The 72,089-nt window shown below is 33.8% G+C and overlaps 2 protein-coding genes across 9 annotated transcripts; both read left to right on the top strand.

The window, feature by feature from the left end:
- The first annotated feature begins 29,400 nt into the window (after window positions 1-29,400).
- LOC107903627 (uncharacterized) lies at window positions 29,401-36,115 on the top strand. 7 transcript variants are annotated; one of them, XM_041102681.1, is made up of 5 exons: window positions 29,401-29,610; window positions 29,704-30,080; window positions 32,230-32,275; window positions 35,122-35,452; window positions 35,531-36,115. In XM_041102681.1, exons 4-5 carry the CDS (start codon window positions 35,123-35,125, stop codon window positions 36,023-36,025), a joined length of 825 nt encoding a protein of 274 aa, XP_040958615.1. In that variant the 5' UTR covers window positions 29,401-29,610; window positions 29,704-30,080; window positions 32,230-32,275; window position 35,122; the 3' UTR covers window positions 36,026-36,115. The 7 variants fall into 7 exon arrangements, 5 of the variants coding, with proteins under 5 accessions (XP_040958615.1, XP_040958679.1, XP_040958652.1 ...); XR_005919541.1 differs by lacking the exons at window positions 35,122-35,452; window positions 35,531-36,115 and adding exons at window positions 33,630-34,350; window positions 34,431-35,004 and having other exon boundaries at window positions 29,403-29,610; XM_041102745.1 differs by lacking the exons at window positions 35,122-35,452; window positions 35,531-36,115 and adding exons at window positions 33,630-34,350; window positions 34,431-35,004 and having other exon boundaries at window positions 29,403-29,610; window positions 29,781-30,080.
- A 632-nt stretch (window positions 36,116-36,747) lies between these two features.
- Window positions 36,748-40,794, top strand: LOC107903626 (E3 ubiquitin protein ligase RIE1). 2 transcript variants are annotated; one of them, XM_016829723.2, is made up of 5 exons: window positions 36,748-37,613; window positions 38,822-38,941; window positions 39,339-39,471; window positions 39,568-39,726; window positions 40,339-40,794. In XM_016829723.2, the coding sequence occupies exons 1-5, from the start codon at window positions 37,135-37,137 to the stop codon at window positions 40,498-40,500; spliced, it is 1,053 nt and encodes a 350-aa protein (XP_016685212.2). In that variant the 5' UTR covers window positions 36,748-37,134; the 3' UTR covers window positions 40,501-40,794. The 2 variants fall into 2 exon arrangements, with proteins under 2 accessions (XP_016685212.2, XP_040951998.1); XM_041096064.1 differs by lacking the exon at window positions 38,822-38,941 and having other exon boundaries at window positions 36,750-37,613.
- The last annotated feature ends 31,295 nt before the right edge of the window (window positions 40,795-72,089 follow it).

The following is a 72,089-nucleotide window of genomic DNA, read 5'->3' as shown; positions in this document are numbered from 1 at the left end:
AAAGAAAATCGGACTTAAATCGAGGGAAATCCAAAATAGTTGATTAGACAACTCGTTTCCATCCGAAATCCGTACGAGGTAAGTCAAAGTACAATTACGAGTTAAATTAATTAAATCCTGTACAGATAAACGATAATTTGTGTTGATCGGCCTTGAAGCCTGATGAATGAATTATGAGAAAATTCCAATAAGATGTTAGTATTGAAAAGCCCTGTATGTCTTTAAAGAAACATTGACATCAATCTGAGATGTCGTGTAAGACCATGTCTGGGGCACAGGCCTCGAATTGAGATTTAAGTGTAAGACCATGTCTAGGACATCAGCATCATATCTGATTTTGTGTAAGACCCTGTCTGGGACAGAGGCATCGATACTGAATTACATGTAAGAGCACGTCTGAGACGTCGACATTGTACTTGTCTATGAATATCTGTATCATTTCTGAATTGCCTGATGATAGAGTACGAGATATGGGAATGAATATATGAAATGTATAATTTATACATGTACGTTTATATCGTACTAAATTTTTGAATACGAAGGATTCTATTTCTGCAAAATAATGAATGTGAAGTATGTATGAATTCATGGAAATGAAATATGATATGTATACAAACAAATGAGCATGGTTAGGCTCATGAGTTTCCATGAGAAATGATTATGAATTCTTGCTATAGATTTTTATTTTATGTGCTTTAATAGTTAGACCACTTGTAATTGGCTTATTAAGCTCTTTGTAGCTTATTCTGTGTGATTTCTGTCTGTTTTACAGTTATCGTAGCTACTGAAGGCTCAGGGATAGTCGAGGATCATCACCATACTATCAAACTCATTTTGGTACTTTTGAAAGTGTAAATATTTTAAGTATGGCATGTATAGACTAGAAAGTCTAGGTATATAAGTTTTGATATGTATATATATATTATGCGATGAGAGTTGGCTAGCAAATGATATGTTGTACATAGTTTTGGTTTTGTGTTGATGATGACCAAATGATGTATGCTTGTAATGTTTTATGATCTAATATGATGTAGTTATAATGAAGCATGTTATGAGCATGGAATTGGTTGAAAATTTAGCTACAAATGTTGTTTAATTTGGCTTGTAGGAATGACCCATAAAGGGGTGGCAAATTGGCTTAAACCAAGCCGGTATGGTGCCACACGGTCAAAGAGCACGGGCGTCTCATATGTCGTGGGCTTAAGTCAGTAGCTAGCTAAGTATCACACGGCCATAACACACGGGCGTGTCTGTCAGCTGTGGGTGAAAGTCAGTATGTATGCTATGTTGTGGCACGGTTGGTTTACATGGGCGTGTCTAGTGCCCATGAGAGGCACACGGCCTGGTCACACGTGCGTGTGACCTCAACAGAATTGAGAAATTTTTTGAGTTTTCAAATTTACAAATTTGTTTGATTTAGTTTTGACTGTTCCTAAAAGTATGTTTTAGGTTTTGTAGACCATCTTAAGGAATGAATAGTTGATGATTGCATTTGTATTAATGTTATGTGATTCTGAATTGGTCTGAAATGTTCTGTCTGTCTGGTAATGCCTCGTAACCCTAATCCGATGATGGTTACATGTTAGGGGTCTTACAATCTTTCTAAGCGTACAGCTTACTCCCTCCTTTCCATTTCTTTTAGTTTTATCAGGTTAGCTCGGGGTTGGAGATCGTCGGAGGCAGTATCACACTATCGTGCAATTATCCGTGGAGTATTGACATGTGTATGTTAAATGTTTTCATGTGAGTGGCATGTATAGGGACTTAGTTTTTCTATGATGGATGTTGTTCTGATTAGCCAAATGTATTGGCTTATATTGATTTGTTAATTTTAGCCATGAGATGTGGCTTATAATGATTTTGACTTGTAAGCCTATTTATCCATGAAATGTGTTAATGTCTTGTGATGTAGCTAGACTAGTTTACCATGAGTAGGTGGAACTAATGCATAATAACGAGCTAATGATGAATGCCATTGAAATCATTATGTGTGTGCTTGTAAAAATGACAGAAAGGCTTGGAAGTTAGCCTAAGTCTTGACCACACAGGTAGAGACCGGCCATGTGTCTCAGCCGTGTGGAGGACACAGCCTCGGGCCTTGGGCATGTGCCTCGGCTGTCTGCCCTTAAACTGTTACTGACATCACAAACAGAGAGTTACACAGGCTGAGGACACGGGCGTGTCCCAAGCCACATGGACGTGTACGACCACACGGCCTAACCCACATTGGCGTGTGACTCTCTAAAGCATGAAAATTGATTAAGTTACCCAAAGATTTTCAAAGTTCTCGGTTTAGTCCCGAACCACCCCGATGTATGTTATAGGCTTCACAGGCTTGTATAAGGGACGATATGTATATGTTTGAAAATTTTTAATTTTGGGAAAAATTTGGTGACCTGGTTTTGTATGTTTGTGAATGTTTAAGTCCAATAATGCCTCGAACCCTGTCCCGGAGTTGGATACGGGTGGGGGTGTTATAAGTTGAATGCTTGCTTTTGAAGTGTCTTATACGGCATATTAGTTGAATGAAATTTGGTCATTCGAATTGGTTTTATTATGCATGTTTTAGGTATGTTTTCATGTTTGATTGTGTGTGCAAATGGCTTGTAGGTGTGTACTTGACTTGGGTGAAAGAAATGGCTTGAATTTGGCCTATTTCTTTTCTACACGGCCTAAGATACAAGCGTGTGCCTCTGCCATATGTGACACATGGCCATGCAACACGGTCATGTGTCCCCGTAAGTTTCAAAGGGTAGCAAGTCAGGCAGTTACATGGCCTGAGACACAGGCATGTGTCTCAACCGTGTGAGGCACACGGCCGTGTGATCCCTGTAGTATGAAATATTCTATCTTTTTTTATGAAGTTCTAAATGTTTCTAATTTAGTCTCGAATTTTTTCTAAAGTGTTTCTTGGGCCTCAAAGGCTCGATTAAGGGACGATACGCATGTGTATGAATGGACTTTGATATGTTTAATGAAATGATTGGAAATGTATGTTTTTAAGTTATGGTTTTACGGTAATGCTCTGTAACCCTATTCCGACGATGGATACGGATTAGAGGTGTTACAGTTAATTGGTTTTCGAATTATTTTCTTAGTATAAAAGTACAATATGCTATGTTATCAAGTTTACTCTATTTCTATGAACTTTTTATGGATTTTGACTTCTGCTTTGTAAGTAATAAATCGATGATATTCATGCACATCTATTTGTAAATTACTTGCATACACTTATAGTGTTAGTATTATTACATGCAAAACCCTAGTTATATTTACCATATTTACATGTGTACCTTTAGCTTTGCGAACCCTTACATGTGTGTGAAGCCATGAATTTATGCGAACCTTGTTTAAGTGTGATAGTCTTTTGCATGCATGTTTTCCTTATTTGTGAAGTCTGATAATTAATGAATCTACGATGTATGAGAAATTTAGGTGTTAAGTGAATTATTAGTGTTTTTGTGAACTTAAGATTTAAAAATCATTGTATACGAGTTCTTGTGTTTTGCGAGCTTATGCTTTGTGCGAGCCTATATTAATCTATGAATCTATTTTTGTGTGTTGGACTGTGATCTCTTGTGATAATAAGGCATGCGAGCTATGTCTAATTGTGATGTGAAGCCTTTAAGTGTGATGCGAACCTATAAATACTTCTAATTTCTTGGAATTATTGTTTCAAGTAGTAGTGAACTCTGATGTGTTTTGCATGCGAACCTTTATGTTTTATGTATGTGTTTTTCTCTACTTTGTTGATGATTAACACTATGTTCGCGTGATATGTATAAATGGGGTGTTAGAGGTTAGGTTAAAAGTTAACAGAGAGTCACTTCGGTGGATAATGTGGCACATCGAATTCGGGTCAAACCTTCCTAGCCGAGTTTGGGGTGTTACATTGATGCAGAATGGTAAGGTGATTGCATATGCATCTCAGCAATTAAAACCACATGAACACAATTACTTGATGCATGATTTAGAGTTTGTTGTTGTGTTTCTGTTAAAGATCTAGAGGAACTACCAGTATGGACAAAAGTGTCATATTTATACCAAACACAATAGTCTCAAATACCTTTTATCCCAAAAGGAGTTGTATTTGAGACAACTTTGTTGGGCTGAGCTGTTGAAAGACTACGATTGTGTGATTGATTTTCATCTTGGAAAAGCAAATTTTGTAGCTAATGTTTTGAATAGGAAGGCAGCGATTGAATTGTGAGTAATGTTGTTACACCCCTTTACCCGTATTTGATACTGAAATAGGGTACGAGGCATTACCAAACTTAAACACAAGCAAACATACATGTCCGAGCCATGAATTTTCGTCTAAATTAAAGCCATTTTTTTAATCATAAAGTCCCTAATACGAGCCTACGAGGCCCAAAACATGCTTTGGAAATGGTTTGGGACAAAATCGAGAACTTTAGAAAATTTTGCAGCACTTAGAAAAATTTTCATTAAACAGGGGTCATACGCCCGTGTGGGTATGGGACACGCCCGTGTGGGCAGGCCGTGTGTTCACACACGCCCGTGTCCCTAACCTGTGTAACTCTCTGCTTGTCACCCAAGAACAAGTTGAAGACACACGGCCAAGTCACACGCCCGTGTGCTAGGCCATGTAGTCGATTTAAAATTAATGATTTTTCATTAAATAGGTGCAAACTTCACACGTTCAGGACACACGCCCGTGCCTGAGGCCGTGTCATCCACACAGCTGAGACAAACAGCCGTGTTTCTACCCGTGTGCTCAATTCTGAGCATTCTATTTTGAAAAATTAAGGCACAAGGGACACACGGCCTAAACACATGCCCGTGGGGCAAGCTGTGTGTCACACACGGCCTAGACACACGCCTGTGTGCCTACCCGTATGGACAAAAATAAGGCTATTTACCAAGCCATTTTGCCACCCTTTGTTGCACACACCTACACAACACAACATAGCACCAATCCAAACACTTACATACAACCAAACCAGCCACAACCAAGATATCAACACATCATTCACATGCTACCATCTATCATGCACAAACAACATATACTTATCAACTCAATCAAGTAAATTCTCACATCCATGAAAGGCATCATCATATAAATTGCTTATACCAATAGTAGCCAATTCCAAATGGCCTTATACAAAATGAACTTTCAACCAATATAAGCCAACACATTTGGCCAAATCAATTATGACACATAACAAAATGACCAAGTCCCCTATACATGCCATAACTCAAAATGTTGAAATTATTGGTACCAAAATAATTGTTGATTGTGTGAGTGGATGTCTGACGATCTCCGATCCCTGAGCTAGCTTGGTGACGCTATGAGACAAAGGAAAGGAAGGGGAGTAAGCTATAAAGCTTAGTAAGTTCCTCTGTAAACAATAAGCATCATAACCACACATTTAACATACAATTAACATGATGAAAATTAGCATGAATGTTATTAAAATCTTATTAGTCATAACTTACTCAATCACAACCTTACCAAGGTTTTATCACATATCGAGCTCATTACGTATGAGTTTTACGTACATACTTGTACCAACTCGAAACATAACCATAGTCTTTCACAACTTTGACATTCCCATTGAACACTCGAAATATTAATGGGTACTCAGAAATTTTGCACATAAGTGCCATATATGTAGCTAAAGCTACTTCACATCTCATAATATATATATGCTCGTTTTCGAGCTATTCACGGGCCTGCTCGCACAACCTGTCAGTCAGGACGTAGCTACACAGTACTGCTTACACAAGCTATCAGGTATCCGCAACACATGCCGGACTACCCAGCCACTGGTAGGACGTATGAGACCAGCACCCGGATTACATAATCGTATATACACATAGGTTCCTAGTGACATGTCACTCGTATCTTATTCTATTCCTAAGGTTCAATTAGGATTTCTCGCTTGTCAAAAACTTTGTTGAATGCATCCAAAGAGTCAATCACAATTCATACAATATTAAAGCATTTAAAACATAAATATAACAATGCATTATTTACATACGAACTTACCCCGGTACAAAAATAGTAGGAATGAGACCTAATCATTAAACACTTCGTTTTTCCCCTGATCTAGGTCCAAACCTTTTTTTTTCTTGATCTATAATAACAAATTTAGCTTATTTAATACTCACATTATTCAATTCAGTCCAAAAATCATATTATGGCAAAAAATACATTCTTACCCCTAATGTTTTACATTTTTACAATTTAGTTCCTAGGCTCGTAAAATGAAATATATTCAATTTATTCAAAACCCAAGCCTAGCCGAACCATTTTCACACTCATACCAGCCCACATTTTTCATTTAATCACACTTTTACTACTCATTTTTGTAACTTTTACAAATAGGTCTTTTTTGACATTTTCATCAAAAATCACCTAGAAATGTTGTTTATCTAACACCAAACATGCATTTTCTACTATTAGACTTCAAACTACACAAATATCTAATATGGTTAAAATTTTAAACTTCATCTTTCTTTCAAATTAGTCCTTGAATAAGCTAGATTAGGTTGCAAGGATCTCAAAAACATGAAAATCATTAAAAACGGGGCTAGAACAGACTTACAATCGAGCTTGGAAGATGAAAAAACCCTAGCTATGTCCTCTCTTGAGAATTTTGGCCATGGGAGAAGAAGATGGACAAGATTTCGGCTTGATTTTTGCTTTTTAATTCATTTAATTACCAAATGATCAAAATGCCCTTTTCTTAAAACATAAAATTTCTCTTACTTCATGTCCATTTTTGTCCACTAACTTAACAAATGGTCTAATTACCATCTAAGGACCTTCAATTTAAAATTTCATACCAATTAAACACCTCTAGCTTCTAGAACTTAAGTTTTGCACTTTTTTGCAATTTAGTCCTTTTTGCTATATTGAGAGCTCAAATGTCAAAATTTTTGAATTAAATTTTCACAGAATCATTCCATAAAACTGTAGACCATAAAAATATAAGAAAAATAAATTTTTTTGCATCGAATTTGTGGTCCTAAAACCACTGCTCCGACTAGACACAAAATTGGGCTGTTACAAATGTTTACTCAGCTCAGTATTGGCAATGATGGCAACCTGTTAGCTTAACTGAGAATCAAACCCATGTTCTTTAAGCAGACAAAGGAGGCACAACTTATTGATGCTAAGTTGTCTGAGAAAAAAGAGCTAGTCCAGTAAGGCATTGTTGAAAATTTAAGCATAGATGAAAACGATTACCTTAGGTTCCGTAATTAGTTATGTGTTTCTAATGTTGCTAAATTGAAAGAATTGATTTTACATGAGGCTCATGATAGCCCCTTTTTTATACATCTTGGTGGTGCTAAAATGCATCGTGACTTGCGAGAATCATATTGGTGGCTCAAATTGAAAAAGGAAATCATTTGATATGCCACTAAATGTCTAACTTGTCAATGGATGAAGACCGAACATCAAGTTCTGACTAGTTTGTTACAAGTTATTTCAGAATGGAGATGGGAACGAATCATACTGGATTTCGTAGTTAGTTTGTCAACTGCACTAAATAAAATAAATGCCATTTAGGTAATAGTTGATCGACTAACGAAGTTTTCATTTTCTAGCAGTGAGAACTGATTGGTCACTTCAAAAGCTAGCTGAAGTTTATATTCACAAGATAGTTAGACTTCACAGCGTGCCTTTGTCTATTATCTCCGACCAAGACCCTCATTTTACCTTGAGATTATGGAAACAATTGGACGAATCTTTTGGTATAAGATTGAATGTAACACCTCTTACCCGAGTCCGACGTCGAGACAGGATACGAGGCATCACTGGACTTAAACACAAGCAAGCATACAAAGCCGAGCCATAAAATTTCTTTCAATTCAATTCCATTCATACATATGCAAATTGTCCGTCATATGGGCCTACGAAGCCCAAAACATACATCAGGAGTAGTTCGAGACTAAACTGAGAACTTTAGAAAACTTTGGGAAAACTTAGAAAATTTTCATGAAACAGGGTCACACGCTCGTGTGGGTAGGCCGTGTAGTCATACACGCCTGTGTCCTCTGCCCGTGTAACTCTCTCTTTATGACGTCATCAACTCAATTAGGGTCATATTGCCAAGTCACACGCCCGGTGCTTAGACCGTGTGGCGAATTAAATTCTAAAAAATTAAGTGCAGACTTCACACGGCCTGGGCACACGCCCATGTCCTAGGATCGTGTCCTTCACACGGCTGAGACACACGGCCGTGTCTCTGCCCGTGTGTTTACTACTGGGCATTCTGATTTGCCTAATTAGGGTGCAGGGGACACACGGCTGAATCACACACCGATGAGGAAGACTGTGTGTCACACACGGCCTAGACACATGCCCGTGTGTTTACCCGTGTGGAAAAATTCTAGGCTAATTTCCAAGCCATTTGCCACCCTTAAATGTTCACTCACTTATACATTTTTGATATCATGCAACATAGTATATTTAGTCACTCAAATACTCACAATCATGATTAATCCATTACTTTGTAATGTCAACATATCACATACTCAAACCATCATGCTTTCATATGGCATTCCACACTAATTTCATATTTAATCATCCTTATAAACCTACCTTCAACCTACTCAATTATACCATGAACATGGTCATACCTATTAATCCCAATTCATTCCTTAAGCATATGTGCCATTTATCACATCCATTACCAACAAGTAACCACCAACCACACCACATAGCATAAATACATTGTATTTATGCATAAACAATTAGGGTTACAACCCAAGGAGCAATTATAAGCCATATCTCATGGCCTTATACAAAATGAATCATAATACCATCATAAGCCAACTCATTTGGCTAATCAATATGACACATAACAAAATGACCAAGTCCCCTATACATGCCATACTCAAAATGTTGAGACTAACTATACCTAAAATGTCCAATTGATAGTGCAATCAAGTCTCCGACGTCCTTCTATCCCCAAGCTAGCTTGGCGACACTATAAAAGATGGAAAGGAAGGGGGTAAGCATTAAAGCTTAGTAAGTCCATATGCAAATAACATGCTATCTAAACAAGTATTTAACATACATTTAACATAATAAACATAATTTGTATTTCATCAAATCACTTAAACTTACTCATCACATAAACAACTTTGTAATAAGTTAAACAAATACCAAGGCATTACTCATGAGTTTGATATACATACCTGTGTCAACTCATAACATAATCTCTTACTCATTCTTCTCATTGACTTACCCCTTGGGTCTTCTGTCAAGTTACTCGATAATTTACCCGTTGAACACTTAAAATACTATTGGATACACGGAAAGCTTGCATATAAGTGCCACATACGTAGCTAAAGCTACCTCATAACACATAACATATAAATGCTCATTCTCGAGCTACTCATGGGTATGCTCACACAAGCTGTCGGTCATGACATAGCTACATAGGCTGCTCACACAAGCTGTCAGGTATCCACAACACATGCTGGATTACCCAGCCACCGGTAGGACATACAAGACCAGCACTTGGAACCACATAAACATATATCACATATCTCATGAGCTCATAAATCACATCATTCCTAGTGACATGTCACTTATATCCTAAACTATTCCTAAGGTTCAAACGAGATTTTTCGATATCACATCTCTGTCAAGCTTGCTCACAATGTCGATCTCCATATCCATAATACCAATCACTTACTCATTGAGCAATCAAAGCATAACTCATAATAGCATTAAAAAATTTAAATTCACATAATATTCAATCATTGAAAATATAACATAACATCACGTTATTTGTATATGAACTTACCTCGAGACAAAATGATGAAAACGAGCCTAGTCTTCGTAAACTTTATTTTTCCCCCGATCAAGATCCAAATCACGTTTTTCTTGATCTATAATGTCAAATTTAACTTATTTAATACACACATTGTTCGAATCGACCCTTAACACATACTTTGGTAAAATTAACTTTTTACCCTAACTTTTCACTTATTTACAAATTGGTCCTTAGGCTCGTAAAATGAAATGCATGCATTTTCTTCCTAGCAGCCCACATTTTTCTTAATTTCACATATTTACTATCCATTTTACAACTTTAAAAAATAGGTCCTTTTCATGCATTTCCATCAAAAATCACTTAGTAAAAGATGTTAAACACATATCAAACTTTCATATTCCTCCATTAAACATAAAATGTCATGCATGTCACACATGGGTAAGTTTTTGAACATGAACCCTAACTCAAAATAATGGTAGAAATAGCTAGATCATGCTTCAAGGATCTCAAAAACATAAAGAACATAAAAAACAAGGTAGGATGTACTTACTATTGAGCTTGAAAGGATGAACAAAACCCTAGCTATGGCTCCTTAGGGTTTTCAGTAATGAGGGAGGAAGATGGACACAATTTTTACTTTTTTTTTCTCTTTTTTCTTTTCTTAACCAAATGACAAAAATGCCCTTAAGGCGTTTCTTTCAAATTTTTCCTATTCATGCCCATTTTTGTCCAAAATTTTAGAACTTGGTCAAATTAATATTTAAGGAACTCTAATTAATAATCCATAGCAATTTCATGCTTAAAGCTTCTAGAGCTCAAGTTTTACAACTTATTCAATTTAGTCCCTAACTTCAAATTGGACACTTTAGGCATAAAATTTCTTCATGGAAATTTCACACCAACATGAAATCATATCATGGATCATAAAATAATCATAAAATAATTATTTCTACTTCGAATTTGTGGTTTCAAAACCACTTTTTTGACTAGACCCTAATTCGGGATGTTATATTGAAATTCAGCAGAGCATTCCATCCTCAATCTGATGGTTAATTAGAATGAGTAATTCAAATATTGGAAGACATGCTTCAAGCCTATGTTATTAATTTTGAATTTGGCTGAGAACGTTATTTTTCATTGGTCAAATTTGTGTATAATAACAATTTTTAGTCGAGTATTCAAATGGCTCTGTATGAAGCTTTATATGTTCTTAGGTGTAGAATGCCTATTTGTTGGTCAAAATTGAGTGAAAGGAGAATTGTCGGAGTGAATATGATTCAAGAAACTGAAAGCATAGTAAAGCTTATTAGGGATAGGTTAAAAGCAACATCTGATAGGCAAAAATCATATGTTAATTTGAACTGGAGAGATATCAAGTATTAGGTGGTTGATAAAGTGTTCCTGAAGGTTTCCCCATGGAAGAAAGTCTTACGTTTTGGCTATAAAGGGAAATTGAGTTCTAGGTATAACAGGGCATATGAAATCATTGAGAAAGTTTGGCCAATTGCATATCGCCTAGCCCTACCACTGGAATCGCAATAGTCACAACATATTCCATGTATCCATGCTCAATTGGTATCGTTCTAATTCATCTCATGACATTTTGGTGAAGGAAATTGAAATTCAGCCTAATTTGTCTTATGAAGAAGAATCAGTAGAAATCTTATCTCGAGAAGTGAATAAGTTAAGGAATAAACGTGTGCCACTTGTGAAAGTTTTATGGCACTGTCATAGTGTAGAAAAAGTGACCTGGTAACCAGAAGAGACAAAAAGATCCTAGTATCCCCACCTCTTTCCAAGTAAATTTCAAGGACTAAATTTCTTAAAAGGGGGAGAATTGTAACAACCCAGTTTATAGTGGTGTCAGAAAAGGTAGTTTTGGGACCTCATTTTCGCCTAACCCCTAAACCTTAAATATTTAATAAAAATATTTATTTATTTGTTATATATGTGAATTGAATTTTGGATAAGTAATTTAGCAGAATTAGTGTTTAATTATGGCCCAAAGACTAAATTGTAAAGTCCAATTGTTATAGCTTTTTAATTCGAAAGTGAATTGAAGACTTAAACTACAATTAACCAAAGGCCTAAAATAGTAATTAAACCATGTATAAACATTAGAATGTGGACGATATAATTATGATATTATTATTTTAATTAAATTAAGTATTATAATTGAATTAAGGTCAATCAACTAATTATATTCTAAATCTAACTATAAAAGACAAACTTTGTGGATGGAGAGTGAAGTTTGCTATCTTCTCCAAATAGCCTAAGCACCGAAACCTAAAGAAGGGATGCCATTATTGTTTTTCAAGGTTTTAATCAACAAATTGGTTAGTGTAATTTAGTCCTTTTCTTGCAATTTTTATGTTTTTGAGGTCAAGAGAGCTTGATTTAGCTGGACCATGTACTGATTTGTAAAACTATTAAAATTTTGAAAGACGTCATTGTTAGGAATTGAAAGTTTTAGGTGTTAAATTGATAGGTTTTAAGCTTAGATGTGAAAAAGAACTAAATTGTAAAACTTAATTGATAATTTCATACATTATGGACCAAATTAAATAAATTATAAAATTGAAAGCAAGAATAGTAAATAAGAGGTCCCTAATGAGTAATAGTGAAATCAAATTTCAAAATGGAGCTTTAAATTGAAAGTTAGGTTAATCTTGATTTTAGGGACTAAATTTGTATAACTTGGTAATTTATTGAGAATTGGTTGATTATTAATATTACTATTTTTTATGTTAATTCGTAGCTAACGTTGACCTAGATTCGTCGAGAGGGAAAAGAAAATCCAAAGTTGTCGACGAATAGCTCAGAATTTCCAGATTATATTTCTATGATTCAAGAACTATTTATTTTCCAGTTATGCATGCCATTTTGCACTACATGAAAAGTTATTGGTTATTACTTGAGTTGATCAATGTATTTGAGATTGATTTCTGAGACATGGACTCAATTGAATAAAATAAAATTTTTATGATTCACTTGATATATGATAATTGGCATGAAATTGTATTGAAACATATTGTAGATGCTTTGAAATTATGAAATAATGATTAATTGAGATTGAGGAATTGTAAATTAAACTATATGTACTGAATTGGAAGTTTAATACCTTATGAGTTGTTCGGACTAAATCGAATATAATTGGCATGGCATAGGGTCAGAGTATTATGGATAGCCATCATTGTCGGGCAACCCGAGACAGTAGATTATTGTAAACACAATTTTACACACTTTTTCATGCCCTTTTTAACTTAAATTCATGTAGTTTCGATAAATTTCCTGTCAGTAAATAATTAATTTTTACAAAATAATTAAACTGTACTTAAAATATGAACATGTTGAATTTTAATTAATTTTATAATTAATTTTGGTGAATTTTGGTTATTTTCGACAGATTTGCACAAAGGGCAAAAAATGGCTCGGCAGACACTGCTAGAAGCACAAAATCGAGAAGTAATTTGAAGTAGCAAGGCAAATTCATTTTCAGCCTAAGATGGTCCAAAATTATTTGTATTAATTCATAATATAATTAATTTTAATTTATATCCAATTTAATTTGGGTTAATAAATTATTATTAATAAATTATGAAAAGTGGTCTAGTTAAGCCGAACCAAGTAATCGAACTGACCAAGTAATGGACAACCCAAAACCGCCCCATGTGCTGACCCAAATCAGCTTATTGGCTGATTATTTATCTTGCAGAGAGGCCCTTAAAGACTTGTTCAAATAACATTCAAACCCCTGCACAAATGGGGGCTTTCTAGATTTGCCCCAAGCTTAATTTAACAAGTTTGAAATCATCAAACTTGCCACATGTGTGGCCAGCCAAGGGAGGGCTCTTTGGCTGCTAATTTTAGTTATTTTTAGCAGCCCTCTTCAGCTATAAAAACCCCCTTAAGCTGATCATTTGAAACATATCTCATTCATTCACATCTTTTCTCTCTTCTCTCCACTTTCTCTCATTTTCCCATTCAAAGTTCCTTTCTCTTTTGTCAATTTCTCCTCTTGAGAAAGGGATCTTCTTCAGCCATTTTGGAGCAGCAATTGAGTGTTCATAGTAGCCTTGATCAGCAAGGACAACAAAGAAGGAAGAACGGAGCAACCTAGTCAAGCCACGGAAAAACACTGGATTTGATTCTTGTTTCTTATCTCTTAAATTTTGTTGTTTTTGTGATGAACACATCTATGAATATTTACGTTGTTGGAATGGTTAATTTAATCAACTTAGCTTGAATTTAATTCCTATTGGGTTGATTTCATTTCGTCCTCTTAAATTATTAAAATTATGTTTATGTTGTTATAGGCCTCGGTAAAATGCTTGATTAAGTAAAATCATGCCTAAGTTATTCTTGCATTATAATTGTGAGGGAACTAATGAATTAGTTATTTAAACGGATTGAAATTTTAATTAATTGACACAATACTTAATCAGTGCATGTTTATTCTTCTAAGGTAGCTGAAGGTTAAATTAGCATTGTATCTGGTGATACATTTGCCTTGCATAACTTGCAAGATTATTGTGATTAAATTGTTTCAAGGTAAGGATACCTTGTTACCTCACATAGTCTCTTATGTGCTTATTAGATTTAATTAATCGTTTGAATTGACATAGGAATATGCAAGAGATTAGTTCAATTTAATAAGTATGTATGTGCAATAACATGTTTTCTTATTAAAATTTGTTTAATCGTTTGAATTAGCATAGGGATATGTTAAGAGATGAATGGATTTGTGTAGGTGAGTATGTTCAAAAGTTAGCAAATTACCGAGTTGCCGTGAATTTATTCATAACAACATAAACATGAGTTTAATAACTCTAAATTAAAGAAATGTAATTAATCCAACACAATTATGTCATCTTGATTAAATCATATTCTGAAATCGTGCATTTGAGATTTATTTATTTAGTTTACTTAGTTTAAAATCTTAGCTTTTAATCACCCTCTTCAAAAAAAATATTTTTCTTCACCAAAGTGTTTTAAACAACATTCATAAATAATTCGTTTCACAGTCCCTATGGGTACGATAACTCGACATTTACTTGTCACTTTATTACTTGTTGCGATTGTGTACACTTGCACATTTCCGTCGTTCCAATTATATATAATAAGTGATCATTTTCAGGAAACACAAGGTGACTAATTGATTGAGTTGAGAAAAATCATTGTTGTCGAACAAACAGGATGGTATTATATATCGTTATAGAACCATCGTTGCTGGGTAACTCGAATGATGGATTTGTGCATCCGTACCGAGTTCGTGTCAAGTTAATAGGGTTAAAAACATGTGATTTGGTTTAATGGTAAATGGATGAAATGGAATGTGAATGAAATATAAAATACGGCAGTATGTGAAATGAGCTAAAAACAAGCCTTGAGGGCTAATTGAATCAATAAGATTATAAGCTCAGAAGTGATTAAAGGAAATGAAAATGAGATTGAGTAGTTATACTTATAATTTATGTACTTAAATGGTTATGTATATGATGAATTTTGTGATATGAAATTTGAGTAAGTATATATGATGGCAGAATGAAATGATTATGAAACTTGCGAATTTTAATGTGGATTGATATGAAAGTATAAGAAATGAGATAATGGAAGAACTTGGTATATATATTGCATGTGTACTATATTATGAATTGGAATTGAATTAAATGTATGCATTTGCATAAGTTGCTTATATTATCTTGATTCATAGATATACAAATAAGCAACTAGCTCATTGTACAATTTGTTTTCCATGTACAAGTTAGGTTCAGTTATTGATCCCAAGCATCGACTTCAACATCCAATTAATAGTCTTAGAATTAGCCATGTTTGTTTATTTTCGGTTTTTTGTTAGATTGGCATGTACTCAATAGGTTTTGTTATGTTGAATTTTGTGTCTTAAAAATGATATGTTTGATATATATATGGTTTGCCATAGTTTGTTTAAGGTATGATTTATGTAATGGAAATACGATTGAATAGCAATGTTTGAAATGTTGGAAATGGTTATAATGTTAGAGACTTGTTGATTCTAAGTATGATTATGTAGGTTTAAAATGAATGGTACTAATTGGTTTGCTAGTTAGTAATGATGCTATGGTATGATGTTATATAAGATAGATAAGTAAATGAATTAATGTTAAGGAAAGTTATATGTGTTGGTTGAGAATGAATTTTGGTATTGGTAGTTGAATTGCGAAGTTGCAGGTTGATTTATAAGGACTTAGTGGACTAGTCTCGAATCGCGATACTCGTACCCCTTATACCACGATATCAACCTTGTTTCATTTTTGAAAACTTTGCAATTTGGTCCTCAGGTTAGGAAGTTTGGCTACTGTCTTTGAAATCGCGATATCAAGCCCTAAATATCGTGTGACCCAATTGATATGTTTTGAAAATTTTTAATTTAGTCCTAGTTTGACCTCAAAATAGTCTTGAGCTTTTGTAAGCTCGTATAAGACATGTAACACGCCAAACCTATCCCAACACTTAGATCTAAGTATGATGTGTCACACTTAAAATCATACCAGTTTTTAAACAAATCATTCAGTGGAAGCTTGTAAAATTTTACAAATTTAAGTATATTAATTTAAATCCAGGCATTGAAATTAAGAAGATTCTTTTAAAAACAATTCTTAACAAAATAAAATATCATTATACATATTAGTTTCAAAAATACATTTATACACCACCCTCGAAGGTCATGAATGATACAAGACAAAACAAACAGCTCACAATAGCATTAGTGCTTTGGTGTAGTCTCTTCAACAGAAAGTCTTTCTTCTATCAGCACGCCTGAGAGGAAAAGACAACGGGGTAAGTTCATACGAACTTAGTGAGTTCCCAAAAGTAGATAGAATTCATACATACTATTTCTTATGATAATACCAAAACTTTTAGAAGGCGTTTCACATAATAATCATAATACACCCAATGGTGTTAACAGAACACAAGCAAAATTAGTACACCAACTTAGCACAACTTAGACAAACTCATCCTCATGCCATCCACATACCCAGAATTCAGAGTCAGAAACATATCATATAGTCTCATTCACATGTGTACTCCCCATTAACTCCTTATATCGTTCTAATTCATACTAGCATGTTTTATCATGACCTACCAGTCCAATTTACAATATAGTTGCCCTACTAGTGGCTACACAAACATATCCCCTCTTCTCTATCACCACAGAACATTTCTCATACATCACAAATAGATGGTATTGGCTTAAACGTGAAGGATGGTGCTTACTTCATAACACTGACTGACTAAACTCAATTAACGACACTAAACGACCACTATCCATACATATACCATTCATGCATCATTGAATAAGGTTACTTACCTTATACAATTTATATAACAATGGAAGTTACAACACATAGAAGTAATAACTCACCAGAAACTCTAGTACAAGTCTACACAACAAGTCTTTTACCTTTATCGCTGGGACCCTCGTTAGCTTCTTGAGCTAAAAGAAGAATAATTATACATATCAGATCATCATTCTATCAAATCTTAACATGCATGCAACAATCAATAACACTTAATCTAAAATTAGGAAGTTTCTTTCCTCACACACCATTCTAACATATATGCATGTTGTACGAAAAACACGTAAATTACTTCAATAATATCTTAAGGGTTCATCAAAAATTACCAGTAAGCTGGTAATAATGTAGATGATAGCTAACCACTGCAAAATTTTTCTTCGAAAATGTTATTCTAAACTTAGGTTTTTCAAAGATTTATAGAGGAAATCAAGAAAGAATAAGATGTAAAGGTGTTTAGAAAAACCACGCTATCCTTATATACTTAAGCAACGAAGACAAGGATTAATGGAAAAATCAAATAATTCCACTAACACTTTTAATTCCCATGATTAAGAGCACTTAACAAGTTTTGAGTTTAATCATCTACAGTAGTCTAGTTACGTTCTAACTAAGTCTCAACTAAACATTTGGGATGGGCAGATACTTAACAAAAGAGTCCGCCAAACTCTAGTGTTCGCCAAAACCAGGGATTCTCCAAATGGCGAATCACTTAGAATACTCTACTTAGACATAATAACTAATTTACTTACTCACCTCTATCTTAAATTTTACCATTTGTATACCAAACAGTAATTGAATACAAGACTCCGTTGAGCGGGCTGTTTCAAGACCCAAAAATGTATACTTATCATAATGTTTGCTAATAATATTTGCATTTGGATGTTAAATGGCTTGAATTTTTTAATTCGATCATTTTTGCTCCGGCAACGAATGTAGTGCCTTATAACTCGAACTTTGTAGTCAAGTCGGGTGTAGAATGTTACATGTTGGTCACGATTTCCCCTTATTCTTTTTTCCTCCCACTATTTTTTTCCTTTTTCCAGTTTGTTTTATTCTTCCCGGTTCTATATTTTTCTTCTCGCTTTTCTTTTTTTCTTACCAAGCCGCAATGACCAAGTCCTGTTTCTTTTTCTTGGTCTTTTTTAATACCATCATTCTTTTTCTTTTTTTTTCTTTTTCCATTTTTTTATCCCTATTTCTTTTTTTTTCTTTCGAGTTTTATATTTATATATATCACATTTATACTTGGAGTGACATGTCCAATTAAAACAATAAGGTTGATCATTTACTACCCGCCAAAGATATTCGGAATTTCATTTCTGATTACAACTTATTTAGAAAAAGTTGGCAGCATCGCTATACAATATAAATAGCATACGAATAAATTTTTGTAGCTTAACAAAGATCATTCTTTTTTGAGTGAACTAAACAACTTTTCTTTTTATTTATTTTTCTAGTTATATGAATAATTGATCGAAAAATAGACATGATCACTATCATTTTAACTTATATGATAATAATAGTAACTAAAATTGGAATAATCACATTACACAATTGCCAATGTAGTTCAATAAGTATTTTCTCCGGTTCCATCATCTTTTGCCTGAATTAGGTCCATCAGAAGTGATATTCAACTTTGCTTGATCTGGGTCTATCACGAATCCCGTGAGATAAATATGCTTTTAGCGAAACAAGGTTCAGTCGACCTTCCTTTCATGCAAGACTTTAATAACTACAATCGCTTTCGTACCGAATCGTGTTTCAACTTGTGCACACCGTAATCGACACCTCCTCTCCTAAAAGTGCTCCTACCCCAACCATTGATGTAGGTTTTGGACAATGAGATTAATGATACTAATTTCACCCTGTTTTTCCCTATGATTATGATCTCAAACTTATATATGGGGTTTATAAAGTTTCCTTTTCTGGTGGCATGAAACTGGGTTCTCTTGACAATATAACCAACTTAAACCTGTAACCACATAACCACTATCAACTGAGAGCCCTATTTATACTTGAACCCATGATCGTATAACTATCAACTAGGAGCTCGAGTTGCAATGTGATATTTTCTAAGGTGATGGTGCACTGCCCAAATGGCAAATGAAATGTGTTGGTGTTCAGGCGCCACTAAATCACCATGAACTAAAATATACCTTAAAACTATCACAATTTCTCCCCAAAACATAAATACAAAAAGAAAAAAATTTCTCCTTTTCTTCTGAACACTAATTTTTTTCTTTCTAGTCTCACCTCTACTACCAATCACAAAACTTTCTCCCTTTCCTTCTCTTCAACAAAAAAAAATTCAAAAAAAATCAATTAATTCAACAGATACAGATTTTGCAGTAGGGATAAGGTATATATAGGCTTTTGGAGCCGTCTGACAACCCTGCAGGACCACCAGTGCAGCCTAACACGTAGGCAGCACCACCTAAAAATTTTGATTTTTTTGTCTCCTTATTATTACCTTTCACAACTATTTTTTAAATAAAAAAAATACTGGTGCTACTTGACTCATTGGCGGCACCAAAAAAAATATTTTTTAAAATCTAACATTGGAGCCACCTAACACACCGGCAGCACCAAAAAAATAAAATTTACTGATACCGGTGCTACCTAACAGTCCAACAACAACTACTAAAATTTTATTTTTTTCTTCTTGAATACCCATATTTTTAATAAGTATTTTGAAAAATACACACTGGTGTCGCCTGACAAAGTGGCGACACCCAAATTTATATATATTTTAAAAAATCGAAGATTGGCTAATGATGAGGGGGCGATGCCACCAATAGGCCAGATGGCATTAACAGACACTATAGGTTTCAAGTCATTTTCGTATATCACTTTTCACTTGAATAATTTTCCTAATTAATTAATTAATTTAGGTTATTTAAAAGAAAAAAAAACCATCCCTGTCGTTTACAACCTGGTTCTTACAACGAGATTATAAAGCTTAACAAATTAACTATCCACTAGACCTGATTATGGCTCAACCCGAAGGCTCGCCCGAAATGTGGGAAGATTTTGGCAAAAATATAGGCCCGAAAAATGGGCTTGGACAAAAAAATAATACTCGTTTAAAAAACGGGTCAGGCCTCAGGTAAGGTATTTTTGGCCCGGCCCGAATTCACTAAATGACAAAAAAAATCTACTCTTTTTTTATTTTTGAATGTTATTTTCTTATTGTTTTCTCCCTATTTTGCTACCATTTTACTATTATGTTGCTATTATTTTATTGTTATTGTTTGGATATTGAATAAAAACTTATTTTATTGTTAATTTCATTATTACTTTAAAGGCATTTGTTAATTTTATTATTATTTTAGAGACATTTGCTTGTTAAGTTATATTTATCTTAGTGTTATTTAAGTCTACATATTTATTAATATTTATTTTTAATTTGTTAGGAAATATTTATTTTGATGTTTTTAATATTTTTGATGTATTATATATATTTAGAAATTATATAAAAATAATATAAAAATTAATACCAGCGGGCCGGGTTAAGTCCGGATTTTAGCATTTTTATACGAGTCGAGTTTGGGCAAAATTTTAAGCCCTTTTTTGGACTAGGTCGGGCCCAAACCTAATAAATGGACTTAAATTTTTAGTTGAGCTCAATCCAAACCCGATTCGGCCCAGCCTATAACACCTCTACTGTCCACTATTGCGGAGCCTTAAAAATTCCTTATAATTAATTTTTACTTTCTAATTAATCACCTTATATCTAACATTCTGTCCATTCATGGAACTTTCTTTTAATTTTTAATAAATGATAAATATCAACTTCCTTTTTCTTTTTTATCTTAAATAGCTTACCTTTTTTTTTCTTTTTTTCTTTTTGAGAAAATCTTAAATAGCTTACTTATCTGTTTTAATTGGTATTTAATAATTATATTTTAAAAATATTTTTGTACTTTTTAATTAATTATTAACATAATATATAAAATAAAATAATTTCATATTAATAATAAATACATGTGAACTGATGTATGACATTCGCATTAGTAAGTTAACATTATCGTTAACTTTTTCATTTAATTATGATGAATTTAATGAAAGATAATAATTCGAGGACTAAATAGATGAATTTAATGAAAGATAACTTATTTTTTATCATTTTCATTTAAGATTTGCCCTCTCAAATAATTTTGGAGATGTATTTCATATCAATAAGCGTGTACAATATTTTTAACCGAAATTATGCATCTGTATGTCAGGCTCACATGCTCAAACTTGTGATACTTTGGAGGGCAACAGTGGTGGTCAATCATGTCTGCTCGGCCCATCAGAAGACAATATCATGGATACTGTGGGAGTCATTTGTGTTGACACTGAAGGAAATATAGCATAGGAGCCTCCAGCAGTGGTATTGCACTGAAGGTGATAATTACTGGATGAAACTGTACTTCTTAGTTCATTCCTCTTTGAGGCTATATAATTTATGAGACACTTTTTCCCACAATTGTGACATCTCTTTGGTCGTGTGGGATTAGCAGCAATGTATGGTGGAGAACACCTAATGAAAGGATTTTCAGCTTGGGAGTGTTATGTCTCATCGTCACTATAAGATTCTTTTGGATTTATATGCCTAGCAGGAATTTATTCCCTTAACATGAAGAAAGCTTTAGTTATCCTAAATGGACCTTGTTGAGTTAGGTTGTCTCTGCTTGTATCTCTTTCTGTTAATACAAAAGTAGTATAATAGGATACGATCTTTTGAAACATTAATTGTCTACTTGATTCCGAGCATGGATGTTGAAATCAGTAACGGTTTATGCTTGGTGAGAACTAGAAGTGATAAATCATATAATAGAAGTTGAATTTGTTCGATGTTAAATTACTTGCTTAAATTCGAAGATTTATCATCAAAAGATCTCATTTAGAATATATAAGGTAAGCTAAAAAGAGAAATGGACACAAGTAAATAATTTTGGCTGCCTTTGAAACATACATTAGATTTATTGCAATTTGCAATACTTGGGGTACTAATAAGGTCATTTTCATGCTTAGCTTACAGGCAGGTCCTGCCTCTGCTTGCATGAAAGTTCTTTGCTTTTTTGCTCAAGATAGTAATCAAGCTAATACTGATAAAAGTGTTGGGATTTTAATCGTGCAAGCGGGTGCTCCAATCGGGTCGAGATTTCAATTAAACCACAATATATCTTTAAAAAAAATTACATTTATTGGATTAGTTTTTATATGTGAATTTATTGGTTTAGGTTCCAGAAAATCCTCCAAAATTGAAAGCTATAGAAATTGCAGCTGCGTACTCATCCTTGTCTTTCGGGATAGGATGTTTTGGAAGTGGCATGGAAAGGCCTAAGGTATGATGCTTGCAATTAAAACATGTTTTTGGAGTAGATGGTATATTCATTGATGTAGCAAATATAAGGTGCGGTTAAGATATTGCATTATTTTTGTATGGTTATGAAGTTCCATTTATTTCTATCAATGCTTTGACAGCCATTAGAGATGAAAAGATTTATGTACGCTCTATCTGTTCATTATGCCTATTTTTTTTTCTTGATTCAGGTTTCTATTCTTAGGAGAAGTAAACAACAGAATAGAAATGGAATCGATCATTTTGAAGCTCGAGTTGATGTTTCTACATGACTAATTTTTGTTTAACCTATTTTTTCAATGATAAATTATCATATCAAATCAAATCTCTCCAATTTACTTAGTTTCTTTAGGAGTGTATGTAGTACTATAAAAGAAACCTATCCCCCTTCAAAATTTCCATTTAATGGCTAATATCGATGAATAAAAGTTAAAAGTGATCAAATCGATATGATCTTAACTTCACCAATTCAATGGTATTACTATTGAGCCAAAGTCTATAATATTTGTTTTTATTACAACAAAAGAAACAAGGAACCTTTATCATAGAAAACATATGATAATTACCTTAACACTGCAACATCTCATCCCTAAAGGCTTCCCCGGTCTGAATGATTCCTCCAAAAGGATAGTTAGCTCAACCACCAAAAGGATAGTTAGCTCAACCAACATCATTGTTGAAGGTGAAATTAAATGCATTGCCTCTAATGTTTATGCCTTATTCCAATGTTATGAATGGTGTTGATTAGTCACCATTCAAGAATGTGATTTAAAATTATATTCAACATAATAGCAGAAGGTTTAACTGATGATGAGCGCTATCGTGCATTGACCAAAATTCCAAATCATTACTTCTAATATTTTGTTTTTTATAGTAGAATAATTAAATTATTTGTTTCACTAATGATATTTTAGCGCATTAAATATGTATTGCAATTTAAAAATAATAAAGTAGATTATATATTATTTTTATAGTATTATATATTATGATTTTTTAATTCATATAATAATTATATTAAGAATGTTATCAAAATTGTATTTTTTATTAAATTATATTTAATAATAATTATGTTAAAATATGGTTAAATTATTTATTATTTTTTAATAAAATATATTTAATAATAATTTTATTAAAATTTAATAACAATAACAATAATCATTTATCTAACGAAATTTTTGCTAGGGGTACTTTGGTCATTTAAGTCTTTTTTCTTATACTATTACAACATCTATTCCATTCAACCAAACACAAGAATTCTGTTACAGCTCTATTCCATTCCATTCAACCAAATAATTAAATTACTGATTACAGCTCTATTCCATTACAGCTCTATTCCATTATAGCTCTATTCAATGACAGCCTTATTCCATTACAATGAACCAAACGTGCCGTAATAGATTGCTCTCCTCGTAGCCAACTTGCCCCACCAATAGCGTCACATTAAAGGCTCCAGTTCATTACAAAAGGAACTGGGAAATAAGAAACAAGACACTGAGTAAATCAAGATATCTTGCAAAATTGACTTAATAAAGATAGCTTTCCCACATTGCGAGAGACAATGATTATACCACCGCCCTATCCGTTCAACCGTAACAGCCCAAAAAGTTTACTTTTTATTGCGTCCAACCACAACAGGCAATCCCAGATAACTACCAGGCTTCGTTGTGCTACGAACATTTCAAACAGTCTCAATTTTAGCACGCATCCCTCGCTCTATGTTGCAGCTAAAATAAATGAGAGACTTCCCAAAATTAATTTTTTGACCGGAGCAATGCTCATATTCACTCAGAACTGCTACAAGGATCTCCCTAGTCATGTGCTCCAAAGTCAATACTTGTATTATATTTGCTCAAGGGTCACTTTTTCTATTTCTTATTTTTGTTTGTATTGCTTGAGGAGAATCAATGATTTAAGTGTGGGGGGAATCTGATCTATCGTAATTCAGTGTAGCAAATTAAACTAATTTTTGTACTGTAGGAGCTTGAAAAGAAGCATTTTCATTAGGTTTTAATTATGTTTTAGTAAGTTTAATTAAATTCAATAAAATGTGCAAATTGAATCTTTTATTGATCTCAGGGGCCGAATGAGGCCCAAGGGTAAGCTAATGAACTTTGCAAGGGTGCAGGAGACCATTAGAAGGCTTGCTAAACTGATACTGGTCATTACGTCCAACATGGAGGGTTCGATGTCTAACATAGGAGCAGAATGGAGAAATCTTGAAACTGTTTTTGACGTTGTGACATAGTTTAAGGGTGTTACGACATACCTCTGGAGACATCTTGAAGAGGATTATACTGACTTCTATGTCACAACACAGGTCCTAATATGTTGCGACATTGACTCTAGACGGGAATTAATACAAGTCAGGGGGTGTTTTGGTCCATACAATCAAACTTAAAGCTCGGGAACGTCAGCTAACCTAGGATTAAGGACGACGACCACCTAAAATCTATAAATAGGCTCATTTGTTACACATTAAGGACATCGAATACTTAGCTTAGAATTTCTCTTTTAATTCCAGTTTAACTTTTCTCTTTTTTTAGGTTTTAAATTTATTTCATATTGTTCTTTGTTTTATTTTGGAAGATTTGATTTGTGGGTACAATCAAACTTTGTGGATTCGATTTCATTCTAAATATAAATTAGGCTTTTTCTTAAACTCTACTTTCAATTCATTTATCATGTCTACTTTTTATATCGATTCTATATTGTTTATGAAAACCATGAGAAACTAATTCCTTTTTGGGGGATTAGTGAGTGAAGGTATGATTTATTAACTGTTTTTTAGGGTTACTCAACAGATCAATTGTTTGGGAAAGGAAGAATATAAACATTAGCTTGACGACCTTAGAAAATCATCAAGATAGGAATTAATCCAAAATTGGTATTGTTTATCTGTGAACACCTTTACCCCTAGTCAGTTTAGACTGTGAGGTCGAAAGATAAGTAGTTCTTTTTTACTCATTACTTTAATTGATGTATCGAAAGATTATGCTAGGATATCGACTAGTTGATTGATGAGAAATCCAAAGCAACAGTTGATGAAGATTACCGAAGCAAGCTAATCACCCATAACCAAATTTGATTAATTCCACTTTTCAATCTCTTGATATTTATTTCTTTATTATATTTTACTATTATAAAAATCTTAAAAATCCCTTTTATTTATATTTTTATACTATAACTTATTTAGAAGATTAATTAGATCTTCTAGTGTTTAGGTTAAAATTGATCTACCACTAGCCTCTCTTGGATACGATTCTTTGAGTACTTACCTACTCTGTTATAACTATATTACAACTGGACTTGTATACATGCAGATACCGCCTCATTTATATATCGTTTATTGCAATATTAATACTCTGGACGTTAGTATGTCTGAAGGCGGTCAAACAACATTACTCGCCCCTTCAACTGTAGCCTCTCCAAAAATCAAATTGTTGTCTACAAAAAATAAGTGATAAATTCGAGATCCTCCACGACTGGCTGTAGCCCCCTTCAAATGGCCATCAGTGCACGCCAATTTCAACAGGGAGGAAAAACCATCGCTACAAAATAAAAACATGAAAGAGCTCAAAAGGTCACCTTAATAGAGACCACGTGATGGGAGAATACAACCCTTAGCCTCCCCATTCACAATAACAGAATAGTGAACTGTTCAGACACATTGCATGATCAAGTCAACCCAGTTCACATTAAAACCCAACTTGAGCATGACCGCCTATACGAGATGCCACTCAACCCTGTCATAGACATTACTCATATCCAATTTCAAAGCAAAATTCTTTTGATAGCCCCGTCTTCTTTTAAAAGAATGTAACAATTCAAAGGCAACAACGACATTGTCAGTGATTAGCCGACCTAGAACAAAGGCACTCTGCCCATCATTGATGCAATGAGGAATAACCGTCTGTAATCTATTCACGAGTACCCTTGAGATAATCTTATATAATTTGTTTTGTATAATTTAATGGACAAAAGAGTTATTTACCTTTATTGTTATACACTTCAAAATTATGTTAGATTGAATCTTAAGTAGAATGAAAAACAATATAAACTAACTCTTTAATTAATATTAATTTGGCTCGTCTATCCTTTATAAGAAAAAATATATATGATATAGATATATAAATATATTTATATTTAAGGAATAGATTCACTTATATCGGTGTAAAACTTTTTATTTGATTAATAGTTTAATAATCTAACCATTAGATTTATCAACATATTTGTACTTACCATGTATATAAAATTTTGAATTGATCTAATATTTTTTATCATATCAATCTAAAATATTATCTTTATTGATATATTAAAATTTACATAAACACATAATATATATTAAATTTGATTATTATATAAAAAAACAATATTATTAGTATAAATAGTTTGATTATAATATATGTTTAATTTTTTTATTATTTAATGACATATTTTTATGCAATTAAAGAACATATATATATTTATTTAGGGTCCGTTTGTTTACATGTAAAAAGTTTTATGGAAAATATTTTCTGCATTTTCCTGTATTTGTTTCACAGAAAATAGTTTGGTCAACGGAAAATGATTTACAGGTCAAGGTAAAATGAGCAATTTTTCCTGTAAAATGACTTACCCTTTTGAAAAATATAAGTTATTTTCCGGAAAAAAACTCATCTATAGATAATTTTATTTTTATATAAAAATTAACTTAAATCAAGAAGATATTATTATATTGAGAATAAATTTTATTTTTATTTTTAAAAATATTTAAAATATTATATTTTTCAATATTATCAAACATAAATATTTAATTATTTATATTTAGTCATATAATAAACTATTATATAATAAATATAATTTATTATTTTAATAAATTATTTAATATTTCAATTTTATTTTAATAATAAATTTTAAAAATAATAATTTTAAATAATTTTATTCACATATTACTGAAAATATTTAATATTAATATTTTAATAATAAATATTTATTACAATTATAAATATATTAATAATAAATATTTTGTATTATAAAGGTTAAAATATGTCATAAGTCTATGTACACTTCACAGATTTGTAATTTAGTCTTTGTACTTTTATTTTTAAGCATTTAGTCCCTTTACTTTTCAAATTTGAAAATTAAGTCCAATTGTTGACATTGTTAAATTTTTTTGTCAATTTTGTTGATGTCACATTTTTATATAAAAAATATTCACTTAGTAGTTATGTAATTAAAAAGTGACGTTGTAATGAATCTGAATTTAACATAATATTTTTAATATATGCAAAAACAATGTAAAATATAAAATTATAGATAAAAATAAATTCAATTAAACAATAAAAAAATGAAAAAAAATCTCAAATGTATGTTTGTTTAATTGAAAACAACTTTTATGAAATATTTTTAAGAAATCTACCAAACAACAGAAAATATTTTACACAGATTCATCCAAACACCAGAAAATATTAGCTTTTCCAGAAAAGTAAATCATTTTTCAAAAATTATTTTCAGTGAAATAAACGGAGCCTTACTTCCTTTTATATGAGTATAGCATCACGTTTCTTAGTCTTTTTTTTGATATGATGCCTAAAATTACCCATAGCGCCTCCCCTCCTTTAAATAGGAGGATAATGCGTTTTAGCGCACTTGAACTCACGTTCTCCTGCACTAGCAAGAATACCAATACTAATTGAACTAATACTCAATTGGCAATTAATGTACATATTTTTATACTAATAATAGATGAACTTAATTATAATTTTAACATATTAAAAACTATCAAATTAATTATATAATTTTACACTAAACTTTTATGAAAGCGTTGAAATGAAGAACAAACTTTCTACAAATAATTGAATAAAAGCGTTGAAATGAAGAACAAACTTTCTACAAATAATTGAATAAGGGTTAAAATTTTTCAAGAGTGCTTAAATAAGAGCTTTTCAAAATGTTGTATAATAAAATTTAAATTATACTTTTTTAAGTAATATTTGATTTAACCATTATATATTCTATAGTTGACCTTCTCTATATCAGGCTTATTTATCTATAAAAATTTCACATATTATAAAGAGACGATTGTTATACACCTATAAAAACATGTTGTTATAGAGAGACAATTATTATAAACCTACTATAGAATTTATATTGTAAATTTTCATCAAATAAAGAAAGTGGGAATTAAGTTAAAGAAAGAAACAAAGTGAAAATTAAATAAACAAAATTACCAGATGTAAATCATGTGTATGCAATATTGCTATTATTTTACATGATTTCACATGATGAATTATGAAGTCCATAAAACAAAGTTCAATTAATTTGTATGAGTTATCTACCCTTAAAAAAGAGAGTATAACTTATCAAATTAAATTAATTAAATTATCATGAGTTATTAACTTTAAGTAATTAGTTTATAATTTTATTATGTTCCAAATTCATAATAAACTATTTAATTAGGGAACTTAATAGTTTATTGAATTAGTATCTTTAATTTCACTAGATTATTTTCATTTAATAAAATATGATTAATAGATTTTTTCATGTGAAATTTAAATTTTTTATTGAAATAATATTTTAATTAAGACCATTTTTATTTAATAAATTATATATAATATGTTTGTTTATATGAAATAATTATAATTTTACTTAAAATTTTAAACTATGTTTTTTTATAGAGAACTAATTCAATAAAGAATGTATTTTACAAGAATAGTTGTTGTTGTTATAAATGAAAAGTTGTTATAGAAGGTTAAAATAAAATATAAAAAGTCAATTCTACTATAAAGTTGAATGTAATAGAGAAAAATTGTTTTAGTGGGTAACCATTATAAAGAGGTTTTTCTGTATTATAAAAACATTATTATTCACTTTTTTTATTGTAAATTGAGTTGAAGTTTATAAAAAAGACCTTATTTGAGCACTTTTGTAAAAAATTAATCATTATATAATTATTTTAAAAATAAACTTATTCATGGATAAGGCTAGACTAAGGGTCTGTTTGTTTGGTTGTATTTTGTTTTCCGGAAAATATTTTCCTCATTTTCCAGTGTTTGGTAGCCTGAAAACCTTTTCCATTTGGAAAACATTTTCCAACTCACGCGTAAAATCCCTTACATTTTGGGAAAATGTCTTACCGTTTCAATTTCTGTAAGACATTTTCCCTTGCATCTCCTTCATCCAGGTAAGGCCCCTTCTCTTGCTGCTGGTATTTCGTTTCTTTTCTCCTTCTCTTTCTCTCTTTCTCATGCAACCTCTCTCTCTCTCTCTTTTGCAGGCATTTTCCTCTTCCTGCATAGCTTTTTTTTTCGGGTCTTGGCTCCTTAGTTACCACTTTTTTGGGGGGATTTTCAGGGGTTTTATTTTGAAGTACAAGAAGCTGTCACGCCAGAAAGAAGAAAGTCAAGCTTGAAAGTAGCAAAGCCATATTTGGATTCTATTGCAGCTCCTATTGAGTTGCCTCACCTGGGGTCAAAGAACAAATGCCTTTCTAGAATCCAGCGAAAGCAGAACTAGTGTTTAAGGAAAACGCATAGAAGCAGGCAAGTTGATTCCCATCTCTGAAGGTCAGTTGGAAAATTCCCATTCTCCTGGGCACGAAAGAAAGTAGGCTATTCATTCGCATCGAGCAAGCAGTCGCCACCTTCAACCTAGGTACTTACCTTAAAAACAAATATTTCGAATGTTGTTAAATTTCACAAATACTTCAATGACCTTAAGAAGTTTTTGTCGAAAATGAACCCTGTTTCTTCTAATTGAGCTATGTTAATCCACAAATTGTATGGTTTTTTGGGGTTTTTTTAAGAAGACATTATGCATGCAACTATGGTTTCTAGACATGCTGAAATATTGTGTCATACTATTAGAATCAAAAGTATGGGAGGACGTAGATGTAGCTATTTATAATGATAAAAAGTTGTTAAATGAATGGAAATGCATGTTTATGGTTCTTACATTGCTGAGTCTTTTTTGTGATTCATATTTATCGAAAAATAATGCATTAAAGTAAGCTGAATAAATAGTTGCTTAACACACGTGGTCGTGAATTTAATTCTAACATATACGCCTAAATGTTAGAGTCTTCTTTGAACTGGCATAGATCGAGCTTATTGTGGTATTTAAGGGGCTATATTTGATTTGCAAGATTAAAATATAAACTAAAACATATCGAAATTGACACTCCAATCACTCTCTAATGCTGAAGCTAGTAAAGGATTATTGGTTATGAAAAAAAACAAAGAATCTTAGCTTAGTGAAAGAGATGAGAGAGAGATGCCTTATGATGCTTGATCTCAAGCTTGTTTTTTATTGATTGTTTGGTTGGTGTAAGGAGTGACCCACACTGTAGCAAGTTGATACTACTTAATAATTGGCATGTCTATCCTACAAAGGATCAACGGATTTATGAGGATACAAACACATGGTTGGCAAAAACTGCAAGCGGATTCTTATCTATATAATTTTATATGTGGACTACATGATTTGGTGATTGTATGAATGAACTACCAAGAGTTTAGAATGAAGTAATTAGTAGAGCCAAAATGAAAGTTTTTTCCCCTTCATGTGCATTTTCATGTCATAATTTATGTTTTTACTTCTTCAAAAGTAGGCCGGATTGAACTTGGACTATATATTTGACTTTCTGTTTTCTCTCATCTATATTTATTTACATGTTCTTTTTCTTTTTCATTTTTTGTACTCGTGAGCACCTTATTATTTATTATGTGTATAAGGTAGTTTAGCAAATAATAGTGTTATATGTATACTATATATTGATCATAAATTTTTAGGATTAACAGCATATATATAGTGATCATAAAGTTTTAGTCAAAGCATAAAAATATACCTTAAATATGTAAATGAAGCAGAAGTCCATGCAGGTCAAATCAACATATAAAAAGAGTTCACTAACTTAATTAGTACTGTCACATAGTTAGACCAGCAAGCATTCATTATAGTTTACATCGAATATCTGAATTAATCAAATTTGAAGTAACTCGAAAGATTGAACATTGGATAATCGTTTTATCTTCTTCTCTAAAATGAATAGGTATGAAATTGAAGTTACATTATCTTGTTGTTGATTTACAAATGTCTTCTCCAATTCTTTTTGTACTTCAACCAATCCATCATAGGATTTAGCAAAACAGTTTTCAAGCAGTAAGGAGTATGTGTTCTTTGAATCTCAAGTAGGGATCACATCACTTTTCTCCTATTGAAAATCTTGACTTTGGCTCTCACCTTATTTTCCTTCTCCCATTCATGAATTGATGCTTTCATATTCTCATACCTGAGCTTTATCATATATATTAGTGAATGCTCTTTTAGCTCAACCAATTGAATTGGGAAGGTAGTCGCATTTGATATTATTATATATCTTTTAATGTTTAAATGCTTTGAAAACTCAACTAAATTATAAAAATAATTAATAATTAATAAATTGAATTAGTTGGATGTGCAATTATTCAATTGTAGCAATGGTTTTGTACTGTGCAGTGTTTAACTTTCAAACTAGATACTTGTGTAATCCTTAACCTTCTCCTTAAATGATTGTTGTGGTTGCTTGTCTTCTTGATTCCTCTTTATTTGTGGGATTATTCAATTGTAGCAATGGTTTTGTACTGTGCAGTGTTTAACTTTGTAAACTATATATTGTGTTGTGATGTGCTTAGTCTTATGGGGAAAACACTTGTGGTTACTTGATGTGCTTAGTTTTATAGGAAAAATTTTATGCCTTCTTTGTTTCTTTAGCCGATTTTATGCCTGAAATTTTAATGGTTTTTTTCTTTTGATCTTTCTTTAGATTCACCTTCTTGTTGCTGTTCGTCAAGATTCTGTTGTTGTTTCAGGTAATTCTTCTGTTTTTTAATGGAATTTTTGTTAGATTTTTCTGCTGCCGATTCGATGGTATGTGCTGTGAATTAGATTACTGTGAAATTTTCTTTGTGAATCAGATTACTATGTAGGGTAGTCATATGTAACTGTAAATTATTTATGCATTGTCTTTGCAAAGCATGTGTGGATAACTACTATAAGGTATGTGTAAACTGCTTTGGCAAAATATGTGCTAATTGTCCTTGTAATGCTTGAGTAAATCGACTTGAGTAATTCTCTTGCTATTGGCTCTATTTATAGGATGTTCATTCTCTTTGAGAGGTGTGCAATTAGAATGCTAGAAGATTGAATCATCTTTCTCTAACTATTTATTTCCAGCTTTTCTTTGATTTTTTTGTGTTGAGATTTTCATATTCACTATGGTATTGAGAACTCTCGTGTATTGATCAGAGACTGATATTGGGTGTATGCTAGTTGATTTCTAGTTCTCTATTGGGGCAACATGAATTCTAGTTGTATTAGTATCAGATAAAAAATAATAAAATAAAATAACATTTAGCATGAATTAATGATATTATAAAAATAAAATAATAAAATAATATCAAATTAAAATATAAATTTTTAAGAATCATCATTTCTTCCTCAATTTAACTAACAGTTAACGTCAATGTCCCCTTCTGGTTGCTTTCATCTCTCGAACTACAACTCAAATCATTCTCGAGTTTATATAATCTTACCGAAAAGATGATTCATTATACAAATACCTTAGCTCCCCACTCCCAAAATAGAAAAAAATACACACTTGGCTGATTAATTTGTCTTTGTTGCAAAGCTCTAAAGAATAAAATATTCTAAGTAATTTGAATTATTTCATTCACATTATAATAACAGACATATTTTAAATCGTTCCACCCAATATATCAACCATTTAACCAATAAGGCAATAACAATATGCAAAGCAGGCTGGCCGAGTAGAAAAATTCATGTTCAACATGAATAATTTTGAGTGCACATATTGACCATTAATTCATAAATTTAAATATAATAAATAAATAGTAACCATAATTCAACCTAAAATAATATATACTAACATAGATTTAATAAAAATTCGATATTATTAAAGGTTTTTTTTCAACTTTTTTAATTAATAAAAAATAATTTCAGTCGTTATAATTATTTTAATAAATATATATCTTTAAAGTCTTGACTTTTGGATATCTTCATGAGCTACTAGTGTATTAGATATCAATTTTCATATATGTATGTATGCATTTTAGTCATGGTAGCTTTATTCATATATGTGATCTTATGAAAAGCTTGCACCTTTTTTGTAGTGATCAAATATTTGTGTGGCATTGTTTTGTGTAGATGGATCGTAGTCAACATCAAAATGTAATTGCTGCAGTCGTGGCTTCAGTTTTAGCTTTTGGGGCTCTTTGGATTAAAAAATTAAAAACTATGAACGAAATTACTTCTCACCCTCGTGTGAATCGAGATTATGAAAGAGAAAATTATATTAATAGTATTTTATATAGTGGTGACCAATATTGTATTAATATGATAAGGATGAGACCGATTGCCTTTTTTAATTTGTGTGATATTCTTAGTAGGAATAATTTATTACAATCAACTAAATCTGTGAATATTAAGGAGCAAGTACTGATATTTTTACATATAATTGGTCATAATGTAAGGTTTCGAGTGATTGGATCTAGATATTATAGATCAACTGAGACAGTTCACCGTTACTTTATGATTGTATTGAGAGCTATTTTGAAATTGTATAAACTAGTTATTAGATCACCTGATGAGTCAACTCCTAGTGAAATCAGAAACAATAGAAGGTTTTATCCTTATTTTAAAGATTGTATTGGAGCATTAGATGGAACTCATGTTCGTGCATCCGTTCCACCTAGCATTGAAGGAAGATTTCGCAGCCGTAAAGGGGGGACGACACAAAATGTATTGGCCGCCATTACATTTGATTTGAAATTTTCCTATGTTCTAGCTGGTTGGGAAGGTAGTGCACATGATTCTCGTATTTTAAGTGATGCACTTTCACGCCCAAGAGGATTAAGAATTCCAGAAGGTAATAATTATCATTAAATACCAAATAGTTCTAATAAGCTCATAATTTATTAGTATTAATTATGTTTTGTAAAATTGTAGGCAAATATTATCTTGCTGATGCTGGATATGGTATTCGAAATGGATTTATTACCCCATATCGTGGGGTCTGATATCATTTAAAAGAGTTTAGTGCTCAGGGGCCTGAAAATGCAAAGGAACTCTTTAATCTTCGACATTTATCATTGCGAATCACTATTGAACGTATTTTTGGAATTTTGAAGAAACAGTTTCGTGTATTAGATGCTGAACCATTTTGGAATTTTCAAACTCAAGTAGATATAGTTTTGGTTTGTTGTATCATTCATAATCATATCATGGGAGTTGATCCTAATGATTTACTTAATCAAGGATTATACGATGAGTCTGAGTCTGATTTGATAATGACAACTCTTACGGAGCGAGAAGAAAGAGAAGAAGCAAGAGAATGGTCTGCTAAGAGAGACGAAATTGCACAAACTATGTGGATTGATTATATGGCTAGAAATATTAGGTAGGTTTAGGTCTTAGGTTTGTTGTTTCTATGTTATGTATGTTTTAGTATTAAAATTGTTCTTTTTTTTGTTAATGTTTGTTGGATAATGATATTAAAATTTTAGTTTGTTGGATTTTGAAATTATTATGTCTTGAATTTGTTAAATATTGATTATGTTAAGCTTGTTAGATATTGAATTTATTATGTTTTAAGCTTGTTGGATATCGAAATGATTGACAATGACAATTATTAATGTAGAATGGGTAAAGTCAACAAAGAAGGGACCTCCAAGCAATTCAGGTGGACAAAACCGATGAAACATGTTTTTCTTGAAATTCTAGCAGAGGAGGCCCAGAAAGGAAATAAGCCTTCTAATACTTTCAAAACAGTTTCTATTAAACGAGTTGTCGAAGCTATTTCTGAAAGATTCCAAGTCCAATGCGATGCGAAGCATGTGGAAAATCATTTGAGGACTGTAAAAAACCAATGGCAAATTATATGCAAAATTCGAGGTGAAAGTGGTTTTGGATGGGATGATAACATGAAAATGATCACATGTGATAGAGCGACATATGATGCAGCAGTGATGGTAATATATGTATATGTATGTTAAGTATATTTCAATTGTTTTATACTTGTTATTCTAATTGTGTATAATATCCAACAGGCACACAAGAAGTATGAACCATTTTTGAATAAAAGCATTGATCATTATGATGAAATGGCTTTGGTTGTTGGCAAAGATATGGCAACAGGGAGTTTTGCCAGAACATTTGCTGACATAGATTTGGATGATGGTAACCAAGATTCAGTGCCTCTAGACTGCTACAATGAAGAGGATGAAGAGGTAAGAACAAATGTATCTTCATCTGGCACATCCAAACGTAAAAGAAAAAATGTTCAAGAAAGTGTCGTTGATGAACAAGTTAAATTTGTGGGTGAACAACTTGGCAAAATTGCTAATGCTTTGGAACAATTTACTGCGGATAAGACACCACAGCTTTACGAACAAGTGATGTCGATGGAGGAAGAAGGATTTCATGATGACTTCTTGTGTTCTGTGTTTGATTATCTAGTGAGTCATGAATCCGAGGCCAAAGCTTTTTTAGTTAAAAATAAAAAGCATAAAACAATTTGGCTTCAAAAATTTTCTCAAGGTTGAAGATATTGATACTTTTATGTGGTGTAATATTTAGTTATGCACTTGGACAATGTTGTTATTATGTGGTGTACTACTAATTATGCATTTGGATAATATTATTAATTTCTAGTATTAATTGTGGTTTGAAAGCTAATTTATAATTATTCAATCCTTGTTTTTTATTTTTTTAACATAATTACAAATAATTTATCTGACTTTGGTTGTTTTCAAATTATGAAGGTTAATATTGTAGCTTAATAATTGAGTATTATTATATATTTAATTTAATTTATTTATTTATAAATAAATCATTGTAATATATGTAAAAATAATTTAAACTATAAAAATTTATTAATATGTATATAAATTTATTAATATATGTAAAAATAACTTTTACGGAAAATATTTTCAGAAATCTGCCAAACAACAGAAAATATTTTACACAGCTTCATCCAAACACCAAAAAATATTTTCAGTAAATTATTTTCCAGAAAAGTAAATCATTTTCCAGAAATTATTTTTCGAAAAATATTTTACTGGTAAACAAACAGACCCTAATTTCTAAGATTTCGTGTGTAATAAAAAATATTTTCCTCAATTCAATTTTTTTAAAAAAAATCGTGTTTGTGTAATAATTATAATTAAAAATTATTAATAAATGAGTTGATTTGGTTATTGAATTTTGTTCCACGTAGATGTGGTTTTTTGCTGAAATATAGAAATAAAATTTTATTTTTTGAAAAAAAGACAGAGAAATAGAATATGGGATGCAGCAGCATCAAGTTTGAAGGAACAATTACAAAAGGCAGCCATTTTACCATCTATCTAACAGTCAGCTCTCAAAGTCCAAAGTGAAAAGGTCTTTAAATTGAAGTCTAAACTGGAAGCTCTTCCTTCATCTCTTTCTATAATTTTCCATAACTTTCCTTTCAAGATTCAGTTTCCCTTCTTTTCTGATCCTCTCGCTTTCTCTTTTCTGATTCTCTCGCTTTCTTCCTTCCTTCCTTTTTGTCAAGAAAAACAAAAGATAGTGTTTCTTTTGCTAATAGTAGTTCAGATAGATATGTGTATTTTCTTTTTCTAAAACCCTCCACTTTTTTTAACAAATCCCCTCTATCGAATTCCCACCCATGTCTTCCACTTCTTTATCCGACGCCACAACTACGTCGGCGTCTGATCCTCACGCGCCCCTCCTCCGCATGCGCCAGTCTGATGCCTCCGCGGCTCGCTCTTCCGCGCTGGCTCTTTTGTTGGGGCGGGTCACCGGACGCCGTGGCGCGTCCATGCTTGTGAGGGAGACCGCGGCACGCGAGTTGGAGGAGCGCCGGGCGGACTGGGGGTACTCGAAGCCTGTGGTGGCCTTGGATATTCTGTGGAACACGGCGTTCGTGGTGGTGTCGGTGGTGATGTTGATCTGTACGGTGAATGAGAAGCCTAACACTCCTGTTAGAGTGTGGATATGTGGGTATGCTTTGCAGTGCTCGGTGCATGTTGTCTTGGTGTGGTTAGAATACAAGAGAAGGAACGCTAGAAGAGCATCTGGTAGGCGTGAGGAGAGAGGAGAAGATGTTACTGATAGTGAAGATGATGAAGATTCGAATCAATCAAGGTCTGTTGTTATACTATCCTTTGACTTCAATTTTGATTTGGCTCTTATTCTTTTAATTACAAGGATTCTTTTCTTTGGTGTTCAATTTGATCTTTTGAGATGTTAATAATGAGGATGAATTATTTTTATGCTTTTTAAGTCAGAATATTGGAGAAAGCATTGTTTGGTTATTCGTGCTAAATTGGATGAGGGTTTTAGTTCAATTGGGGTTTTAGATGAATTAGATAAGGGTTTGAGTATGATCTTTATAGTTATTCTCATGGAATTGAGAGGCTTTCTTTGTATGATCTTTATAGTTATTCTCATGGAATTGAGAGGCTTTCTTTTGGTGTTATCATTTGTTCTAGTATGCCACTTTTTTTTTTTTGTTCGCGGGAAGATAGTTGGTTTCAAGGTGTGTGGAACCTTTTAAACTCCTGGAATATTTCTGAGTGGGGCAAATTGGTCCACTTTGGGTATTTGAATACTAGAACCAGAACCATGGCTTCTGAAAAGTAAGTGCTGATAACTATTGAAAAGACTAAGCATTGATCTTTACATAATGGTAGAATAACTAGTATTGAAGTAAGGAGCCTTTTCCCCCTTTATGCAAGATGGAGAATTGAGAAAATGGTGTGCGGTTTTCGTCTGGGTTAACTATTGAATGGTGGAATGTGATTTTTGAGGCAGGTATCAATGCCCTAAATGTAGAACTCCCATTCAAGTTTATGATAGAAAATTATTCTTCTCTGAAAAGTGAAACTGAATGTCTGTCTTTGTTTCAACTAAACTACACTGAAGAAGCTGCTTAACGCAGACCATCACCATGATTTGAGTCTAGCTGGATAAATTCCGAGGAATTTCCAGCTGAAGATACCCTAATTAATTTTTACCATGACGGTATAAAAAGATGTGTGCGCCAAGTCCAGATTGTTGGAATACAAATTGCTAAAATATACCTAGTTTTATTATTTTCTTTCTCTCTCTTCTTTCGGTAATTTTACAAACTGAGTTGATGTTAACTGTCATTCCAACTGATGTACTAACAACATAGAGTAGTATTGATATTTATTTTGATAATGTAAAATTGTTGCCATATTGTCATTTGAGTGAATTTTTTCTTGTATTTCCCAATCCCCTCTAGATTTTGCATTTATTTTCTGTTTTAGTGACTATGATGTAAGATAGTGGAATTAGTATTCTCATACTGGTTTAATGGTGAATGCCAGTGTAACTAAACGATGTGAATCAGTGAATACCCTGGCATCATTTATCTGGTGGATAGTGGGCTTCTATTGGGTAATTTCTGGTGGCAATATCCTTCTACAACAGGCTCCACGCTTGTACTGGTATGCCAAGTCTGTTATTTGACAAGCAACTTATTTGTCAGTTTTGACATATATTCATTATCATTTCAGCCCAATGGAGACAAGAAATTTATGCAGGAGTTTTCTGCCTTCATTTCTTGAGCTATTTAAAAATTGCACTGGAGTTATTAAGTATCTCACTCTTATATGATTTACTTTCAATATTGTCTCCATAATTAGAATATATTTTCCTGTTTCTCAATCCGTGCCATAAATGAATCAAAAGAGAATTGGTAGAAAGGCTTTAGCTGTTAGTTTACCATTCCATATTTTCAGATATAGTTTCTACGATTTAGCTTGTCTTTTATTGTTTGAGGCATCTATTGTACTATGGTGTAATTGAGAATGACTTCAGGATCTCTATCTCCGATATCTGCAGGTTGGCTGTGGTTTTTCTGGCATTTGATGTGTTCTTTGCAATCTTTTGTGTTGTTTTGGCATGTTTGATTGGGATTGCTTTATGTTGCTGCTTGCCATGCATCATTGCAGTTCTTTATGCTGTTGCAGGCCAGGTATGAATAAATCACTTACTAGTTATACTGACTGAGAAATTTTAAACAAATAGGTCATAGTGTAATGGCTTCTTCTTTATTTGTGCTATTGATTAGGAAGGTGCATCTGAAGCAGATCTTAGCATTCTTCCAAAATACAGATTTCAGTTTATAAACATTGGTGAGAAGCCTAGCGTGGGGGCAGGAAAAATGGTTCCCATAGAAACAAGCAGTGGATATTTGGCAAATGAGCGCATACTCCTACCTGAGGATGCAGTAAGTTACGGCATTATCATGGAACTACTATTTTTGTTTGCAATGATGTTGATCCATCACATTATTGTTGTCCTATTCCCTCCCTGTCTTGCACATTTGTTCTTTTAAGGCTATTCCACGGCAAACAATCATGCTCCTGTAGTAATGTGATGAGTTATCACATCTTGTTTTCTTTTGTCAAAAAGGAAACAAAAAAATGACTCTCAACATCCAACTGAATTGGATTTTTACCACTTACTTATTGTTGAGATCAGTAGAGGTGGCCATTGTTTGGGTGGTCTGACCACCTGGAAAATAGAGAGAGGAGGTTGAGGGTGCCGGAGGGAAGAGGATAAAACAGCAGAGTAAGGATAAGGTGTAGTGAAGAGAGGTTGCTTGGGTAGCTTCTTAGGTTCCTTGTTTTGGGGGTTGCAGCCCCAGTTGGTCCCTTATGTGCCATTTGGGTTGACTTGACAGGCAGAGTAGGGATCTCGTAGGCAGGCACATGCCCTTCTTTTTGATTTCCTTGGCGCTGCTGATGTTTGTCAATACATATTTGAAAGAATGCAACTCCTTTGATCGATTACTTTACTATCAATGTCCTTTTTTTTTTGTTTTTGGTCGTCATTGTAGGAATGCTGTATATGTCTATGCTCGTATGAAGATGGGGTGGACCTCCATGCTCTCCCTTGCAACCACCATTTTCATTCAACATGCATTGTGAAATGGCTGAAGATGAATGCAACATGCCCCCTTTGCAAGTACAATATTTTGAAGGGAACTGAACAAGTATGATGGTAAAAAAACTCGGATCCCCCAAATGTCAGACCCAATTCAAATGCTTATACTTTCTGCATATGTACAGTAGAAACCAAATCAAGAAGAGCAATAACACTGTTTGAATATCTTAGCCTTTTTCTTTTCATTTTAAATTTTAATTGGCCTTTTGGAGTTTGATTTTTCTTTGGTCCTTCCTAAATCTTTAGTTGTTCAACATTCTCTACAGTCAAGAATGGAATGATTTTCATTCTTCAAATGTTCTGTTGTACTTTGCGTCATTATTGTAGAATGGAATATTATTTGGCTTAATCAGTTTCTGGCAATTTTATCATTTAATTTAATATTAGAAAATAAAAAATGAACACTTCTTAAAATTCAAGCCTTTTAAAATGTTAAAATTATAGTATTTGTGACTATTTTGTTTTGATAAATGATTTTCTAATTAAAAATAGACGTGGAAGTTTCTGAGGTAAAAATAATTATTAAAAGTAATATTAAAAATAAATCATACAAAAATAAAAATATAATTATATTTGTAAAAAATATATAAATATATTTAATAATATAAAATATAAAAAGTATATTTTGAAAATTTGAAAACAAGTTTCACTTTTACATATTCAATCAAGCTCTTAAATTAAAAAAAAGTTAAATAATTGTGGATAAGGTCTTGGTTTAATTGTTCAATTTATGAATGTTTAGATTCGAGATTTACTATGCATAATTATATATATATGTAAGTCTTTGAATCCCATCACATGTGTGAGTTTTAGCCTAGTTATCCCATCACGTGTGTGAGCGTTAGTCTAGTAGTTCAATTTGTGACTTAATTTGTATTTATATTTTGTTTGGGCTGTACTTGTTACACTTTAAAAAAAAGTTGAATAATTTAAACAATAAAATAATATTTTATTTAAAAGTTTAAATAATTCAACTTTTAATTTTTATAATTATTTAGTACATAAGTAATAAAATTTTTTAACTCCACAAACCAGTTTGAGATTTCGCTACATATTTATTCATTCAACAGTCAAGTTTTCAATCCAATTCTATTATTACCTTTGACACTTCAATGTATATTTGATTGCATGTTAATGAAACTTATTTTCTTAAAGTAAATTTAAAAATAAAATGTACTTTTACTAATTTTAATGATATTTTATGTTATTTAAGAAATAAACTTAGAGTGAGTTTAGATGGGCGGTGCGTTTAGCTGCGGTTAGTGTAAAAACAGCGGTGGCGGTGAGATTAGATACTGTAGCGATACTGTAGCGTGAGACAAAAAGTAAGTTAAACGCACCGCACCACAGTCAATCGCCCATCCAAACGAAGCCTTAATAAGTTTAACTTTTTAAATTAAAAAGACATCAAATAAAATGAATATGATCTACTAAAAGACACCTAACTATAAAAGTATCACGGTGATTCCTTTATTATATATTGGATTTACATTTTGATTCCTTTTTTGAAAAAATAACTAAATTGGTTCATATAAATCCTTAAAATGCAATAAATTTTAATACGATCTTTCATCCTCAAATGGACGAGTAGTCTAAAAGAGTCATTCAGGTAAATCCTTGTGAAATCCATAAATTGTATAATCTTGAACTTGAATTGAACATGTGTATAAAATGTAGATTCTAGAAGGTTAACTTTAGAATCTTTTATCGAGTTCGAGGTTAGTTGGAAGATATATTTTCCATTGGTTCAATTCACTTATAATAATAGCTATCCATTGAGTATTCGGATGGCACCTTATGAAGCTTTCAAGGATGAAGCCTAAATTTTATTTAGGAGGGCAAAATAAAATTGTAATTTTTATGATAGTAAAAATGTAATTTCACCATTTTAATAGTCTATATTTTTATAATTTGTGAAGGATTAAATTAAATTTTTATCATTCTTAGGTGGCCAAAGTGCAATTTTAACTTTACTAATTTAAAATTTTAAAAATTTTAATGGAAAATTTCCCACTTTAGGGGTCGGGGCCCCTAGCAGCATAACAACTAGTTTTCCAATGGTATCAGAAATGATAGTTTCGAAACCTCGATTTTTGATAATTGAGTCAGTAAATATTATTTTATAATATTTACGAGTCTATTAGAGTTATATTAAGTTCTGATCTAGTAATTCTAGTGAAGGGTTAGAAATAAAGGTATAAGATTAAATCGTAAAAATCCTAAAACTTAATAGTTATTAATTTTTATTAACAAAAAGGCTTTATGTAACACCCCAAACCTGGCCCAGACGTTATGGCCGAATCTGGCGACGTCACATTGAAGTGTTTTTCGCAAAATATGATATTGTTGAAAAACCCATTCTATATTTAACCTTTTTGTGTTCTTAACGAAATTTATAGAATGTCTTATCCATTGTTAAAATTCATTTAGCAAATTGTTAATCAAATTGTTATTAACTTGAAAACGTTCTTTCTTGAGGAAGCTCATTAAACATGTTGCATAAACGTGGCGTTTTAAAAGAAAACATTTATCTTTTGAAAACTCGCGTCCTACTGCTAGCAAAGAAAAATCAAGATTAAAACCCAGATTAACGATAAAAAATTTAAGAGGCCTTATTACATAAAAATACCCAAATTAAAATACGTATAAATTAAAATCCAATAAGGAAGTCCATGCAGTTGTGTGGCCACCTTTGAGTCCCTTGCAGTACCGACCCGTATAAGACAGGGGATAACCTGCGCGGATAAGCAGAAGGGTAAGTTTACGAAAACTCAGTGTGTAATCCCTTTTATAAACGAACAGTAAATCATGCAGTAGGCAAATACCGTCTGGGCCTAAGCCCGTATCAGTAACAATTTAGTTTCAGTTAGGGCCTTAGCCCATTACAGTATCAGCATTAGTGTGTGCTTTAGCCCAATTCAATAGCGGTCACAGTACAGATATGTCATCAGAAATCCTACCCATCCATCCTCTACACACCACTCCGTCCAGCCCTACACACCACTTCGTCCAGCCCTACACACCATGTGGGGATAAAATCAACCCACTCATTCCTAAACTCCAGAAATAGCACAGGTTGCGGCACTAAACAGTAGTTGCAGCAGAGCTGCTAGTATAGTACACTTCCTCCAATCATAATAACCCATCCCCATGCAACATATCATAATATCATGCATGTATGCAACATGTATAAAATGGCATGCTCAATACAGTCATATATCTCATAAGGGCATAATAGTTATTTTACCTCATAGGGGCATAACAATCATTTATCAATTTTAGGGCCTAGCCATGCTTACCGACCCAACAATAGGTCCATAGTCGTCTTGGGTGACCCGTGCAACCTTAACAGTCAAACAGTGAAAATGGGCCCAAGGTCCATACTGTTGGCCCATGTGGGCTCACACAACCGTGTGGCCCACATGGCCCAGAAATGGCCTTGGCCGTGTGAGCTACACAACCTGGCCAAATATTCTCCATACTTTTGTGTGGTTTACTTGTGTGGGGCCCACAGGCCCATTTCACCCATCATGGCCCAAATCGGCCTTAGACTATGAAACCGCTCATGACCGGCCTTAACGATCTTACGCCTACGTTTAGGCATTCGGATTACCACAAGAGCGAGCGCATGCTTGTGTAGTGTCGACGGTCACCTATTTCGACTTTTACTGATTTATGGCAGTGTGGTTACACATCTGTTTGCGAAGAGTGCTAGAAGTCCACGAGCACCAAAACCTACATTTATTCAAGGCATTCAATTAGCCGTTTGGCAATAGGGTAAATCACCCTCCTTTTTAATACTTAACCCAAAATATTAGATACTTGCCTTGATTGAAGAATGAGTGTGGTTTAGCTCGCTAAACTGCTGACGAAGGTTGATACCACCCTTCTTGTCGAATAGCTGCATTACCAGCGAAATCCATTAATGATGATTACAAAAACACAAGGCTTGAATCCACATATACTGGCTTTATTGAAAACACAAAACTAGAGATAGGGGAAAGTAAGGCAATCGGTGAACACCCTATAACACAAGCCATGCACCAAAGATTAACACGTGATAAATAAAGGCCAAGTTACCTGTAATCGAGTGTAGAGAGATATTTGATCGCTTCAATAACACTTGTAAACTCCTTCACTCCTCGAGAAGTTCTAAAAATCAAAAGGAGCACCAACAATAATAGAGAGGAGGTAAGAATCAGCAATAAGAGAAGAAAATAGGAGAAAAGTTGAAAGGGCAGATGCAAAACAGGGACTTGTCATATGATATTTGACCAACGCATGCCTGTTGGAGGAAAGAGGAAGAATGGAGGAAGGAAATCGACAGAGAAGTAAACAAGATTACCCAAAACCGAAAATAAGAGAAAGGGGGAAAGAAGCAATATTCGGCAACACAATAGACCAGAATGGTGGAGGAAAAAGAGCAAGACTTGAAGAAAATGCAACACGAAATAACCCCTACAATATTCGGCCAAGGTATGGGGAAGTAGAGAAGAGAAGAGAATCGATTAGACCCAGGAGCAAAAAGTTGAACAATTTGAGAGAGGATAAGGGAGGAATCTGTAAGGGGAAAAAAAACCCAAAATCCAACCCGAAAGCACAAATGAAAACATAACAAAAACTCCCTAGGCACCACTCGGTTTCCAAAGAAAAGAAGCAACTAAAGGAAGTGCCAAAACTTACCAAAACCTATTTTAATGAGTGCCTAGAATCCCCAATTGGCACAACACTCCCTCTCTTCTCAACTCCCCATGATCGCCTCCCCAAAATCCTCCACAAATCTCTCCACCGAACACTACTCTGTCCAATCCCACTATTTTCTCCTCAATTTCGGCTATACACTACCCACTCAAACACAAGTCCAAGTCCATCCAAACACCTCAGTTTCGGTCAACCTAGGACACTTCCATGGCACTTGTAGCAAAATAAAATACTCCTTTTACATCGTCAAGCCTCGAACCTCAAACCCCAAGAAACACTCCATACGCCACTTACCCCTAGACCAACAACCCATTTTTGTCATGTTTTATCCACATTTATTTAAGAAGTCTATTGACCAGAGACAGGGTTTATTCAAGTAAAAATAAAATTTTGTACAAGCCAAGGCTTGAACTCAGGAGTTGTTCAATACTTCTCAGGACACTTAACCACTGAAGCAAGCATGCATTTATGCAATACAACATAAAAAAATAATTATTAAATATTTGGGGCGTCACATTTTAAAAAATTTTCAAGGTTTTAAATGGCAATTAAGCCATTTTTATTTAAAGGTGGACGGTTAATGTGTATTTGTTATAATTTATGTGTTATTTTAAAGTTATAATAATAAGTAAAACATGAAACAGCAATCTTCTTTATTTCTTTTTCTTTCACCTGTTCCACCATTGTTGAAAACTTTGAAGTTTCGGCCAAGCTTCTCCTCTTGCAAGTAAGCTAATTCTAAGTTCAGTTTTCGTAATTTTATGTTTTTGAGATCGTTGTAGCTTAATTTAGCTAGCCCGAGGACTATTTCGTAAGACTGTTAAAGTTTTTAAAAGTTACCATTAGTGATTTTTGGAAGTTCTTGATGTTTATTGATATATTTAAAAGCTTGGTTGTTAAATAAAACTAATTCATAAAGTGGTTATTGTTAGTTTTGAGTTTAGGGACTAAAATGAAAATGTGTTAATAATAGTATGGAATTTCTAAAATTTTAAATACTTGAGAGTTGTTTAAGGATGTATAAGTAAGCGGATTTAGAATTGCGGGTTTAATTGTGAAAGTTATAAAGGTTTTAGCTTTAGGGACTAAATTAATGGGTCATATGCATATATTTTTATATGTTAAGGTATTTGAAATTGATATTTTGAGCTTAATTATTATTTAGATCAAAATTTGGAATAATTGGTTAAAAATGAGGAAAAGGAAAAATTGTATAATAGTTCCTACGACTCAACTTGATAACTAATAATACTAGGTAAGTTCATAGGATATAGAATTATGCTTATATGTATTGATTGTGAAAGTATATATATTTGTATGCATTGTTAGATTGAAATTTTGAAATGTTATAAATTAATATTAAGGTGATAAATGATCTAATTAAAATATCTTTATACTTGTGAAACACGATTCATGTGGTTATTTAATGAATATGATTTACTTGTGAAATGTGTTTTGGATAAACATGGAAGTGCTCCTGTTTTGTAAATTTTCAGAATTCTGTATAAATGCCTATTTGAACATAGTAAACGATTAGGATATGATTGATATGTCAATAGGGTTAGTTGCATGCTTATACTATTTGCACTAAGGTGCCCCTGTATGCACATTTGTGCCCTTGTTCAGCACTACGGTGCTCTTTGAGATATTTACACGAGTATTCGAGTTATTTTTGCTATAGTTCATCGGGTTATTCAAATATGTGAATAAATGAAATAATGATGTTTTGTGATCGAAATAACTTGAATGTCATTGTTGATATTGAAATATTCAATGAATTTGTATACGATGAACTCACTTGTTTATTTTTGAATTATTATGTCAGGCTATAGTATCATGTTATTTAATTATTGCATATATATGATTTAAGGTAAGTTATAAGTAAATTTAATCTCGTGAACTTATTAAGCTATTAAAAGCTTACTTTGTTTCATTTTCTGTTTTTTGTAGTGACATTTTGCGAAACAAATCTGTCGGATCAACTCTAATGCTCACACTACCAAGCTTCAGTCTTTGTAGATTTTGAAATCATTTTTATTTCGGTTATGTGGCATGTATATAGGTTATTTTGGATCATGTGTTTGAGTTTTAAAGGTTGATGTTGTAATGTGATGATAATGGTGTATATATGTAATGGGAACCTTAAAAGTTTTTGTGATATGCTAGTGGTATGAATGGTATATATATTTTTGTGTGTGTGTGTGTATAGTTGATGTATTCTGGGTGTTGAATCAAGATTGAGAATGATTTTAGGTAATGCTTGAATGTAATGTTGTGACATATGTGCCAAAAAGGTAGTTGAATGATTAAGACCCTAATGGTCAGTGTTTGATTGTGATTTGATAAAATTAGGCAAAATGGACTTTGATGGTAGGTAAATAATATTATAGGTTTATGTTGTTAACATGGTGAATGGTTGTTAATTAAATAACTTGGTTATGATGGTACCAAAATGACATATTGGTTAGGCACAAATACGATGTTTTTGTGATATGTTTTGGTTATGATTTGTAAGTGTTGAACAAGATTTTAAGCTAATATGGTATGTATTTATATGTGGTTGTGATATCATGAATAGAAGATTTGAGCTATGCACCTTTTAGGTAAGTTTTGGGTTACACAGTTTACCACATGACCGTGTGTTACACGTGGATGGTGGACACAATCGTGTGCCACTAGATTTTTTATGGCAATTAGGTTACACGGTCATAGTTAGTTACATGTCCCAGCCACATGACTGTGTGACATTGTTGAAATTTTACACTTTGACCCATACGACCTCAGTGAGTTACACGGCAGTGTGAGTCAAGGCCACACAGTCTCAACCTATTATACGATCTAGTTACACAATCGTGTGATAACTCTAAATTATGTAGATTTGTAGAACACCTTTTTACTTAGAATTTATGCAAATCCTGAGTATTTTGATAACTATTTATGTGTTTTTAGTACATATTGAGAATTTTGTCAAGCAATATTATAATTTTTGAGTAATTTGGTGCTAAATTCACATAATTCTACTCTAGGTTGCTACATTTTGAAAGTTTCATAATTTATGCTATAATTGCTGCAGCTTGGTACATTGATTTGTCGATGTTGGAAGCCAGTATGGGTGACACATGCACATGAGCTGAATATCAATCAGCATGGGACAACGAGCTAAAACATTAGACTCAATAAAATTATTTAAACCCAACTTGGAAGTGGGTTGGTGAAAAGAATAAGTCTGCCTTCTACACTGGAGCCCAAACCCTCCATTAAGGGGGAAAAAGCCCAAATTCGGAAATGACTTGGTAGAGCAGCTCAATCAACTTTGGAATAATTATTTGAGGGTCCTTACATGTGTAAAAAAATCATAAATCAGCCCCAGTCAAACCCTATAGTTTCTGTCCAACCCATGCCACAAATCAAGCAAAAATCAAGCTTTAATCATGAAAAAATCAACCCCTCTCAACATGAAATATGGTCTGCCATGCGTGGGAGATTTCTTAGGGATGTTCATGCTATTTTAGCAAACTCTCAAGCCTTCCCTTATGTATAAATACCACCCTCATTCACTTTTCAACTCATCCCATAATCCATCATCTCATCGATCATTCATTTTCTTCTCTCCCACACCTAGCCTTTCATCCCATCCTCACTTTGAGAGTTCCCTTAGCAAGTAGTTCTTGACAGAAAAGATCCCTTGGTAGGCCACCTTGAGGAGTAATTTGCTTTTGAGCAATGATAGAAATTGGAGGAAGTTACCACGGATAGTTATCAAGAAATCACAGAATTCATCTCAAAGTTTCTTCTTCCTTTCTCTTTTAATTGTTCTTAGTTTATAAACATGGTTGAAAATTATTAGATTGCTTTTTCAAATGATAATGACTTAAACTGTTTCAGCTAGAATGGTTGCAATGCCTTGATTCGATTCTTTCAATTCATGTTTATATTGTTCCGTGCCTCAATTGTTTATGCTTCCAATTAAAATCATTCTTGTTGTTCATGCATTAAGATATGTTTGACTGCATTTGAATTAAATTCTTATCCGGCCTAGATGGTGGTTAACGGACGTAACAATTGGAAGATGCATACTTAGTTTATATCCAGTTAAGAATAAATAAAAGGCTCATACTATTTCTGAAAGAAGACTATTACCTTGCACACCTTTAGATTTATGTAATTAAATTGTTTCAAACCTGACTTATCCCTGTTACTTTGTATAAATTCTAAGAAATCCTTAATTAAACAGTGACATAGAAATATGCACACTTTTCCGAGCGACAAATCTAATATCTCGAAAGAGCTATGATTTAGATTCCAAGTTCATAAATGATCGAGTTTCCATGAAATTTTTTGGAACTTTTGTTAGGAATGATGATGAATGAATTGATTTAAGAGTTGTAATTGTTCTAGCTTATTCATGTTATTTGTAACACCCCGTACCCGAGACCGTTGCCGGAGTCGGACACGAGGGGTTCACAGACTAAATTCGCTTACAATCGCAGCCCATTTTAAAAATTTCCAGGTAGTTGGCTAACTGCATCACTGTCACCTTAAAAATCATATCTTGAGTTTCACAACTTGAAAATCAGTTTCGTAATTTTTCCCTGAAACTAGACTCATATATCCATCTACATATTTTTTTCTAGAATTTTTGGTCAGGCCAATTAGTACAGTTTATTAGTTAAATTCTCCCCTGTTACAGGGTGCGACTACACTGACCTTCATGCATTACGATTTGGATATCTCCCTGCACAGAGCTTCAATACTGATGCCGTTTGTTTCTATAGAAACTAGACTCAGAGAGGAATCTATAAATATATGGCATGACTCCTCATTATCTCTGGTTAATTTATAATGAATTTCCAAAGTCGGAACAAGGAATCCAGAAACCGTTCTGGCACTGTCTCACGAGAACCTGAATATCTCTTAACATACTGTCCATATGATTGTTTCGTTACTTTCCTATGAAAATAGATTCATCAAGGTTCGTTTACATAATTTATTCACTATTTAATTCCATTCCTACTATTTTTAGTGATTTTCCAAATCTACATCACTGCTGCTGTCAGCATCTGCCTTTAAGGTAGACTTTACCTATTTCATAGTTTCCATGATTCAACTAGCCCTTTTAGCATAAATAGCACAAATTATGATAGTGATTAACCATTCCCATGGCCAATCCTTGTTAAGCATATCCACACCTCTCAATAACCATATCCATACCAAATGATTATAACATTACGCTCAAACATATATAAGCCATTTTCGCATGGCTATCCAAAATTATACAAATCCAAAGGGTCCATGACCCACAACAAAATGGGTAGTCCTATACATGCCATTTCAAAGTTCAACCAAAATTGTACCAAAAGGGGGCTTTGATAGTGTGGGAGACTTCGACTTCCAAAAATCCCGAGTCCGATAGCTGACGAGCCAAAATCTATAAAACAGAGAAACAAAGAAACGGAGTAAGCAATTTATGCTTAGTAAGTTTTGAGCAAAGAGTTTAGACACAACCAAAGTATAGCATTCATGTAGCTAAACGGATAATTTCATATGCACAAATTTTCAATATCATACTTACTTCACATTACCAACCCTTATGTTCATACACAAAAGATCAACTTAGCCAAAGGCCGGTAGCTCATTTATCGACTGAGCGAATACAGATTTGTAAGGGATCAACTAATTCAAAGCACACACGAAACATACCTCATCGCTGGGATTTTACGAGCGTATTAATTTAAATTTTTACAGCAAGATCGCTCGTTCCCAAATCAAGCATCTTCGGGGTTTAGCCGGATATAACCACTCGCACAAGGCCTTCGGGTCTTAACCCGGATATGGTCACTAGCATAAATGCCTTCGGGACTTAGCCCGGATATAGTCGCTAGCACAAATGCCTTCGGATCTTAGTCCGGATGTAGTCGCTTAGCACAAAAGCCTTCGGGACTTAGCCCGGATATAGTTGCTTAGCACAAAAGCCTTCGGGACTTAGCCCGGATATCATTCGAGTAACCATGCACATATATCAATAAATCATGACACATTCATATTTCATTTTCATTACCAAAGCTCAAACACAAGACACTTATCACATTTACAATTTCGGCTCAATAGCCACATATAAGAGCATGATTTTGATTTACTTAAGACATAATCTAATCGAATCATAATTTAAGTCCCATTACTCAAAAACTTACCTCGGATGTTGTCGAACGATTCCGATGGCTATTCGACCACTTTTTCCTTCCCTTTATCGGATTTAGATCCCCTTTGCTCTTGAGCTTAATTTAAACAAATAAATTCATTTAATATTTTCACTTGGGCAATTCCATTCAATACATGTATGTCATACAATTTAAGTACAATGACCTTGCTCAATACTATTTAAACATCATGCATTACCGAACTTCATCAACACCATCTAACTTCATATAGAAACACATATCGTCCTAGGTCGGTACACAAGTCAAATGCATCATTTAAATTGTCAAAGTCCACAATTTAGTCATATTTCTCTATCATAGTTTCTTCACTTAAACCGAATTAACAAGCCCATATAGTCCTTGGCCGAATGCTATTTAACCCAAGTCATCAAGAATTTCATTATTTAACACCTTAGATATCCATAGCTAAATAGGTTATTTGTACATACATATATATACATAAGTGCATAGATACTATGTTACTAACAATTATTTCCTTGCTTAGCAGCCGAACCAATATACACATTACTTCATATCTACCCGTCACGTTTTCTCTACTTAAACCGAATAAACTTGCACATAAGGTCCTTGGCCGAACCTCACTAAAACAAGTCAACCAAAATCTTAGTATTTATCTTGTGTATAACCTTATTTACCTTCCAAAAATCGCAAAAACATCAAACTCTTAATGTTTATGTACAAGGCCGAATCTTAACATGATCCAACCTCCAACTCATTCCTTTCAACAACCAAAACCGAATGCTCAAGCCATCACCGAGATTTCGAAATTTTGCCATGGTTTGTGTAAGAAATTTGCTAATTAACTAGAAACAAGTTTAAAACTTAAGAATTTAACACAACATACTAACCTCCCCTTAAGCTCAAGGTGACCGAAACCTCTCTTCTTTCTCCTTTCAAACCGGCCAAGAAGAACCAAAGGATGAAGCCTTTCTTTTTTTTTTCTAGTTTCGGCAAAATGGGGGAACAACCACACACTTTTTTTTTTCATCATATTCCCTTTCATTATTTTATTCCCATGCTCCTTATTTTATCATACTTCCCATGAAACACTAACTTAACATGTTTATGACATGTTTTTGCCCATCACACTTGGTCTACCATACTTGTCATGGCCGGCCACTACTAATTAGGGGGGGGGAAATTGACATGCAAGTCCCCCTTTTTATTTCATGCACTAATAGATCCTTATGCTTTGACCTATCACATTTCAAAGTTTTCTCACATAAGTCCTATTTACTAAAATTCACCTACAATTAAACAAAATTCAAATATGAAATTTTCACACATGCATATATACATATAATAAGCATCAAATATGACAGCTAATTATTTTTTATGACTCGGTTTTGTGGCCCCAAAACCACTTCCCGACTAGGGTCACATTAGGGCTGTCATAACTCTCCCCCACTTAAGAAATTTTCGTCCCCGAAAATCTTACCGGTAAATAGGTTTGGGTATCATTCTTTCATCGAGCTCTCGGTTTCCCAAGTAGCTTCCTCGATCCCGTGTTTGAGCCATAACACCTTTACTAACGGAACCCTTTTGTTTCGCAACTCCTTCACTTCACGAGCTAGGATACGCATCGGTTCTTCTTCATAACTCATATCGGCTTGAATTTCAACCTCTGATGGGCTAATTATGTGCGATGGATCAGATCTATAGCGTCGAAGCATCGAATCATGAAAGACGTCGTGAATCTTTTCAAGTTCAGGGGGCAAAATCAATCGATACGCAACTGGACCAACTCGTTCGGAGATTTCGTACGGCCCAATGAATCTCGGACTCAACTTGCCCTTACGGCCAAATCTGAGTACCTTTTTCCAAGGCGAAACTTTAAGAAACACTTTATCCCCCACCTGATATTCAATGTCTTTTCGTTTCAAATCCGCATACGATTTCTGACGATTTGTGGCTGCCTTCAGACTTTCACGGATTACCTTTACTTTCTGTTCGGCATCTTTAATCAAATCAACTCCGAAAATTTTACTTTCACCGAGCTCGGTCCAAAACAATGGTGTACGGCATTTACGACCGTACAAAGCCTCGTAAGGTGCCATCTTAATACTTGATTGAAAACTATTGTTGTAAGTGAATTCAATCAAAGGTAAATACCGTTCCCATGAACTACTGAACTCGAGGATGCAACATCTCAACATATCCTCAAGTATCTGAATTATCCGCTCGGATTGACCATCGGTTTGGGGGTGAAAAGTAGTGCTAAAATGCAGCTTGGTACCCAAAGCTTCTTGCAATTTCTTCCAAAATCGTGAGGTGAATCTCGGATCTCTATCCAACACGATAGAAATAGGTACCCCGTGTAATCTCACAATCTAAGAAACGTACAATTAGCTAGTTTATCTAATGAAAAATCCGTACGCACGGGGATAAAGTGAGCCGACTTAGTCAGTCTATCAACAACAACCCAAATCGCATCCTTCATACTTGCTGACAATGGCAGTCCGGACACAAAGTCCATTGTGACTCGATCCCATTTCCACTCAGGTATCATGATCGGCTGAAGTAATCCTGAAGGCACTTGATGTTCCGCTTTCACTTGTTGACATATTAAACATCTTGAAACAAAGTCGGAGATGTCTCGTTTCATACCATGCCACCAAAACCGACATTTCAAATCGTTGTACATTTTCGTACTCCCCGGGTGAATTGACATTCAGCTACAATGGGCTTCGTTCAGAATCATCGAAATGAGTTCCGAATTCCTTGGAACACACAAACGACTTCTGAACCTCAAACAATCATCATCATCAATTTGAAACTCCGATTCCTTGTTCGGAACACACTCAGCCCGTTTTGCAACCAATTCATCGTCGACTTTCTGAGCTTCACGAATTTGATGAATCAATAATGGTTCGGCCTTTAATTCAGCTACTAACACATTGTCGGGTAGAACGGACAAGAGTACATTCATCGCTCGTAAAGCAAACAGTGATTTCCGGCTTAAGGCGTCCGCAACAACATTAGCCTTTCCCGAGTGATAGTCAATGACAAGCTCATAATCCTTTAACAACTCGAGCCAACGTCTTTGTCGCAGATTTAAGTCTCTTTGAGTCATCAAATATTTGAGACTTTTGTGATCCGAAAATACATGGCACTTTTCACCAAATAAGTAATGTCGCCATATTTTTAAAGCGAATACGATGGCAGCTAGTTCGAGATCATGGGTCGAATAATTTTTCTCATGTGGCTTTAATTGTCTCGACGCATAGGCCACAACTCGACCTTCTTGCATCAATACGCAACCTAACCCAAGTAGGGACGCATCACTATAAATGACAAACTCTTTGCCTGATTCGGGCTGCACTAGAATTGGAGCTTCGGTCAAATAAGTTTTCAGTTGATCAAAACTTTTCTGACATTTTTCCGTCCATTCGAACTTAACATCTTTTTGAAGTAGCTTCGTCATCGGTGTGGCTATCATCGAGAAACCTTTTACAAACCGTCGGTAGTAACCGGCAAGTCCCAAAAAGCTCCGAACCTCAGTAATATTTCTCGGAGGCTTCCAGTTAAGTATGGCTGAAATTTTGCTCGGGTCAACTCGAATACCCGATGCGGATACCACATGACCCAAGAAGCTAACCTCTCTTAACCAGAACTCACACTTACTGAACTTAGCATATAACTGCTTATCCCGCAAAATTTGCAACACTAGTCTCAGGTGCTCAGCATGTTCGGTCTCATCTCTTGAATAGACCAAGATGTCATCAATGAACACAACTACGAACCGATCCAAATATGGTCTGAAGATCCGATTCATCAAATCCATAAATACCGCAGGGGCATTAGTGAGCCCAAACGGCATCACTAAGAACTCGTAGTGACCATATCTCGTTCTGAAGGCAGTTTTGGGTATGTCCGAATCTCGAATTCGCAACTGATAATAGCCCGATCTCAAATCTATTTTTGAGAACACTGAGGCTCCCTTCAGTTGGTCGAACAAATCATCGATACGCGGTAACGGATATTTGTTCTTTATTGTCACTTTATTCAGCTGACGATAGTCAATGCACAACCTCATGGTTCCGTCCTTCTTTTTCACGAACAATACTGGTGCACCCCAAGGTGAGAAACTTGGTCGAGCGAAACCTCTATCCGTCAATTCTTGCAACTGAGCTTTCAACTCTTTTAACTCGGTTGGTGCCATACGATACGCAGCTATCGAAATCGGCGTAGTCCCAGGTACAAGCTCAATACCAAACTCTATCTCCCGAACAGGTGGTAAACCCGGTAATTCTTCAGGAAAAACATCCGGGTATTCGCAAACCACCGGCACAGATTCGGGTTTCTTTTCTAATTCTTTGTCATCAAGTACATACGCAAGGTATGCTTCGCACCTTTTTCTTACATATTTCTGGGCCAACATTGAGGATATTACAGCTGGCAACCTATCCAAGTCCATAGACTCAACTCGGATTACTTCGTTATTTGCGCACCTCAAATCAATAGTCTTGCTTTTGCAATTCACAGCCGCATCATGCACGGTCAACCAATCCAACCCGAGAATAACATCAAATTCATCAAACGGCAGAAGCATCAAGTCCGCCAGAAAACAGGAACCTCGAACCACTAGGGGACATTTCTTACACACTTTGTCGACAAGCACGTAACGACCCAAGGGATTTGACACCCGAATTACGAACTCAGTAGACTCAATAGGTAAAGTCTTACTGGATGCTAAGGTTTCACATATGTAAGAATGAGTAGAACCGGGGTCAATCAAAGCAATTACATTAGTATCAAAGAGAGTAAAAGTACCGGTAATAACATCAGGCGAAGAAGCATCCTCGCGGGCACGTATAGCATAAGCTCTAGCAGGCGCACGAGCCTCGGATCTGGTCGTAGCATCTCTAGATCCTCTCTGACCACCACTAGCATTGCCCGTATTTCTAGATGGTCTACCTCGAGTAGTGGTAGCACCCGGTTTCCCACTCTGATTTACATTCTGTTCAGACAACCTCGGGCAATCTTTAATGAAGTGGTCAACTGATCCGCACTTGTAACAGGAGCGGTCATGGAATCTACAACTCCCTGAATGCCATTTACCGCAATATCGACATTCCGTTCTGTCTCGACGTTCATTCCCAACACTGGCGACCGAAGTGCCTCGTGTACCCACAGGGGGTCGATCACGATCTCGTCTAAAAAGGCCCGAAGTGCCTCTAGACCGGCCCACATCATCTCGAAATTTCTTCGATGCCTGTTGAAGAGACTTTCCCGAGGATCTTTTACGAAACTCTCCAGTTCCCACATCAACTTTTTGTTTTTCTTTTCTAAGCTCTTCGGCTTTACAAGCTCGCTCGACAAGTACTACGAACTCTCGTATTTCAAGAATGCCAACGAACATTTTTATATCTTCATTCAGCCCATCCTCGAAGCGTTTACACATGATAGCCTCGGACGAAACACATTCCCGAGCGTATCTACTAAGTCTAACAAATTTTCTCTCGTAATCAGTAACTGACATAGAACCTTGCTTAAGCTCAAGAAATTCTTTCCGTTTTTGATCAACAAATCTCTGACTGATATACTTTTTCCGAAACTCAGTTTGGAAAAACTCCCAAGTTACTTGCTCTCGGGGCACAACAGAAGTCAGAATACTCCACCAATAGGAGGCAGAATCACGTAGCAAGGAGATAGTACACTTTAGGCACTCATCGGGTGTGCAAGATAGCTCGTTGAGTACCCGGATAGTGTTGTCCAACCAAAATTCAGCTTGCTCGGCATCATCGCTGTCCGTAGCTTTAAATTCAGTAGCCCCATGTTTTCGGATTCTGTCAACTGGGGGCTTATTTGACCTTATTTGGTCAGTTTCCGGAGGTATTGTAGGTGCGGGGGTGGCATTAGTCGGGAATGGAGGTTGTGGAACAGCCGTATTAGTTCGAATGTATTGGTTGAACCAATCATTCATTACGCTATAGAAAGCTTGCCTAGCTTCATCATTCGGATTGCTAGCAATCGGTTGAGAGTCCGCCGGAGCTGTCCCTTGTGCGGGAGCAGGCGCCACACTCTCAAGATCATCAGCTACCGCTCGGTCGGGATCGGGATCCATTACTATAAATAAACACATTTTCAATTGTCAAAAATCACCACACTATCAAATAATCACAAAATGGCATGTATAGCTAGACCCAACGCATTACGGTAGTCCTAGAATCGACTAAACCGTAGCTCTGATACCAATAAAATTGTAACACCCCGTACCCGAGAACGTTGCTGGAGTCGGACACGAGGGGTTCACAGACTAAATTCGCTTACTATCGCAGTCCATTTTAAAAATTTCCAGGCAGTTGGCTAACTGCGTCACTGTCACCTTAAAAACCATATCTTGAGTTTCACAACTCGAAAATCAGTTTCGTAATTTTTCCCTGAAACTAGACTCATATTTACATCTACACATTTTTTTATAGAATTTTTGGTCTGGCCAATTAATACAGTTTATTAGTTAAATTCTCCCCTGTTACAGGGTGCGACTACACTGACCTTCATGCATTACGATTTGGATATCTCCCTGCACAGAGCTTCAATACTGATTCCGTTTGTTTCTATAGAAACTAGACTCAGAGAGAAATCTATACATATATGGAATGACTCCTAATTATCTCTGGTTAATTTATAATGAATTTCCAAATTCGGAACAAGGAATCCAGAAACTGTTCTGGCCCTGTCTCACGAGAACCTGAATATCTCTTAACATACTGTCCATATGATCGTTTCGTTACTTTCCTATGAAAATAGATTCATCAAGGTTCGTTTACATAATTTATTATCTATTTAATTCCATTCCTACTATTTTTAGTGATTTTCCAAATATACATCACTGCTGCTGTCAGCATCTGCCTTTAAGGTAGACTTTACCTATTTCATAGTTTCCATGATTCAACTAGCCCTTTTAGCATAAATAGCACAAATTATGATAGTGATTAACCATTCCCATGGCCAATCCTTGTTAAGCATATCCACACCTCTCAATAACCATATCCATACCAAATGATTATAACATTATGCTCAAACATATATAAGCCATTTTCGCATGGCTATCCAAAATTATACAAATCCAAAGGGTCCATGACCCACAACAAAATGGGTAGTCCTATACATGCCATTTCAAAGTTCAACCAAAATTGTACCAAAAGGGGGCTTTGATAGTGTGGGAGACTTCGACTTCCAAAAATCCCGAGTCCGATAGCTGACGAGCCAAAATCTATAAAACAGAGAAACAAAGAAACGGAGTAAGCAATTTATGCTTAGTAAGTTTTGAGCAAAGAGTTTAGACACAACCAAAGTATAGCATTCATGTAGCTGAACGGATAATTTCATATGCACAAATTTTCAATATCATACTTACTTCACATTACCAACCCTTATGTTCATACACAAAAGATCAACTTAGCCAAAGGTCGGTAGCTCATTTATCGACTGAGCGAATACAGATTTGTAAGGGATCAACTAATTTAAAGCACACACGAAACATACCTCATCACTGGGATTTTACGAGCGTATTAATTTAAATTTTTACAGCAAGATCGCTCGTTCCCAAATCAAGCATCTTCGGGGTTTAGCCGGATATAACCACTCGCACAAGGCCTTCGGGTCTTAACCCGGATATGGTCACTAGCATAAATGCCTTCGGGACTTAGCCCGGATATAGTCGCTAGCACAAATGCCTTCGGATCTTAGTCCGGATGTAGTCGCTTAGCACAAAAGCCTTCGGGACTTAGCCCGGATATAGTCGCTTAGCACAAAAGCCTTCGGGACTTAGCCCGGATATCATTTGAGTAACCATGCACATATATCAATAAATCATGACACATTCATATTTCATTTTCATTACCAAAGCTCAAACACAAGACACTTATCACATTTACAATTTCGGCTCAATAGCCACATATAAGAGCATGATTTTGATTTACTTAAGACATAATCTAATCGAATCATAATTTAAGTCCCATTACTCGAAAACTTACCTCGGATGTTGTCGAACGATTTTGATGGCTATTCGACCACGTTTTCCTTCCCTTTATCGGATTTAGATCCCCTTTGCTCTTGAGCTTAATTTAAACAAATAAATTCATTTAATATTTTCACTTGGGCAATTCCATTCAATACATGTATGTCATACAATTTAAGTACAATGACCTTGCTCAATACTATTTAAACATCATGCATTACCGAACTTCATCAACACCATCTAACTTCATATAGAAACACATATCGTCCTAGGTCGGTACACAAGTCAAATGCATCATTTAAATTGTCAAAGTCCACAATTTAGTCATATTTCTCTATCATAGTTTCTTCACTTAAACCGAATTAACAAGCCCATATAGTCCTTGGCCGAATGCTATTTAACCCAAGTCATCAAGAATTTCATTATTTAACACCTTAGATATCCATAGCTAAATAGGTTATTTGTACATACATATATATACATAAGTGCATAGATACTATGTTACTAACAATTATTTCCTTGCTTAGCAGCCGAACCAATATACACATTACTTCATATCTACCCGTCACGTTTTCTCTACTTAAACCGAATAAACTTGCACATAAGGTCCTTGGCCGAACCTCACTAAAACAAGTCAACCAAAATCTTAGTATTTATCTTGTGTATAACCTTATTTACCTTCCAAAAATCGCAAAAACATCAAACTCTTAATGTTTTTGTACAAGGCCGAATCTTAACATGATCCAACCTCCAACTCATTCCTTTCAACAACCAAAACCGAATGCTCAAGCCATCACCGAGATTTCGAAATTTTGCCATGGTTTGTGTAAGAAACTTGCTAATTAACTAGAAACAAGTTTAAAACTTAAGAATTTAACACAACATACTAACCTCCCCTTAAGCTCAAGGTGACCGAAACCTCTCTTCTTCCTCCTTTCAAACCGGCCAAGAAGAACCAAAGGATGAAGCCTTTCTTTTTTTTTTCTAGTTTCGGCAAAATGGGGGAACAACCACACACTTTTTTTTTGTTTTCATCATATTCCCTTTCATTATTTTATTCCCATGCTCCTTATTTTATCATACTTCCCATGAAACACTAACTTAACATGTTTATGACATGTTTTTGCCCATCACACTTGGTCTACCATACTTGTCATGGCCGGCCACTACTAATTAGGGGGGGAAATTGACATGCAAGTCCCCCCTTTTTATTTCATGCACTAATAGATCCTTATGCTTTGACCTATCACATTTCAAAATTTTCTCACATAAGTCCTATTTACTAAAATTCACCTACAATTAAACAAAATTCAAATATGAAATTTTCACACATGCATATATACATATAATAAGCATCAAATATGACAGCTAATTATTTTTTATGACTCGGTTTTGTGGCCCCGAAACCACTTCCCGACAAGGGTCACATTAGGCCTGTCACATTATTATTGTTAAAACTTGTGAATTGCTACTAAACAATTTCATTGCATATTAGTTGTTAATTTAATTTAAACATCCATCACTCTCAGTTATTTTTTTTAAGAACCAACTTGTTAAATATTAATTTCACAATTGCTGATTATCAATACAGTCCCTGTGGAGACAATACTCTTTTTACTCACTTATTACATGATAATGATTGTGTAAACTTGCACATTCCGTCGTGAATCAAGTTTTGTGGCACCATTGCCGTGGACTATTAATTTAATCATTATTTGTGAAATTATTTCTTACAATTTGGTTTACTGATAAAGGAATCATGTGGATAAATGCGAAAGCGGGTCGTAAAGCTTGTTCAAGTCATGAATTTGACTTGGCTGTAGACGTTTAGAAAGAAACATGGATTTTGAAATAACCTGAAACACAAACAAATCCATGCCAGATAAAAAAATTGAAGAAAAACAATTTAAATAAATAAACTAAGATAAGTAAAATAAAATAATAGAATGATAAATAAGGAAATAAAGAAGATAGACAAAAAACATAGAACGTGATATGTAAAACTCCTAAGAAGCCTTGGAAATACGAAGAATCCACAATCCTTTTAAAGCGGCTCTAATTTCCCCTCCATGATAGAAACCTTGGCAAGAAAAATTTTGAAAATGATCCCCACAATCCAAAAAGATTGTTAAAACTCTTCTAAAAGAAACTCAAGAATAATTCTTGAAAAAAAAACTCAAAGAGAGTTTGAATAATAATCAATTGAATGAATTTTGTACAATGCAAAATGCCTTTATATAAGCTAACTAAATAAATACTAGAACTCTAATTAACCTAAACAAGAAGTAGTTTTAAACTAAACTTCCTTGTTGACATAAAACTCCTAAATAACTTAAAATACTTAATAATTATAAAAAATTGGAATAATAAAATAATAAAATAACAAGAGCTGATAAATACAATATTTGGCTCATATATAATAAAAATTAAGTCTAAAACTCGAGCCCAATATGATTTAAACTCTAATTAAAAGCCCGAAACTTGTAATTCCTGTGCAGGAATTCTACTCGCATAATCTTCACTAAAATGATCATAACTTGAGATCCTAAACTCAAAATCGAGTGATTCAAAGTGCGTTTCGAAGCTAAGAGCTAGATATTTGAACGCCATGAGACATCTCAACCCAAAAATGTCTAGATCTCATCCAAAAAGTTATTGCAATTCTGCTAATTTCTCAAACTTAAAGATTGACAGCTTCGGTGAATGGAATTTAAGAAATTTCACCCTATCCGTGCATGTATCATTCTCTCATTCCTCAAAAAGATTCATCCTCAAATCTTGTCTTTGATCGAATATTAGTTTGATTTGCTTGGCCTTTGACATTGTTGTTGGGCCTTGAGGTAGTGTGAGCCCATCACATCCATGAGTTTGAAATTGAGCCTTAAAACTCGCATCATTCCCCCTTCGTCATGAAGATTCATCCCTAAATCTTTAGATGCGCAAAAAGAAAAAAGGATTAGAATAAATAACAATAAAATGAAAAAAAAGCTTACCTAAACTTTCTTGTGTGCCAAAACTATCTCCAGGATCAAAGACATTATTTTGATCCTTCAAATCAGCTTCAATCATGTATGTCTCCTTTAAAAACAATGTATCAACACTAAACAAAGAAGTGTTAGGTACATGAGTCTTCAAGTAAAAAATAACCTGTAACTTTCTTTGAATATGCATGGTCATCCATAAGAATTTCCAACGATGAGTCAAGAATTTCACATAATTATAAAAATCAAGAAGTTTAATATTATTGTGTAAAAATTTATCATTAAAGGTCAAGATAGAAAATTTTATTGCAAGAGAAAATCTATAAAATGCTTTAAAAACCTATTTAATGCAAAAAAAAAACTACTATTTTTAACATTTACAACTTTAGATAAACCCATAAAATCAGTTGAACTGTCAGATAAAGGTTTAATGAAATTTGACCAATGAGAAAATATGTTGTAAAGAAATCAATTTCTATTGTTTCCTTACCTTTCTTACCTTGTAGCACTTGTGGAGAATTATCAACATTCAACTTACATCTTTCCCACAAGTAAAATTGTCTATCAATGGTAGAGTAATGTAATTGGAAGTCCATCAATGGATCATTGAAATCTTGTAACAAAGAAACACCACTAAACAAATTCGAGTTACGGTTAGATAAAACATAATCATTCCTCACTTTTGCATGAATATTTTCTTGTTTCTCATTTTCTTTTCCCACTTGAGAACTCTCCAATTTTACCTCATATGTATTTTCGCTTAACAAAAGTGGACCATCAAGTAGACTTTTAGCACTTAAAGTCTCTTTTCTCTCTGTCTATTCAATTTTTTCTTTCCCTTTAACCCCTTCACATAATTTCATCATTTTCAATGGGTCCTTATACGCATCTTTGGGCGCCAAAGGGGCTAAAATGTATTGTTTTTTCTTTTAAGCACAAAGGAGTAACAGTTCAATTTTCCATGGTGTACCACATCACGATCATATTGCCTTGGTCTTCCAAGAAGCAAATGGGCGACATGCATGGGAACTACATTATACCAAACCTTGTCAGAATAATTCTCCATTTTGAATGTAATTAAGGACTATTTAATTACCTTAATTTTCAAATCTTTGTTAAGCCGTTGTAAGTGATATCACTTAAGATGCCCTTGGGAAGGTAAAGGTAAAGTGTCCACTAAAAAAATGCTCACCATGTTGGCACAACTACCACTATCAGCAATAAGAGAACACAACTTTCTTTGAATCAAACACCTTGATTGGAAGATGTTAGACCTTTGCACTTCGTCAGAATGATCTCTTACTTGAATGCTAAGGGATTGTCACATTATAAAAAAATTGGACTCGATCAAATAATTCCCATCAGTAAGAGGTTCCAAAAGCTCTTGTATATTATGTTCACATACCATTATTAGATGTTGAAATAAAAACTCTCAAAACGAAAAAAAAATTAAGCAAACTTGACTGTTATGCATTTAGAAGGAAATGAAATTCTCATTGAGGTAAGAATTAATCTTATGAGTCTTTTAAAAGTGTTTATATCAATCAATCAAAATGTATTAGAAACAAACTAACAAAGCAAACCTAATAGCACTATGAGTGCAACATCGCTTAGAAACCAAAGAATTGTGTGTTGCACGGAGGAAGGAATGTGCAACGTGCTTTAACCTACCAACAAAAGAAACAATAAAGTGTTAGAATGCATATAGGAACAATAAAAACTAAAAAAAATGAAAACCTAAGGCTAAGAGTCAATGGAAATCATTGAAACCCGAAAACTCAAAAAATTGCGAAGCAATTTGACAAACTTCATTCGAGGTGTTCCTGATTTCCAAAAATCATGAAATTTAAATTAGAGCCTCCTACAAATATTTATTATTTGATATGAAAATTTTTGGCACAAAATTCAACCCAAAAAAATATTTTTTCCTATTTTTCGTATTTTTCCTATTTTTCATTTTTTCGATCATTTTTTTTGTGGGAAATATTTTTTATATTCTAAAATAGTTCCAAGAAATAGTATGTAAAATTTCAGATTGTTTGAAAAAAGTTTATCCACTGAAAAATATTTTTTTCCAAAAATTGTCTGGGTAAAAAAATTGTTTTGAGGCTGTTTGCTGGAAATTAGTTTATAAGAACAAAAAGAACACCTAAAACGCCCAAATATGATACTAAATGATAAGGATTGAAGTGGAGAAAGTGGAAGAAGGATCGAATTCAAGTTGTTTAACTTAAGAAGGAAAGAGTTGGATGTGACCTGAAAGGAAGAAACCAAACAAGTTTAGAAAATAACAAAGGAAATAAGAAAAATTAAAAAAATAAAGGATAAAGATTTAAAATAATAACTAAACAGTGAAATATAGATTAAAATAAAGTGGAAGATGGAATGATAAATCGATGGATATGATTTATAGAAGGATGAATGTCCAATTGAACTCTTTGAGATATAAATCTCAACAAACTCAATTAATGACTCTAATCAACCCTTCAAGAAATAATCCATGGCAAATTGAAGGGTGAAAAATGAATTCTCACAACTCCTTGAAGAAAATCAGGAAGAAAACTACTTCTAAAAATCACAAGAAAGAAATCTTGCACAAAGAAACAAACTCTCAGAGTTGAAAACTTTATTAATGAAAACAATTTTCTAGAATTCTAATTAACCTAAACAAGACGTAGTTTTAAACTAAATTTTTTTGTTGATATAAAACTCCTAAATAACGTAAAATACTTAATAATTATAAAAAATTCAAAATAATAAAATAATAAAATAATAAGAGCTAATAAATACAATATTGGGCTCATATATAATAAAAATTAAGCTTAAAACCCGAGCCCAATATGATTTAAACTTGAATTAAAAGTCCGGAACTCGTAATTCCTTTCATAATCCCGTCTAAGAATTCTGCTCATGCAATATTCACTAAAACGGTCATAGCTTGAGCTCCCGAACTCACAATCGAGTGATTCAAAACGCGTTTCAAAGCTAAGAGATAGATCTTCGAACACCATGAAAACATCTCAACCCAGAAATTCCTAGATCCCATCCAAAAAGTCATCCCAAGTCTACTGATTTCCCAAACTTGAATATTGATAGCTTCGATGAATGGAATTTAATAAATTTCACCCTATCCGTGCATGTATCATTTACTTAGTTTTATTTAACAAATCTTTTACTTTTTTGGTTTTCTTTTTAGGTATTTATGGGCATTGATCGAATCGTAAATTTACTCCTTGTAGACCCTAAAATCGAGTGAATATTTAAACAAAAGGAAACGAGAAAGATTATCCCAGAGACAAGTTGCAGAAATATACCCTGAAAATTGAAACGAAGTTCAAAGGAATGAAGTTGCTATTGCTCATAATCCAATCCTTATTATTGATGAAAAGAATTAAGTTATAAGAAAGTATGTTGTACCCCTTTTTAATGGGCTTAATTCGGGAATTAGGAGACTAGAAGGCATTGCAGTTTGAATTGAAGCTTGTGATGTTCCAGATTATACCAGCCTGATTTTAGGCCTAGTCGGAACAGTGGTTTTGGAACCACTAACCTGAGGTCGGAGAAATTATTTTTAATATTATTTTATATGTTATAGCATGTTTATATGATGAATAAATATGTATTTTTACCGTGATGGTTGAAATGATTTGTAAATGTGTTATAAACTTAGTTATCATTATTCTATACTAAATCAGTTTTGGACAGCAGCAGCAGTCCGACTTTGAAAATCCACCAAAAATTGTGAAAATTGAGTTATAAGTTGAATAAAATATGATGTAACCAAAATAATTTTATGTTATGAGATATTTGAATTTTTGTGAGATAGGGCTAGAGTGATTTCGGGTTCCTTTGTCTTAACTTTGGAAAATCATTAAAAATTGTATGAAAATAATTATGGGTTAGAATTCATATGAATAAATCCTAAATGACTCTATTTTCAATAGAAATAAATGGGAACATTATTTGAATTTTGTACTGTGAGATAATTTAATTTTTATTGCAGAAGGGTTGAAACTGTCAAACAGCAGAATAGGGGAGACTTTAAAGAAAAAACTGTACTTATTGGCTAGAAAAAAATTCTAAAAATTATATGGTAAGAAGATATGTGAGTCTATTCTCAGTGAAAATTAGCAGATCTTAATTTGGAGTTCTGTAGCTCAAGATATAAATAATTTAGTGATAGTGACTCGAGCAGACAACTTGAGATGAACAAGAGTAGATAGTAGAATTTTGTTCAATTATGATTGTATTAACTTGTGAACATGTTGTGAGAATTTTTAAAAATATGTTAATAAATTGCTTATTATTTTCATATGGACTTAGTAAGCTATATAGCTTACCCCTTTCCTTTCCTTTCTCTCATAGTGTCGCAGATGCTAACTCAGGTTGTAAACCTATCCATCTATGCATGCATGTGCTAAAAGGTTCCATAGGGTGTAGTCATGTATGTTTGGTATGGATGAATTGTGAATGTGCCCTAGATTACATTGATGGCTTTAAAGTGACTAAATTGGCCTATGGATAGACCTTAGCATAAGTATGAAGTGTAAGAATGTGTTAACGATAATTATGGCATGAAGTTTTTAATTTTAAATTAGGTAACGTATGGTGCCTTATGCATGAATAAAGCAACATGAAATTGCCTCGAAAAGTGTCATTGAAGTTATGTTTAAGTAAGTGCCAATGAGGGTGCCAAATGGCTTGGTAAATAGCCATTTTCTAGGCCACATGGGCAGAGACGTAGCCGTGTGACTTGGCCTTGTGACCCTATATCGTTGCTGACGTCATAAACAGAGAGTTACATGGGCTGAGGACACGGGTGTGTCCCAAGCCACACGGGCGTGTGTAACCACATGGCCTAACCCAAACAGGTGTGTGACTCTCGAAAACTAGAAAATTTTCTAAGTGTTGTAAAAAGTTCGTAAGCTCTCGATTTAGTCACAAACCACCCCCCATGTATGTTTTGGGCCTCGTAAGCCCATATAAGGGACATTATGAATATGAATGAATCTTTTTAATTTGAACAGAATTTTTTTATGGCTCGGTTTTACATAGTCGTGTAAGTTTAAGTCTAATAATGCCTCGTACCCTGTCCTGACCCTGGACTCGGGTAAGGAGTGTTACAGTAAAGGTGTCAAACCCGTTAGGCAAGAATGTATTAGTTGACCAAGTATTAAAAAATTGTCCCTTGACAATTAGAGGTCATTGTTTCCCAGCTAACCTCATGTTATTGCCGTTTGATGAATTTGACGTTATCCTTGGTATGGGTTGGTTGTCTACCCATGACGTCATAGTAAATTATGGAAAGAAATTCATTGAACTGAATTGTGAAAATGGGGATATTCTTCTGGTTGAATCAGGTGAACCGAATAGCTTGCCTGTAGTGATTTCTTCTATGACTGCCGAGAAATATATGAGAAAAGGGTATGAGTGTTATCTCGCATTTGTGTTGAATACCCAAGTGTCGAAGGTAATATTGAGTCAGTTCCAGTGGTATGTGAGTTTTCAGATGTGTTTCTAGAAGAGTTTCCCAGACTGCCTCCAGCTAGAGAAGTTGAATTCGGTATCGAGTTAGTCTCTAGTAATGCCCTATATTGATTGCCCCGTATAGGGTGACACTGTTGGAGTTAAAAGAGTTGAAGGCTTAGCTACAAAAGTTAACGGATAAGGGTTTTATGAGACCAAACTATTCTCTGTTGGGGTGCTTCGGTACTTTTTGTGAAAAAGAAAGATGGGTCGATGAGGTTATATATAGACTACAGACAGCTCAGCAAGGTGATGGTGAAGAACAAGTACCCCTTGCCAAGGATCGACAATTTGTTTGATCAAATTAAAGGAAGCCACGATGTTTTCTAAGATAGACTTGAGATCCGATTATTACCACCTAAAAATTAAGGATAAGATGTGCCGAAAACCGCATTTTGGACGAGATATGGGCATTTTGAGTTCCTTGTCATGCCCTTTGGCTTAACAAATGCTCCCATCGTGTTTATGGACTTAATGAACCGTATTTTTCGGCCATACTTGGATAAATTTTTTGTGGTTTTTATTGATGGTATATTAATTTATTCTCGCGATGAGAGTAAACACGTGAAGCATTTGAAAACTATTTTGCAGACTTTAAGAGATAAGCAGTTGTATGCCAAGTTTAGTAAAAGCGAGTTTTAGCTCCGAGAGGTCGTATTCTTAGGACACATCATGTCGGGTGATGGAATTAGAATTGACCTAAGTAAGATCTCGGCTATTGTTGAGTGGAAACCACTGAGGAATGTATCGGAGATTAGAAGCTTTCTAGGCTTAGCGAGTTACTACAGACGATTTGTTAAAGGGTTCTCTATGATTGCTACTCCGATGACGAGGTTACTATAGAAAGATGTCAAGTTCGATTGGACAGAAAAATGGCAACAGAGTTTTTAGAAACTTAAGGCGTTGTTCACTGAAGCCCCAATTTTAGTGCAACCAGCATCGGGAAAAGAATTCGTAGTGTATAGTGATGCATCCTTGAATGGATTAGGATGCGTTCTCATGCAAGAAGGCAAGGTAATAGCATATGCCTCGAGACAGCTGAAGCCGCATGAGAAAAATTATCCGACACATGACTTAGAGTTAGCAGCCATAGTGTTCGCATTGAAGATTTGGAGACACCACTTGTATGGCAAGAAATACCGGGTATTCAACGACCATAAAAGCATAAAATACTTGATGATTCAAAAGGATTTGAATCTACGGAAATGAAGGTGGCTGGAGTTGATTAAAGATTACGAGTTAGTAATTGACTATCACCCGGGAAAGGCAATCGTGGTCGCAGATGCATTAGGTAGGAAGTGATTGTTTGCCTTGAGAGCTATGAATACTCAGTTGTCTGTAATCGAGGATGGTTCGATTCTAGCAGAGTTGAGAGCTAGACCTATGTAACACCCCTATCCCGTATCCGTCACCGGTATAGGTAAAGGGGCATTACCGGACTTGAAACTCATATCAGAACAGTAAAAAATTTGAATTTTTTTTTAAAGAAATAAAGACATTCCTTTAGATAAATACTAAAGACAGCCAGGGATACAATTTAAACTTCTATAAGTACACATTCAAAAGATGCCATTTTCGCATGGCTTATATACATTAACCAAAATATTCTTCTGCCACTAGTCTATTCTACACATGCCATAAAATAACCCAAAACATAACAGTACCAAGCAGTGGATAGTGATAGTGTAACAAGTTGCTGACGATTCCCGAGTCTGTAGCTTCCAAATGAGATCTATAAAACAGAGGAAACAAAGTAAACGGAGTAAGCATTACAATGCTTAGTAAGTTTTAAGCAGTGTCAACAGATAACAATCAAATTATAATATGGTTGTTCGTATTTTTTTATTTCACTCTTCCTTTGGGTATATCATCCCTTTACCGAATATGCACATCTCATCATATACAATAGGTAGATAAACTTTCACCTAAAAGTGAGCTCATGTAACATAGATATATTGTATAATTTCACATAACCTTTCACACTGATCCGATGCCACATAATCATAGGAATAGTCTCATAGATTGCTCACGTATGCGTCACATAACTACCTTATGATTTAGATCAAATCAAGCTCACATATAGACTCGGAGTACATACCTGTTTAACCTTTCGCATTGAATATATTTATAAGCAATTCTTATTGCGAAGTCTTATAGCTTTAAACTCTACTCGGATTATCGGTGAGACCTTTAGCTCAGATGAAATCTCCACACGAAGTCAGCGGGTCTTAACCCGGACATAGTCACCACATATAGTCATCGGGTCTTAAATCCCGGATTTACATCACAGAGTTTCATGCATATTTATTCACATGTTACAGCATTCACATCGATTATCATATTTGTAATTCATTTGCCTCATCAAATATCTAATAAAAAACACCTTCCACAGTTTGTCATTTGGCCACAATATATATACACTTTCACGTTCATCACATTGGCCATTCGGCCTTATCTCATATATACACATTCACATTCATCACATAAAATCCTGAATCAAAATATAAATTTTCATATATTCCCATCACAATTATCCAAATATACTTCATATCCCACATATACTTTCATGTATACACTTTGTCTTGGCTGAATCTACATCTATCATTTTCCAATGAATAATTCAATTTCAAGCCATACTATCATTTCATATTCGAATACTTATAAACTTACAATTCACAATTTTTAATATCAAAGATCCATCTAACACTCATATATAATTTTATAACGTCACAAATTATAATTCACGAATGGGTTTAATCAATAGCTTATGAGCAACTAAAACAAGTTTTATCAATGTTTACAACATAATCACAAATTCTCTACAAGCTGTTTTCCTGAGCAACAGTCGTTAAATTATTTGTAACTGGAGCTACGAAACTCCAAATGATGTGCCGTTAATTTTCCATGAAAATAGACTCGTATATCTTCTATCCACAAAATTTTCAGAATTTTTGGTTTGGCTAATCAATACCAGATTTTTCTTAAAGTTTCCCCTATTTTACTGCTTGACTATTCTGACTACTCTTCACTAAGAACTGAATTTCTCATTGTACAGAATTCAAAATATCTTTTCGTTTATTTTGTTTGAAACTAGACTCATTAAGGAGTTTAAGCATATAAATCTTATATTATAATCATTTTTGTACGATTTATAATGATTTTCCAAATACTGAATAGGGGATTTCGGAGCCATTCTGACTCTGTCTCACACAACTTTAAAAAAAATCTTATTATCGGCAACCCCTTTACTTACACGATTTCTGTTATACGAAACTAGACGCATCAAGCTTTAATTACATAATCTATTCAGCCTTTAACTCAATTCCCACAATTTATGGTAATTTTTCCAAAACACGCTACTGTTGCTGTCCCGAGCAGATTTATACAAATTTACTCTGTAAAGTTCTCATTCACATATTTAAAACATAATATCATATATGCCATCATTTAGAAAAGTTATTAACCTTAACGTATATACTTAATTCATATTCATCCCATTTAAAAACTTAAAACTTACACAGGAATCAAACTCAAATACTTAAGAACTTACCTCGGAAGTTGTCGAACGATTACAAATCGACTATTCGGTTAGGTAGCTTTTTCTCTTATCCGAATTAGACTCCCTAAGCTCTTGAGCTTGAATAAACAGATTTAATCTATTACAAACCAATTATACAAACTCATGGCCGAATACAACAAGAAGACTAACTAGATTCTACTAGCCACTCATTGCTCTATTATTAACCTTACTTAATTATAAACACATTCGGCAACTACCTCAACCTTATTTAATACAATTAACTCCGAATTCCTCATGTAAAAAGTACCATTGCCGAATATCATTTAGTTCACAAGGTCCTAATTTCAAAAATTTGACAAGCTCATACCCATTTCCTACTAATTCCATCATTTTAACACAGGTACGGCAAAGCTAAATTCCATTCTTCCATTAGTTTGCATTTAACTAAATCATGCCTTAATGTTAAGCACATTCGACAATGGTGCAAACATCAATTAACAAACAAACATTATCAACCCATTTTTTTATTACACGTTTTCCCCAATTTAACACCCCCAAATTATCAAACTTTAACAAGTTTAAAACTCATCTAATGACCATTTATAAACTAAAGCATCAATCATTCAAATTCAACTCATCACAACATGGCCGAATACACATTTCTCCTACTTCCATTCTAAATAAAATTTTATCAAACTTCCATCTTCATTTAACTATGTACCATTTAGAACT

This window comes from Gossypium hirsutum, chromosome A01 (genome assembly GCF_007990345.1).
Source record: "Gossypium hirsutum isolate 1008001.06 chromosome A01, Gossypium_hirsutum_v2.1, whole genome shotgun sequence".
NCBI classification, from domain to species: Eukaryota; Viridiplantae; Streptophyta; class Magnoliopsida; order Malvales; family Malvaceae; genus Gossypium; species Gossypium hirsutum.
The sequence above is the reverse complement of the archived record's forward strand: the minus strand, read 5'-3'. Positions and strand labels throughout refer to the sequence as shown.

Excerpts from the sequence above, each read along its gene's own strand:
- LOC107903627 (XM_041102634.1), top strand. The coding sequence starts at position 30,968 with ATGAAAGTTTTTTCCCCTTCATGTGCATTTTCATGTCATAATTTATGT. Across the intron at positions 32,276-35,121 it reads AGATTCTGTTGTTGTTTCAG|AATGGGTAAAGTCAACAAAG; the intron begins GTAATTCTTCTG and ends TTATTAATGTAG. Across the intron at positions 35,453-35,530 it reads CATATGATGCAGCAGTGATG|GCACACAAGAAGTATGAACC; the intron begins GTAATATATGTA and ends AATATCCAACAG.
- LOC107903626 (XM_016829723.2), top strand. The coding sequence starts at position 37,135 with ATGTCTTCCACTTCTTTATCCGACGCCACAACTACGTCGGCGTCTGAT. Across the intron at positions 38,942-39,338 it reads CAGGCTCCACGCTTGTACTG|GTTGGCTGTGGTTTTTCTGG; the intron begins GTATGCCAAGTC and ends CGATATCTGCAG. Across the intron at positions 39,472-39,567 it reads TTTATGCTGTTGCAGGCCAG|GAAGGTGCATCTGAAGCAGA; the intron begins GTATGAATAAAT and ends GCTATTGATTAG.